The following is a 72,089-nucleotide window of genomic DNA, read 5'->3' on the forward strand; positions in this document are numbered from 1 at the left end:
TAGGCACTGATTTTACCATGTCAGTGAATTTTCCCTAACACTTTGGCTGTAATGGTCCTTACTGCATGTAAGTAGGCACAGAACAATGAGTCTAAGGAGTATATAAATATTGTCCTTCTGTTTGGATAAATCAGTACTGCAGTTTTAGTGTAATGGTATTTTTTTTATTTCTTTCAAGCGTTCTGCACATTTAATTGGAATTTTATTTTTGTTTCATTATATGCATAGAGACTCAAGATAATTATTTTATTTTGTGTATTATTATAACTTCTACCATTAATTGTTTTAGTGTTCTAATTGCTTCAACTTTGGCCGTTGAAAGCTCTTCCATGTTGGCTCCTGTGTCTTTTCAGCATTTTGCATGTGCTTCATGATTTAGAAGGTTTGTTGTTTCATCTTTGAAATGACTCTTCTCCAAGGAACTCTGGTTTCTTTTCTTATAGAATGACATCCAGAATCCAATTGTCTGACACTAGCTGAACTTTTACATTAGTCTTTCATCACTTGTAATCCCACTTAAATTCCTAGAGGGGAGGAGAAACTACTTCTGTTTCAAAAACCTGGTACCCAACCCCTGGAGTGTGGACTGACCTAAGGATACACAGAGCAGAGGCTAACAATTCACTGCCCTGAGAACTACTTAGCTGTTCTAGTCCAATGCATTGGGTTTATATGCGCTGAGGAATATGGAATTGTAGCATATCAAGCTGAGATCACTTAGAAGAAATTTGTCAGACTATCTCCAAATGTATGTCGATTCATCTGCACATGCATACATTTTAGAAAATCTTGAAAATATACCAATTAAATTTTGTATACTTTATTTCTTCTCCTGTAATACAACTATTAATTGCTTTAAATTAATTTACATCTTAAAATGCTGACAATTATTTCTCATAGTTTTTCTTTAATGGTTTGTAGCATATAGGTTCAAAGTTGACAGTTTGCATTGTTGGAATGTTTCCATGTTCTGTAAACAGAACACACAAAAGAACTATTTAATTCTATATTACATGTTTATATAATTAGGTCTGAAGTATCTAAAGACTTTTATGAGAGGAAATACCCTGCTTCACAAAGCTATTATTGCATTAAGTACCATGTTTTGAGAACTTTTGTAGAGTTCAGGGGTAACAGGTATATCAGGGACATATAGACAATGACTGAGAGCGTGTACAGAGAATTTTCAAGGTTCTTGAGATAGTAGCACATACTTTAAACACTTCCCAGACAAATATATTTAAGTAATGGACTAACTTACTAAAGTTATTTAGTAGCAAGTATACTTTTCCATTATTTACAATTTAAAATAGTGTTACGTAAAGAGAATACTCTAAAATCAAAGTGATGGTTATTAAAGATTCTTATAATACAGCCAGGAAGAGCACTTGCTTGCTTACTTTGACAGACTGTGCACCATTTCCAATGAGGTTTCAGGATCCTCAGTTACTTACTTATTGTCAGAACTTTCTTCAGTCCCAGAGTTCTTCTCAGTGCTCCCTTAACTTCCTTGTTCCTTAAGCTATAGATGATGGGGTTCAGCATGGATGTCACTGCTGTGTAGAAGAGGGCCAAGAGTTTATCAATTTCTGGTGAGTGGCTAGATTTGGGCCTCAAATAGGTAGCAGATGTTGAGCCATAGAAGAGTGTGACTACAAGTAGGTGGGAGGAACAAGTGGAGAGAGCTTTATGGCGCCCCTCAGGTGAAGGCATCAGCAGCACTGCAACCAGAATTCTGACATAGGAAGATATGATCAGCAAAAATGGACTAAATATGCAGAGAACTGCTGCCACAAAGATTGCAGCTTCATTTTGGGATGTATCTCCACAAGCAAGTGCCAGGAGAGGTGGAAGGTCACAGAAGAAGTGGTCTATCTCGCAGGGTCCACAGAAGTTCAAGGAGAAAATAAAATTGGTCTGTCCCAACCCTACAATACATCCCATTCCCCATGAAACTATTGCCAAATGGGCACATACACCACGATTCATTCGAGTTGCATAGTGTAGTGGGGCACATATGGCCATGTAACGGTCAAAGGCCATAGCTGCCAATAGGCAGCACTCAGTTATACCAAAGAATATGAAGAAAAACATCTGTGTGGCACATCCCTCCCGAGAGATCTCTCGGGACTCACTCACAAGGCTCTGCAGCATCTTGGGTATGACAGAGCAAGTGTAGCCAATTTCCAGGAGAGACAAGTTGGCCAGAAAGAAGTACATGGGGGTGTGCAGGGCTGAACTGGTACAGATGGCAAGGGCTATGAGTGTATTTCCTGTCAGTGATACTAAGAACATGAGGAGGATGAGGGTGAACAGAAGGAAGCATTCTCCAGGGACCTCAGAGAACTTGGCAAATGCAAAGCGTTTGACAGACAAACTGTTCTCTTGCCACAGAGAGCAGTTGATACTCATCTCCTGAAAGAAAGGACAGCAAACCATTACAAGCATTCTTGTAGATGAGAGAATTTATTCAGCCTCTATCTCTCTCTCCCCCAGTCTACCTCCCTCTTGTGTGTGTGTGTGTGTGTGTAATAGATATATGGGCGTACATGTCATGTGCCTGTAATGTTCAGATACCAAAGATACCAATTTCAAGTATTTTTCTTTGTTAGTCTCCACCTTAATTGTTGAAACAGGGTCCACAGAAGTTCACAGAACTATGAAGAAGTTCTGTGGGTTCACAGAACCCACAGAAGTATGAAAGTTTTGCCTTTCATACTCTTAGTGTTGGAATTATATCTAAATGTTAGATTGCCCAGTCTTTCACGGGTATTGTGGGTCCAAACTTTACTCCTTGCACCTGAACAAGTACACTAATCACTGAACCATTTATATAGCATATAATTTTATTAATTCTAGAGCCTCTTGCAAATTAGAAATTTGTTAGCTGAAAAATTAATTTTTTAAAATTCAGAAATCAACACTTACCCTCAAAGTTTTTTTAAAATCAAATCTTTTCCCTATTCATACTATTAGTTGATTTTTTTTTTACAATTTATACTTAGTTGTCAACTATTACATGACAAAATATTAGCAGGGAAAGGTGGTATATCCTTTACTCTCAAGAGTTGTTTGGCTGAGGCAGAAAGTCATTGTGAGTTAAATGATAGCCTAGATTGCAGAGTGATATTGTGCTAACAAAAAAAAAAAAAAAAAAAAAAAAAAAAAAGATAAATGGGTGGTCAGTTTTCCATTTAGTTTCCCTTTAGTCAATTGTCAATGCTAATATGAAAAGGTCCTTTCAAATTTATTTTTGTTTCCTTATTTCTGTTATCACTTGCTCTCTTTAACCATGTTCTCTCTTCTCTTCTCTTCTCTTCTCTTCTCTTCTCTTCTCTTCTCTTCTCTTCTCTTCTCTTCTCTTCTCTTCTCTTCTCTTCTCTTCTCTTCTCTTCTCTTCTCTTCTCTTCTCTTCTCTTCCCTTCCCTTCCCTTCCCTTCCCTTCCCTTCCCTTCCCTTCCCTTCCCTTCCCTTCCCTTCCCTTCCCTTCCCTTCCCTTCCCTTCCCTTCCCTTCTCTTCCCTTCCCTTCTCTCCCCTCCCCTTCCCTTTCCTACCGTCCCCTTCTCTCCTCTCCTCTCTTCTCTTCTCCTCTCCTCTCCTCCTCTCCTCTCTCCTCCTCTGTCCTCCCTTCCTCTCTCTAATCCCCTCCCCTCCCATCCCCTGCCCTCCTTCCTCCTCTTTCTCTTTCTTTCTTGAGACAGGGTCTTACTTTGTACTTACCATTTTTTTAACTCAATATTTTCTTATTGGGTCCTGACTCCTAAGTAATATATTTGTTTTTGGAGTTTATAGACTCTCATTTGTCACTTAAATTTTCAGGTATATTTATACCTGTTGTATATTTTCACATCTTCAAGGAACCACAGTTTCCTCAGTGACATAGATTTAGAAGCCAAGAAAGAAATGTACCCACAGGTATGTCTGACTAGGGCTTAACTGGTAACTTAGACTGCAGCAGCCCAGTGCAAACATGTGCATAGTGATGAAGTCCCATGAGTCTGAGGAAATGGAGGCATTCCTTGTGGAAGAATGATGACAGTGAATACTGGCAACCTACAGTCTGTCCATGCTTGTTCATTTTATACTTTTAATACTTATAGGACAGGTAGAAAAATACAGCCTGTCATAAGTATATTTCATACCTTCCAAAGTTCAGAGTCAAATAAAAAATTGGAGCATCAGAAGGTCTCAAAATACTTTAAAACTATTATCTAATACAAATGCTATTCTGTTGAGATATTAAAAATACTAAATCACACAAAATGGAGTCAAAAATTACAAATCAGTAAAAATTTCTCTCCTTGTTATTTGAAATTATATTGAAAGTGCCAAAATTTGACTACATTTTCAATTGCTTTTAGGTCTCCATCAGCTGTTGAGGTCATCCTCAGGATGCAGAGATTAATGTAGTAGAAATCTGTTTGAAATTCATGCTAGAAAGTTCTATTTTCATAATGACCAATGAATGGAGAATGCAGTCTCATGTACTGTATATACATACACACAAGTCCACATACAGATCTCAAGGCTCTTCAGAAAGATGGAAGTATCAGAATAGGCTGCAACAGATAAGCCTCTGTCTCTAATTTTAAAGTAATCTTCAAGTAAAATTTTAGATTAGTCAATTTGAGCTGTTTCAGCTTAAAGCTGTAAATACTTTGAAGCCCAATGTGAATACATAGTAATATGTTCATTAAAGTGCAAAAGTGCTTGCCCTGAGAAGCATCTTGTGCAGACAGTTAGGAACATTATGTGACTATCCTCTGGAGTGACCAATCTAGTAACAGAATGAAACCATTCACATACAGTTGTAACATAATATTTTCTGCCCCGGCCTGTGGGGGGTTTCGACAGGGGACCCTAGAAGAGAGGGCAGAGAAATAGAGACAGGAGATGCGAAGAAGAAGGCCAAGACCAACTTGTTCAAGGACCCCCAAAACTGTATTTTCTCAGGCAACTTATACAAGCAGGGAAGAAGTAAGGCAAGTGGGATTTTCCATGTAACCCGGGCATTCTGCCAAGGGGAAGCTGGCAGCTGTAAGATGTTTTCTTCTTCTGGGAGGGCACAGTGACCACTGACCACCCGATCTCTCCAAGGTCTGTAGCTGAGGAGAAGTCAAAACCTAAGCCTATCTTTAAAATGGACTCTAAACATAAAATAAGATCAGTTTGACTCCTGGCAATTTTCTTTATCATTTATGAGTTTTGTTTAATATATAGATCTTCAGTGTTATAAAGATCCCGTAAACTCTGGTAGTCTTTAAAAAATTAGAAATATTCGTTGGTAGACTTGATTCCTTCTCTCTCTCTCTCTCTCTCTCTCTCTCTCTCTCTCTCTCTCTCTCTCTCTCTCTCTCTCCCTAAATTTTTTTCTTCAGTGAGCTAAAGGAAAGTATGATACACTGTTAATTCTGTTTCTGAAACACAGCAGTGTCTGTGTGCAAAAATTCTCAGGAAATACTCATCATCACCACCATGTAGTCACTATTTCTAAAATTCTATATATGGTTTGTGTAGATTGTTAGGAAAAGATTATCAGGAGGCTCACCTCTACCTTTCCAGTTTTCCCACAATTACTCATCACAGAACCATTTGTCACCAACTAAATAACATGTTAGCTCAACACAATAGAAATTGTTGGATTACTTAAGTAGATTGAGGTGCACTGTGTAATGAGGGTTTCCACATATCAGCATTGTGATGTGTTGATTTCCCATGGACTTAGGCTCTTTTCTGACAAAGAAGCTATGATTCTGAGTTGACCATTACATTCCTCTGAGATGGAGATGTTAAATAAAATAACAGCAAGAATTCAAAAGTGTTTTGAGTATCAATTGTTCATTTTTACACTTTAGTTCACTTTCTCTAAGTCCAGTATTGACAACCTAGCTGTGGCACATACCTTCAATCTCAGCACAAGATGGGAGAAGAATTACTCCTTTTGCTTCTGGTTAGCCAACTTCGGGCTTTCTCTGTGCCCTCTCCTTACCACGTTCTCATTATCATTTTTAAGTCTGTGCATTAAAAAAACCTTTGTTATAGTAAAGAATCACATCTGAGGTCAGGAGGTTTGTGTATCCCAGGAGAGAACACTATGTCCTTTGAGGCAATAATTCAGCATCATACACACACACACACACACACACACACACACACACACACACACACACACACACGAGATGAAAGACGATAGATACAGGAAGGTAAATAAATAGATAGATGATAGGTAGGTAAATAGATGATGATGATAGTTGATAGGTGACAGATAGATGATAGATAGATAGATGATAGATAGATGATAGATAGATAGATAGAGATAGACATATACAAGTTATAGTATTCACACAATGATATATTTGAGATTTCTACATTGTTGAAAACAATGTTTATAAATATATTTTACTGCTATCCGCTGTGCTCAGAGATCTGATTCTCTCACTCTTCCCAGGAGACTTTAGGGGTTTTTTCTTACTGAAGAGTGTCAGAAGGCAGCCTGAATCTCCTCTTGAGAGTCAAACTGGACATCCCTGTTGGAGTTTGCAGACAAATGCTAAATTGGATGGAAAAGAAGTAAATGTAATTGGTGAACAAATGAGAAATAAATGAAATGAATGATGTCATTTAATAATAAGTGCTCCTGTATGCTCTGCTCATCCTGTGTTATGAAATGAAATGTGGTATTATAATTTATTATTTGGTCATTGGAAAATATTAATATAAATTATTAAAGTTTTCAATTTTCCAAGCATTATCTAAAATAGTCAGGAAAACTAAATAATTAGCTTTCATGTCATATTCTTTTGATGAAACTAATATTTGTTCTGCTTATTATAAATTATTTAGGTTAATAAATTTGACACCTTCCTAGTCATATGTGATATTGACTATGTCTCTAATTATTTTTATCAAAAGTAGGTCCAATAAAAAAGAGATAAAAGTTTTGTTAATGTAGAAGATATGAGTAAGGCACTGAATGCTTATTACAAAGAAAGACCAATAGCTGAATATCTAAGGTTTTAATTATGTAAAAGGAATGATAGGGAGAATAATTGAGTCTCTTGAGTGGGATATTCTCTTTGTCATCAGGCTCTGCAGTGACTAAGCACAGTACCATCTACAACAGCCCACATACATGCTATCTCAGCATTAGAGAGAGTTTATATATTTTTGTATATAGTTTTCTGAATTAAAACATAATTGCTTTAAATTAATTTTAACTTAGATATTAGCAGTTATTATTCTGAGAATGAGATATGTAGCCAAGGGGATTTCCATTAGTTTTACAGGGGAGGTTAAACAATAAGGTTATTTTTTTCTCCTTCATAGATCCTTGCTTCTTAAAATGACAGAATAAGAACTAACACATAAAGTGTAACAACTCCACTTAGTTTGAGAACATATTTTGGCGTCTCTTGTATCGAGGTGCATCCATAACTAATTCTGGCCAATAGGATGAAAAGTACAATTAGTTAAATTTGTTGATTGATTGTCTATCTCATTTCCTATACTACTGGAGTTTTTTGTTTTGTAAAACCTTATTTATGGTGAACAATCCTACAAATCTATTCATACAAAATCATAAGCTAGGGAGCCTGAGAAAAGGCTCAGGAGGGCAAGCTGCATAAGGTGTGCATTCTTCTCTAGTACCCATATTCACCTCTAGGAAATCTGTTGCTTCTGGACTCTAGGCACCCATATTTAGTTGCAAATAATTCGTATTCTCTCTCTCTGTCTCTCTGTCTCTTTCTCTCTGTCTGTCCCTCTCCCTCTCCCTCTCCCCACCCCCCTCTCTCTGTCTGTCTGTCTCTCTGTCTCTGTCTCTCTATCTCTGTCTCTCTGTCTCTCTGTCTCTCTCTCTCTCTGTCTTTATCCCTGCCCCACCACCCAATTTCATTAACTTAAAAGCAAGATCATAAGCCGACTCAGAGGTGGTTGTACACACCTTTAATCTTAGAATTTGGAGAGCCAAAGATAATACATTAAATCAGGAGTCCAAGGCCAGCCTCACCTATGTAAGATGTTATAGTAATCATATTATGATGTACATGGTAATGGACACCTTTAATTCCAGCAATGGGCAGACAGAAGGAGGTGGACTTCTGTGAGTTAAAGGCAGGCCTAATCTACAGATCGAGTTCCAGGACAGCCAAGACTACACAGAGAAACTCTTATCTCCAAAAATTAAAAAAGAAAAAAAAGTCTGTGGAGATTTTGATGGGAATTGCATGGACCCTATAATTTAATTTAAAGATTCCTGTGCAACCTTCTCAATGTGTATTTGTTAATGGAGTCCACTCAGCTTCCCTTGAATCCATGGATAAAAGACACACACAGAAATTCATTTTCAACTTACCTTCTTGGTATAATTGCTGGACACTACTATCTCCCACCTGGAAAAACATGTCCTTATTATTACTCTTAGCTCTACACCTCCCACCTACCCTAAAATTTAGTGGCCAGTCCCATTTGGGCCCTGACCACCATCTATAGGAGTAGCCTATGTGATCATTCCATTTTGACATCTCACATGACTCCTTAACCCTTCCTCATCAGAAGCCTGGTGAAACTCTGTCTCTCTTTCCTTGCATCTCCATTTTACTCCAGGGACCACCTTCTGCCCAGCAATTGTCCTTAGCAATTGTCTCATGGCTTTCTTTACTGACAGATCAAGAACCAACTGGAGAACAGGATGTTACCATCAGCAATGGCCCTACAGAGTCTTATTCAGAAAGTCTTCATCTGTACCATATGCCCTACTTTCTCTTCTAGTAGTATCAGGGTATCTGGTTGAGGTCTTTGGCCTTCTGAAACTATGTTTTGTGCAGCATAAAAGATAAGGATTGAATTCCACTTTTTTTTCTGCAGTATAAAGTCCAGTTTCTCCAATACCATTTGTTAAAGATGCTGTCTTTTCAGTGCACATATACTTTGCATCTTTGTAAATTAATCAAGTGGCTATAGGAGCATGGGCTTATAGCTGAGTCTTCAGTTCTATTCCATTTTTATCTGTCTGGTTTTGTGCCAGTATCATGTTGCTTTTATTACTATAGCTCTGTAGTGTAATATGAAATGGGTTACGATGATATTTTGGTTTTTTAAAGGGATTGCTTTGGCTAAACTCAGTCTTTTGTATCTCTATAAAAACTTTTGGATTTTTTTCTGTCTATGAGCATTGACATTGGGATTTTGATTATAGTTGCATTGGATTTATAGATTGCTATTGTAAGGTGGCTATTTTCACAATATTGGTTCTTTGATTCCACGAGCATTGAAAGCCTTCCACCTTCTACTGTCTTCTTTAATTTAATTTAATTTCTTACTTTAGAGCCTTAAATGTTTTTATTGTACAGGATTTTTATTTTGTTGATTAGGTTTATTTCCACATTTTTTTACGGGTGATTGTGTGTGGGATTGTTTTCCTGGCTTCTCTTTCAGTCTATTTTTCATTAGTATATAAATAGGCTATTTTTTTTTGATGTTATTTTTGTGTTCTGAAATTTTGTTGAAAGCATTGAAATTCTTCTGTGATCCTGATATATGTGGCTACTACACGTTCCAGGTAAAATATGTTTCTTGCTTTTGGAGCTGACTCTTAGGAATGGGGATGGGCTGGGTGGGTAGGGGGAGGGCCCACAAGAAGGAAAAAAGCATGCTATTCCCCTAGGATAAACTCAGTCCCCTAGGAACAGGGACAGAGTATGACAGGATGTTGCATTATGTTGCTGCCTGCAGCTACTGTGAACTGGTTCCTAGAAGAGAAGCTGAGGGATGGGGCAAAAAGAATGAGAGCCAGGATGATAGTTTACCAATTGAGTCCGAAACTTTAATAAATGTCAGTCAATATATAGCTTGGGAAAAAAGCCTCCCTCCAGACTCTGGGCTGAGTTTCAGGGAAGTTCTTGGCTCCACTGCTCAGGCAGCTGGGTGGGTCACATGCTTAATTCAGGAATTCATAGACCTGGAGGAACAATGAACTTCACCTTCACTCTGAGCACTTCACCCTGAATAGCACAGAAATCCCTGCTCAACAAAGACTGGGAGAAGAAGTTCACCTTGACCAATGTCAAGTTCACTCTGAGCATTCTACCCTAGGATAAAAATTCCTGCTGTAACCTACTTCCCTATTATGCCCTAATGTAAGATTCCTGCCCGAAGCCCTTGTCCTTGCCAATGTCAAGTTCCTACCATGTGGCATGATACCCCATTATGGCTCTATATAACAGAGGCCAAAACAGGTAGTCTGCTACAGAGCTGGGAATGAGATAGGTGATTGGCTACGGAGAAGAGGAGGGAGTGTGAACATCTGAACCTCACCTACCTGCTTCACTGGCCTATTTGCTTCACAGCCAGTATAGGTAGGCATATTTTCCAGAAAAAATCTAGATGAAGTTGGGTCTGGGATAAGAGAGTGAGTATGGAGGAAGGTTAAGAAGATCATCTGTATGGTGCGCTGGAGATGGGGTCAGAATGGAGGTGATCTGCTACAGAGATAGGAGTGAGACTGGGGAATTGGATTTCATGGAAAGGAGGGAGCCTTGAAGATCCACAATTAAAGTATCTTCTTCCCAGGCAGGAGTAACCTACAGGATCCCAGAGAATTCCTGATGATGTTGGAGGCTGGGTGGAATGAGTTGGGAAAGGGAAAATTGGAGGTCTACATGATCTTTTTGAGTTAGGTGTCCCCCAATGAAATCCCTGCCTGATGAGGTCACTCAGAAAAATCAGAGTAATAAAGGGGAGTTGGAGGAACATCATCGCCTGTTAAGACTTTCATGAAGACAAGAGGAACAGCCACTACTCAGGCCTTGGTTCCTTTCTACTTTCTCACTGGTATTCCAGGGGCCATATTAGATCTAATGCTCTGTACATCAGATCAGGCCTCTGAGGAATTGTAGGAGCCTATGGTGCTCCTCTCTCCAATCCATTTTTTCTTTCCAAGGTTGACTTCTACATCCCTGACAATAATCTGCATCTAACCTACCAGTTTCCCTGGCCTGAGTTGCCCCATGGGTTCTTGAATATTAATATTTTAAACACTATTTTCAAAACTAATAGAGGCTATATGAGTCCTCCATATCAAGCTGATCTGTCCTGAGCAGCTTCTATTGTAAGACCAGAAAAAAAAAAAAAAAACCCGAGGGTGCCCCAGCACCCCATGCCTCACCCATATCACTCACAAGAAATGGTCTCGATGCAATAAGCAAGAGGATTTTTATTCCAGAGGCTCTGGGGTCCACAGTCATACATGAGCAGAGGTAGAGGACTGTGAGACCCCATGCAACTGAAGTCAGAGGTATTTAAAGAGGAAAAAACCCAAGGCAAGGGGTGGAGGACAAATCATACAAGGAACTGGGGAAGTACAGAATGAGGAAGTCAGGCAATAGTTTATGCCTTAAGGAAGGTTAGAGATTATCTGGAGCAAATATCCTTGGGGCATTGTATAGTTAAACATTGGGCCTGTCACAGGGTCGGCTATCTTTCCCAAGCTGAAAGCAGTAAAACAAGTTACTCTGTGCTGGGCTAGTTGCTTAGGGGTCTAAAAACATTGAATTGGCATCTCTCACTATCCCAGGAGGACCTCCATTCTTTTGCCACCTCCCCCACTACCTTCATCAGACCTACTGAAGTATAGAAGTTAGCTTCCTTTCCCCACCCATCTTCCCTGCTTGTTGAGTCCTCTGAGCATGCCAAGGTGCCTTCAGCAGACAGATAACCCAGGTAGACCTCCTTTCTCCTGCCAATTCTCTGCATAATTTCATCAGATCTGCAGCTTCTGAACCATACAAACCTACAGATACTGAATCATACAGACCTGTAGATCTGGAATGATAAAGTCCAAGGATACTCATCAGAGGCATGCTATACCAGGACCATTGAGGTTAATCCCCCCCCCCCCTCCTAGTACCTACTACAACAGGAACATCCAGGACCCAAGGCATCCAGATGGCTAAAGGTCCATGAAAGAACACAAGCAACAAAGCCAGGTACAGAAGTAAACAAGAAGAAAGGCACAGGAAAGGATGCTTGACTCTCACTTAGAAGGGGGAATAAAATAGTCATAAGAGGAAGATTGAGGAAAAAACTCGGTGAGAGAGGGATACAGTGGTGAATTGGGGAATCAGGTGTAGGGAGAGAGAGGAGGGATGACCAGATATCTGGGAGAATGAATGGAAATCTGCAACTGACAGGAGTGGAAAGGTAGGAGGTCTCTCCAGGAATAGACAAGACCTGGGATAAGGAAGGTACTCCCAGAATTGAGGGGGGTGTCCTGAACTATGATTCACCATATTGAAGATATGGGACACCTCCTGTAGCCAGGCAGAAACCCCAGTGGAGCCATAGGAACAGCAACACACCCATATTAATTGTGACCAAAATTTATCCTGTCTTCAAGAAATGCTAGCATGGGGGATATAGCAGAGACTGAGTGAATGGCCAACCAATAACTAGACCAATTGGAGACTCATCACATTGGCAAACACCAATCCCTGGCACTATTCATGATACTCTGCTATGCTTGCAGACAGAAGTCTAGCAAGGCTGTCTTCTGAGAGGTTCTACCCAGCACCTGACTCAGACACATACAGACACCCACAGACAAACAGTGGATGGAGCTTGGAGACTCTTATGGAAAAACAGGAACAAGGATTGCAGCATGCAAGGGCATAGGAACTCCACAGGAAGACCAACAGTGTCATCTAACCTGGACCCTTGATACTCTCAGAGACTGAACCACCAACCAACGAACATTGATGGGCTGGACCTAGGCCTCCCTGCACATAAGGAACTGATGTGTTGCTTGGTATTCATGTGGATCCAGAACAACAGGAGCAGGGACTATCCCAAAAGCTGTTGCCTGCAGGTGGGATGTATTTTTATAGCTCTGCTGCCTTTTCTGACCTCAGTGGGAGATTTGCCTAGCCTCACAGAGACTTGAAGTGCCAGGGCTGGGGATTCCCTGGGAGGACCTAACCAACTCAGAGAAGAAGGGAGGTGGGATTGGGGGAAGAATTGTGGGAGGGGGTCAATGAGTGGGATGGAAAGTGAATATGTAAAATAATAAGAAGAAGAAAGATTAAAAGTCTGAAAAACTGCCATAGAAACTCTTGAAAATATTTCTTATGCTATATTTAATATTTTAAAGCAAATCATGTCAAATCTGAGTAGTTCAGGGTATTGTAGTATTTGTATATATATCACAAAAGAATTCAGAGTTGGGTATGTGGCATTATTTAATAAAAATACAAATATTACTAAAATAAGACCCTTTATACAGTTACTATGGAATAAAGAGTGATATGCGATATGTCTTAATAAACGTCCATAATCATAGGGACACCAGGCCTTGAATTTGCATGACCTCTGAAAAATAACTTGGCTGTTTAGATTGATATCCTAGACTTAAACATAATGGAAAATCACTCTACAGTATTGTATTCTTTACTTGAATTCCTTAGTATTTGATTTCATTTCAGAATTAGCATTAGAAAATAGAGCTTAGTTGAGAGATACCTTCAAAATTACAAAGAGACTTGACATAAGGAAGATAGAAGAATGTATCAGTTTTTACTTGTTTAATCTGGCTCGTTGCATGTTCTTATTAGCTGCAACTTTGCAAGGTTTTGTTACCTATTTATTGCCAGAGCTATCTTCAGGCCCAGAGCTCTTTTCAAGGCTGCCTTTATTTCCTTGTTCCTTAAGCTATAGATGATAGGGTTCAGCATGGATGTCACTGCTGTGTAGAAGAGGGCCAAGAGTTTATCCAGTACTGGTAAGTAGCTAGACTTGGGCCTCAAGTAAGTAATAGATCCTGATCCATAGAAGAGTGTGACTACAAGTAGGTGGGAGGAACAGGTAGAGAGAGCTTTATGGCGCCCCTCAGGGGAAGGCATCACCAGCACTGCAACCAGAATTCTGACATAGGAATAAATGATCAGCAAAAATGGGCTAGATATGCAAAGGACTGCTGCCACAAAGATTGCAGCTTCATTTTGGGATGTATCTCCACAGGCAAGCGCTAGGACAGGTGGAAGGTCACAGAAGAAGTGATCTATCTCACAGGGTCCACAGAAGTTCAAGGAGAAAATAAAATTGGTCTGTCCCAACCCTACAATACATCCCATTCCCCATGAAACTATTGCCAAATGGGCACATACACCAGGACTCATTTGGGTTGCATAGTGTAGTGGGGCACATATGGCCATGCAGCGGTCAAAGGCCATGGCTGCCAATAGGCAGCACTCAGTTATACCAAAGAATGTGAAGAAAAACATCTGTGTGGCACATCCCTCCCGAGAAATTTCTCGGGCCTCACTCACAAGGCTCTGCAGCATCTTGGGTATGACAGAGCAAGTGTAGCCAATTTCCAGGAGAGACAAGTTGGCCAGAAAGAAGTACATGGGGGTGTGTAGGGCTGGACTGGTACAGATGGCAAGGGCTATGAGTGCATTTCCTGTCAGCGATACTGAGAACATGAGGAGGATGAGGGTGAACAGGAGGAAACATTCTCCAGGAACCTCAGAGAACTTGGCAAATGCAAAGCGTTTGACAGACAAGCTGTTCTCTTGCCACAGAGAGCAGTTGACACTCATCTCCTGTAAGACAGAGCAGAAAGTCATTAGAACCATTCTTGCCTATGAGGGAAATTAAACCTTTTAAGATTTTAAGAGCTTCGGTTACAGCAGAGACAGAATCTTTCTAGGCAGTCAAAAAATCAAAGCTTAGTACCTCAATGATTCATCCTCTCAGGTTTTCATTGCTCATACTTTGTTTATATCAGGTGATTTTCTGATGTGTACAAAATTAACAGAGAATGATGTACACTGTAGTCCCAGCACTAGTGAAGCCAAGGCAGAAGGCTTACCATGAGTCTGAGTTCAGCTACACATTTGGAGTAAGCTATCAATCAAATAAGAATAGCAACATTAATTGTAGCTCTATTTTTTACCCATTCTCATTAATTATCAGTGTTACCGAGAAGAGCTGTTCTCTGTGCTTTCCTGCTCCCATAGATACAGTGTCTTCAACCATTTTCTGTGTGTATTGGCCCCAGATAATCTGTGATTGCTCTTGCTAGTATTCAGATTCAGGAAGTAAAGGTATCATTTCCTCAAGTAAGACTCTTATTTTTGAACGGTAAGTAAAATCAAATGACAATTCAATAAATACATGGTTACTATAATGCATAGAATTAAGGGCAAGTCACATCCTGATGTCTGGGCATTAATGAGGTCATCAGAGATGCTTCTTATGATACACTAGCTGAGATAAGAGAGAGAAGTAGGGTCTACCAAACACATTTGTAGCTCTTCATGTAACAAACCTCAACATGGAAGCTGATTTTTGTAACTTAACAGTTCCAGTCTCTTTATAGAGTGTTTTCTTAGTGAGGGAATCACTGTTTACACATTAAATTTCTGTTTTCTTAATATTGTTAATGATATTCTATGAATCAGACCACTGAGTTAAGTAAAGGAAAAAAATAGAAGAGGCGGTGTTTTGCTATGTAGTCCAGGCTAACCTCCAATTCATAAATTCCCCACCTCAGTCTCTTGAATGCCAGAATTCTAAGAAAAAGTATGGTGCCTGGCTTGATAGAAACTTCTTCATAAGTTTCCATCTCAACAGACCTTACATGTACATATAGTATCTATATACTTCATTCCTCTTTGCTCATTTTTTCACAGGGGAGCTATTGTGTGCTTGCTTGATTGCATACATGGAAAACTCTTCAGTTCCAGCACAGTCTTGTCTGATTTCTGAATATCATCCATCTCTTCTGCCTACAGTTGCACTCTATGCTTTTCACTCTATAACTGCTAAACTAGCCTTCAGCACTCTGATGGTGACTACTTCTCATTTCTTTCACAGTGTAGCCTTATACAGAGACTGAGTATGGACTTCAGTGTTCTTATCACTATGTTTGCCATCTTTACCAGTCCATAAGTTTTCTTGTAATGAGAAGTTTAGCTTTTTCTGTCCCCTTAGGTATTCTAAGGTATGTTCTTGCCCATAGAGAAGCACAATAGAGTAGAGCAAGTGATCATTCTGTGGAGATTGTGTATGAGTTTAAATGTTAGTATTAACAACAATGCAGGGTAACAGCATTTGTTCACACTCTACTTCTCCATTTGGTCACTTATAAAAGGGGCTAAGAAGAAAACCTGTTCCCCATGAGGTTGCTACAGTGAGAAAGAAGTTAATTTCCCAAATCACTTAAATTGATCAGGTGCTGACGGCGTATCAGCTACATAAGGCATGAACATGTTTCTATGTCTACCCACAGCAACTTTAGGTTTACTTTTGTGTACACTCTAATTTGGGGAGTTTCACACCATAATCTATAATCTTTGTTCCTATTCATTGATTGATCACAAGATTATTTTTTAATTGGAGATAATCGAAAACAATCAAAAATATACATAATTTTCTATCCTTGGGATATAATTGTGTATAATAGCTTATTGGATTTATTAGATTAGATATTTACCCATTCAGGAAGAAGTTCTAAAGATATAAGTATAGAAAACACAGGACTAATTTAAAGCTCTGACAACTATGACTTCTAAATGGAATCTGATCTTGTAATAAATTGCTGAAATGCTGACAATTCTGTTGTGATGCATTTTATTCTTATATAGTCCACTTTAATATATTAAATCAAAACAAAACAAAGCCCAAAATAAACAATGCCCCCCAAAAAGCCAACACAGAATTAGCTATTTTTAATGTAAAATATTTTTAACCACCTTGTCTTTCATTAGTAGTTTCTGTATTTTTATAGGTTGTTCTCTAGTTTGAGAGTGTGGTCTTGCCTCTCTCAGTTAAATTTCCAGAAACTCAGCTTGAGACACAGAATGTTATCTTTTCATTTCAATTTGTGTAATAATAATGATTTGCTCAGAAAGGGTATCAAGATTCGTGAGAAACAAGTGCCAGAACACTGTGATGTATGGATACCTTCTGCTTCTCGTCTCTTGCATTTTCTTGATGTAATTTTGGGTTCATTATTTGTTTGTAAATCTTGCATGTCCTCCCCATCTTTCTAGTTGAATTGTTTGAACTGGTTTCCTACCAATAGTCAGCTCTATTTCATACATACACCTTCAGCTAAGTGTGCACAAAGCACTGGTAAGATTCTGAAGGTTCATATCTCAAGCTGTGTTTTTTGTTTTTTTTTTTTGTTTTTTGTTTTTTTGGGTTTTTTTTTTTGGCAACTGTATATATGCAAGAGATGATCCATGACGTGAGAGGACCTTGAAATCTTACTGCCTTGGCTTTGCATGATACCTCACACAGCCTAGACCCCACTGTATATAGCTCTCTGTTTTGTGAATGGTACGGTGGAAAAAACCCTCAGTTTTCTCCTGGTGTCAAAAGGTTGGAAAGGTTCTTTGGTGGGCTCAGTGCCTTATCTGATCTTTTAAGGCCACCACACACTGTTAGAAATGTTTCTGAAACACTGCAGTGTCTGTATATACAAACTCCCTGGAACTATTCATCTTTACTATTATATGGTGACTACTTCTAAAATTCTATAACAGCATATACAGCTTGTGCAGATTACTTAGGAAAACGTTACTCAGAGGCTCACCCCTGACTTCCCAGTTTCCTTTCATTCACTCACCTAGTAACATTTATGTGGTATAGTGACACTTTTGTTCAACACAATAGAATCTGTGGGGGAACTTGACTAGATTACAATGTACCCCTGTATACCATGAGTATTACATTAATAAGTGAATTCTAATTTACCATGAAATAAGTGATTAACACAACACACAGCAGTTTTCTTAACTGCTGAGCCACCTCTCCAGTCCTTACATAGCAGTTTTCTGAGAGGGGTGCTAGAGTCTGTTTAAACTATAATAGCCAACAAAGAATTAATTAATTACAATATTAAGAATGGAAAAATGTTTTGAGTATCTGATGTCCTTTTATATATGTCAATTCACTTTTTCTAGGCATATTCTTGATTAATTAACTGTGGTACCTACCTCAAATAACAGTATGTGAAGAAATAATAAGGTGGTTTTTACTTCTGAGTAGCCACTCCTGGGTTTCCGGTCATCCTTTCCTTACAACAAATAGGAGACACAGACCATCTCCATCTTCTTTTCTACATTGCACTGAAAAGCTTTGGTTACAGGCAGAAACCATGCCTGATCTCAAGAAGATTGTGTATCTCAGGAGAGAGCAGCATGTTCTTTAAGGAAGTGTCCAATAACCACACTCTCTCTCTCTCTCTCTCTCTCTCTCTCTCTCTCTCTCTCTCTCTCTCTCTCACACACACACACACACACACACACACACATACACACCCACACCCACACACACATACAGACACACACACACACACTTACTTACTTACTTTACTATTGCCATTATATGCACTGTTTCCTTTCCTGGAAAACAATGAGCTATATACATATTATACTAAAATTCTTGTGTCTTCTGAGTCCTTTTTCTCTTACTCTCCCCAGGAGACTCACAATCTCTTCTCACTGGTGAGTTTCAGGAGGCTTCTCATTGCCCTCCTGAGAGTTCTTATGGATAGGACAATAGCTCTGTGCAGAGGAGCTGAATTTTGCCACAACTCTTTCTCCTGAGAGTTTTATCATAGAACATCTGAATCATTCTATCTACAAGGGAGTATCACAATAAGCTAATCATCTTTCTACTGAGTCAAAATTGCCACACTGATGACAAGGATCCAACATACAGTCTCCTAGAGAATAGGTCATATAAACCACAACCCTTGTTTATGCATAGGTACTCTGAGTTTTGAGATAAGGTGATGAATATTATATTCTTATCTTCTTAGTGATAGCTGACTAAAGTTTTCAGTCACATAACAATGTGTTTTATCAAATTGTGGGTTTGTTGCAGATGCTGGTTATTTCTATTACTAAATTATCATTTGTTTTTTTTTAAAAATCATGAAAATATTTTGGATTTTATGAAATGAATTATTTTTGGGGGGGGGTTTGGTTTTTCAAGACAGGGTTTCTCTGTGTGGTCCTGGCTGTTCTGGAACTCACTTTGTAGACCAGGCTGGCCTTGAACTCAGAAATCCGCCTGCCTCTGCCTCCCAAGTGCTGGGATTACAGGCATGCGCCACCATGCCCGGTTGAAATGAATTTTTCATCATTTATAATAATTGTTACTGATATTATACACCTATTGCCTTCTAAGAAAAATCACGCAGTGTTTAAATTGTCCTACTATTCTGCTGTACTCAGTCCCTACTATTATGTGGTAGGTGATTTTTTGTTGTTGTTGTTGTTGCTTATCTTTGCTACAATGATATTTGGTTTGAGTTTTATTCTCATGAGAGGTCTGTTTGGCTTCAGTAAAAGAGGTACTATTGAGCTGATCTGGGCAACAGAGAGGGGGTGGTCCGTGTTCTAGTATCTTTTGGAAACATTTGTGGTTTTTTTTATTCATTATATTCTTTATTTACATTTCAAATAATTTCCCCTTTTCTGGATCTCCCCTCCCCCAAAGTCTCATAAGCCCTCTTTTCTCCCCCTGTTCCCCAATCAACCCCTTCCTGCTTCCCTGAACTGGTATTCCCCTACACTGCTGCACTGATTCTTTCCAGGACCAGGGGCCTCTCCTTCCTTCTTCTTGGGCATCATTTGATATGTGATTTGTTTTTTGGGTATTCCGAGTTTCTGGGCTAATATCCACTTATCAGTGAGTGCATACCATGTGTGTTCTTTTGTGATTGGGTCACCTCACTCAGGATGACATTCTCCAGTTCCAATCACTTGCCTAAGCATTTCATGAACTCATTATTTTTAGTAGCTGAGTAGTAGTATTTCATAGTGTAAATATACCACACTTTCTGTATCCACTCCTCTGTTGAGGGACATTTGTGTTCTTTCCAGCTTCTGGCTATTATAAATGGGGCTGCTATGAACATAGTGGATCATGCGTCCTTATTACATGGTGGGGAATTCTCTGAGTATATGCCCAGGAGTGGTATAGTGGGGTCCTCTGGTAGTATCATGCCCAGTTTTCTGAGGAACTGCCAGACTGATTTCCAGAGCAGTTATACCACCTTGCAACCCTACCAGCAGTGGAGGAGTGTTCCTCTTTCTCCACATCCTCACCAGCACCTATTTTCTCCTGAGTTTTTGATCTTAGCCATTATGACTTGTGTGAGGTGAAATCTCAGGGTTGTTTTGATTTGCATTTTCCTGATTACTAAGGATGTTGAACATTTCTTTAGGGGCTTCTCAGCCCCTAACGGTGAAAATTCTGTGTTTAGCTCTGTAGTCCGTTTTTAATAGGGTTATTTGGCTCTCTGGAATCTAACTTCTTTAGTTCTTTGTATATATTGAATATTCGCCCTCTGTTGGATGTAGAGTTGGTAAAGATCTTTTCCCAATTTGGTTGCCATTTTGTCCTATTGACAGTGTCCTTTGTCTTACAGAAACTTTGTAACTTTATGAGGTCCCATTTGTCAATTCCTGATCTTAGAATATAAGCTTTTGGTATTCTATTCATGAAATTTTTCCCTGTGCCTATATGCTCAAGGCTCTTCCCCTGTTTCTTTTCTGTTAGTTCCAGTGTGTCTGGTTTTATGTGGAGGTCCTTCATCTACATGGACTTGAGGTTAGTGCAAGGAGATAAGAATGGATATATTTGCATTCTTCTGCATGCTAACAGCCAATTGAACCAGCACCATTTGTTGAAAAGGCATGTTTTCCACTGCATGGTTTTAGCTCCTTTGTCAAAGATCAAGTGACCATAGGTGTGTGGGTTCATTTCTCGGACTTCAATTCTATTCCATTGATCTACCTGCCTGTCACTGTTTCAATACCATGTAGTTTTGAACACTATTGCTCTGTAGTACTGCTTGAGGTCTGGGATACTGATTCCCCCAGAAGTTCTTTTACTGTTGAGAATAGTTTTCACTATGCTGGGTGTTTTGTTATTCCAGACGAATTTGAGAATTCCTCTTTCTAACTCTATTAAGAATTGGGTTGGAATTTTGATGGGGACTGCATAGAATCTGTTTATTGCTTTTGGCAAGATGGCCATTTTTACTATATTAATCTTGCCAATGCATGAGCATGGGAGATCTTTCCGTATTCTGAGATCTTCTTCGATTTCTTTCTTCAGATACTTGAAGTTCTTGTCATACAGATCTTTCACTTGTTTGGTTAGAGTCACACCAAGATACTTTATATTGTTTCTTTCTCAGCCTGTTTAAGCATAGGAAGGCTACTGATTTCTTTGTGTTAATTTTAGCACTGTCTTGTTTATAGTGAGATTGCTAATGTGCTGGTATTTTCACATACATTTACAATAGAGTTTACCTAATATTGAGTATTTCCTTCTGATCCCAAGATGCCCGATATTGTTACAAAATCAACACTGTTAACAGTTCCAAGATTCTAATACATAAGCACATATCAAAGAAAATTAAAGCATTTTTCACTTCTGATTTAAAATTTCTACAAAGATCTAGGAATTGAGATACTGTGAAGTATTCAGTATTCAGAAAGCAAGATAAATAAATCAGCAGACCAAAATTGAGGGCTCACCCATGAATATTCGACATTCATAGTGTCTTTGTGATTGTTTCTCCAGTTTTTGATGTATTCATTTAAAGTATTTATTTTACTTTACTAATGCATTTTTGTGTCTATGTGCACATGTGTGCAGAAGCCAGAAGAGCTATTAGTCTCCCTAGAACTGGAATTGTCCAGTCTGTGCACTGAGAACAATGGGAATGAAACTCAGGTTGTGTGTGAAAGCAATATGCACACTTAAGTGCTAAGGCAGCATCTGCAGTCCCTTGACGGCATTTGGTATAATCAATTTCTAAGATCTATTTTTTGATGGAACCCTAAGGTTTTGCTACATTATGATTTTCTCTTTAGTGTTGTTATTTTGGACAATAAGGATTGTTTTTATTAATAAATTTTTTAGACTATTTTGCACATGTATTAATATATACTAACTCTCCTCATTCATTGTAGTTTTTTTTCATTGACCAATGGGTAGTTGGAGGAATATGCTGCTTGAATTCTGTGTGTTAGTTAATATTACAAAGATTCTCCTGTTATTGTTTCCTAGTCCTATGACATGGTGATCAGAATAAACATTAAAATAATTTTGACATACTTTTCATTAGTTAAGACATAATTTCTGTCCTAAATTTTATTAGTTCTATTTAGTTTTTGTCAGTTTTAAGCAAACTAGAGAAACTTGAGAAGAAGGAACCCAAATAGAGAAATTGCCTCCGTCATATTGACCCATGGGCAGATTTGTGGGAAATTTTCTTGGTTTTAATTTATGGAGGAGAACCAAGAGCACATACTTGGTACCATTCTAGGCAGATGAGCCTGTGTTTTATAAGAAATATACCTGAATATGAGCCTAGAAGGAAGCCATCAAGCAACATGCTTCTGGGGTTTGTTTCAGTTCCTGTCTATAGGTTTTACCTCTGAGTTCCTGCTATAGCTTCCCTTTATGATTGACTCTTAGCTTGAAGTGTAAAATAAAATAAAAGATACAAATTATACTTTTATTTCCTCAGAAAATGAGCTAAGATGAGTGACGCACCCGAGCTGTCTGAAACATTGCTTAGGCTGAGGCCAGAGCATTTCATTTTCTGTTCTCACTATCCCTATGGCTAGGCCTGAAAGCCTCTTGCCTCCATAGAATCTAATCTTCCAAGGTGACTGATTCAATCCAGATTCTCTCACCTTCTGATTGCATTGCTGTGCTTGGCTTCATACTAACTTTATCATTATGTTCTAATCTTCTGTCTCATTTTCATTCTCTGGTTCATTCTGTGTCTAGTTTATTCTCTCTGCAACCTGTCTCTGTGAAACTCTCCCAGTAGTACCGCCAAACACACATACACCACACCACTACTACCTTTCTCTCTCTCACACTGCTCTTAAGTAGCCACTTTCCTGTCTGTTCTCAGAGTTGGATGGATCCTATTTTTGACTTATTCTGTCAAAATATTCTATAGGTTATCACTTTGGCTGTCTGTTAATTAGACATCATTGTCTGAGAGTAAAGGTGTGTACTAATGATGTGTCTGTATTCCAACTGGATCACACAGACATAGGTCTTTGGATGTGATCTCTAGCCAGAGTAGTCATGTTGATGGACTAAAATTCCTCTACATGCCCACATGGTAGCATTAGCAGGCCAGATCCCAGAGAGATTAGAGACAAATGGTTAGAAAGCAAGTTGAGTGGAAAGGCAGCTGAAGAATCAGATTCTAGAATTTGAAATCAAATCTTGTGGGTGGCAGAAGCCAGTTCATAGCACTAGGTACCTGCATAAAACAGACAAACAAATAAATTAACCAAAAAACCCTGGAGAAATTGCTTGTTGATAGGTTTATGACATGCTTTAAATCTCTAGAAAAATATTAATACCCAAAAAGTAAACATCAGTAAACAAGGAAACGCAGGGATGGAATCTCTGAAATAAAAACAAAACAGAAATCAATATAAGGATTGAATGAAACAAGAATTAGTTCTTTGAGAAAACCAACAAGACTGATAAACTTTTAGCCAAATTAACAAAAAATGTAGAGTGAATATCCTAATTAATACAATTAGATACAAAAATGGAAACATTACAAAAAACATCAAGGAAATTCAAAGAATCATAAAAACATATGTTAAAAATTTGCATTCCACCAAACTTGAAAACCTAAAATAAATGGATAGGTGTTTTTAGGTGATCTACCAATGTTAAATAAAGATAATCTGCATTCCACCAAACTTGATAATCTAAAATAAATGGATGGATTTTTTGATATATGTGATCTATCAAAGTTAAATCAAGATAAAGTAAACAATTTTAAAAGACCTATAACTCCTACTGTAATAGAAACAGTAATTAACAACCTCCTGTGGGTGTTCATGTGTGTGTGTTTGTGTCAGGGCAAATTAATTCAGAACAGAATTTTATCAGACCTTCCAAAAACTAATGCCAATATTCCTTAAATTATTGCACAAAAAATGGAAATGGAAGAAACATTTCCTAATTCTTTTTTTAACTCACTATTACACTACTGCTAAATCTACACAGACACCTCAAAATGAGGACATTACAGACCAATATCTATTCCTTATGAATGGATGCAAAAGTTCTCAGTAAAATAGTTATAAACTCAATTAAAAAACACATTAGAATTATTCACTGTGATCAAGATGTCTTTATACCAGAGATGCAGACATGGTTCAACATATATAATATGAATTAGTTCTCAAGTGATTCTTTGAATTTCCTTGATGTTTTTTGTAATGTTTCCATTTTTGTATCTAATTGTATTAATTAGGATCTTCACTCTACATTTTTTTGTTAATTTGGCTAAAAGTTTATCAGTCTTGTTGGTTTTCTCAAAGAACTAATTCTTGAGAAATAATTCAAGATGTCTTTATCCCAGAGATGCAGACATGGTTCAACATATATAAAATCCAGTATATAAACAGATAAAATATAAAACCCATAGAATCATCACATTAGATGAAGAAAAGCTCTTTGACAAAAATCCAGTATCCTTTCATAATAAAAGTCCTTGATACATTAGGGATACAAAGGACATACTTCAACATAATAAAGGCAATATGTCCCAAGCTCATAGCTGACACCAATGTAAATCTCAAAACAGTTCTACTGAAGTCAGAATCAAGACAAGTACATCCACTATTTCCATACCTATTCAGTATAGTACTTGAAGTTATAGCTAGAACAACTAGACAGCTGTGGGAGATGAAGGGACAAGCTTATGAATAACAAGTGGCCACAATCAGGCTCTGTTTTTCTGGTGGGAGGAAAGAGGGCTGTAGGTAATACTGCTATGGAACCAAGGACTGGAATGTGGTAAGATCTGCTTTCACCTAAACCAAGTTCCACCCTTGCTCTTGTTCTGTTACAAGAACCTTCTTCACTGCTGCCTTGACTTCCTGGTTCTTCAAGGTATAAATACGAGGGCTTTTCATTGGGGTTATGAGACCACAGAAGAGCTTGCCCTTCAGTTCGGCTGTGCTGCTCTTGGGTGCCATGCATGCATATCCACTGATGGCAGAGCCATAGAACATGATGACCACCAGAAGATGAGACCCACTTGTGTTAAATGCCTTCTTTTAACTATCAAATGATTGTATCCTTGAGACTGCTCTGACAATGTTGATGTAAGAGAAAAGAATTAGCCCAAGGGGGATAATTTTTATGATAACCACTGCAGCATATATCTCTACGCCATTGGCCCAGATGTCAAAGCATGATAACTGAAGCACGGCAGGTACCTCACAGAAGAAATACTCTACCTGGTATTGGCCACAACGAGATAAGAAAGAACACTGTCTGCATCAAGGAGTTGCTGAAACCTATTATCTAGGCTACTGCTACTAGCTATTGGCACAGCTGAGAATGCCTGACAACTGTGTAGGCAGGGACTGGCAGATGGCCACAAAGCAAAGGCCATCTTGGAGATGGAGATGGAGAGAAGCACACATTCTCTATCTATGGTAAGTTTTTGGCTGGGTTCATAGTGTAATAATCATAGTTACTGTGGTTCTACAAGTACAGTGGCCATATCATGTCTAGAAGACAGCATGTCATGGCATCCTTCCCTGTCTTCTGATTCTTATGGTTCTCCTGTTTCCTATCCCCTAATGTTCCTCTAAGCCTGAGGTGGGGTCAATATATATGTCCTATTTATGACTCAGTCTCTTCTCAGCACTTTCAAAAGTTATACATTTCTCTCCACCTCCTGCTGCCCACTGCAAAAAATACAAACAATAACAAAACAAAAAAACCTCCTTAGAACAAAGTTTAGAGCAGCCCAGGTTTATAGGTATGAACAAAATATGTTTAGAAAGCAATTTAACATTGTGGCCATTTATTAAAAACAATAGCAGATTATCTATGACCTCCAAAACGATGGGCATAGTTTGACTATAGTACCTGGCATGAAATTCCTTCCTATGCTATAGGACTCAACCTCAATCAGAAGGTTGTCAGTTACCCCATGTATTAGTTCATTTTTTGTTGGTTTTTTTGTTTTGTTTTTCTTATCTTGATGAAATAATACTAAAACCAACTTATGGATTTTGGAGAAACATTTATTTAGCTTACAAGTTCTAGCCAATCAATGACAGAAGCCTAAGGAGGGACTCAAGGCAGGAACTAGAAAGGATATAATAGAGAAATGTTGTTTATTGGCTTGCTTTCCACAGTTTGCTAAGCTGGACTTTTTATACAATCCAAGACTACTTGTCCAGGGATGGTATGGCCCACCCTAGTTAGGCAGTCTCATATCAATCATTAATCAACAAATGTCCCAAATGCTTTCCTACAGAAAAATCTGATAAAAACAATTCTTCAGTTGAGATACCATCTTCCCAGATGATTCTAGTCTCTGTCAAGTGGACAAAAATTAACCAGGCCTTAGCAGTCATGACTTTACTGCACAGTTGGCACAGCATGTCTGGTATTGCAGCACACAGATATGGTTTTTCCATCAGCACATTCCCCAAGGAGAAGGGCCTGTAGCCATCTGGGAGTCTGCAAATCTAGTTCCCTGCCCTCAGGATCCTTAGTCTCTTTTGACCCTGAGAAGTTAAGGGACAAGAAGGATTATTCATAGTTCCCCCTAGCACAAGCTACGAAAGTAACTCAGAGTGGTCTTTTTTTTTTAAAAAAAAAGTATTTGTTTTATTTTTGGGTTTTCAAGACACGGTTTCTCTGTGTGGCCCTGGCTGACCTGGAACTCACTCTGTAGACCAGGTTGGCCTCAAACTCAGAAATCTGCCTGCCTCTACCTCCCAAGTGCTGGGATTAAAGGAGTGGGCAACCACTGACTGGCTAGAGTGGTCTTAACAAGAAACCTTCTATGGAAGCCCAATTTGGATAGGTAGATCCTTAGAATAACATAGGATTTTCTAACATTACTTAAGGTTTTACATTAAATAAATTCACATAGATTATTAAGGGAAATAAATCCTCCCAAGGGAGGTACCAGCAAAATTCAGAAGGAAAACTGTTCAGTAAATGAATGAATGAATGAATGAATGAATGAGCATCTAACAAACAGTAGTGCTGGAGAATGCTGAGGACTGATGAGACAGTGAATAGGTGGTGGAGTAGTATTTCAGGTCCTCTCCTCCCCTCTTCTGACCAAAGGGAAGAAGTGCAGGTCCCTGTAGTCAAGGTAAATTTTCAGCAAATTCAGCAAGGGTCTTTCTATCTCTGCCACCAAATTCTTAGTTTTTGAAATACTACTCACTTCAATCACTTTCTTGTCAGTAAGAGAGAGAAACACAGAGATGGGTAAGTGTTTGATGTAATCATGTGATCATGGCCTTTTCCTTCATGACTATTGTAAATATTTATGGGCAATAGATATAACTGGTGTGAATAATAAAGGCTACAAGTTGGATCTCAAATCTCAGTTCTTACTTATGGTTCTGAGTTGTTGTAATTTCCTATTAAAATAGAGATTGAATTGATTAACTACAAGATGATAGAACTTTCCTTGAGAGCTCTTGCAGAGCTCTGTGTGACAAAAATATATGTAGAGTTAATTATTCAAATTTTAGGCAGTTAGTATATTGAAAACGATTTAATTTGATAAAGCACGATAAAATTTTAAAACAATCAATGTAAAAAACTTACTACAAATAATCATTCGGCTTATCATTTTATCAACTTCAAGGAAAAAAGAAACTAAAAGCAAAATAGACACATTATGTGGCAAACTTGATTGAAGGCTCTGATTTCTGCTTTCTTTCACATGGCATAAGCTTTTAAAGGAACCAATAAATTTAAAGTATTTTAGAAAGATCAAATTATTATTCCAACACAAAGAATACGAGACAAGGTCGCTTTCAAATGTGTCCATGAAAACAGAAGGCCAAAACAGCTTATTTATTAATAGGCTTTTCCCCATTAGACAGTGGGTTTGCTGCCCATTACAATGTTAACTGACAGTTCTCTTGCTACAGGTCTCCTGAGCAATGGAATTGCTTGGTCTTGAAAGCAAATTTTCTTGTAAAAAAAAAAATCCCTAAAACCTGTCAGGAGATAGGATTTAGTTTTATTTTTTTTTATTTTTATTTATTTATTTATTTATTTATTTATTTATTTTTTGCAAAAGAGATATGAGAGAGTGACATAGGAGAGGGACAGGGCACTGACCTAAATTTTGGAGACTCTCACAGAAATCATTTCTAAAAAAATGATTTACTCTCTCTCTCTCTCTCTCTCTCTCTCTCTCTCTTTCTCTCTCATTCACACTCACACACACACACACACACACACACACACACACACACACACACACACTAATAATCTTGTGGGTTTTCAGAGCCCCAGCCCCCTGTGCAATGTCATGCACATTGATGAATGCTTGCTTATTTTCCTTCAGTGAAAATCAAACCCTAAACTTTGACGTCACTCTTATCTGGGATATAGTTGGAGTCTCTTCTCAAACACTGTACTAGACAAGTGAATATTTCCTCCATATTAAATCTTCCTCTGTATAAACACTGTCTTTCTACCCAAAAGAGTCTTTCCTGGGGGTAAGTAAACAGTAGCTATCTGGTGGCTTCAGTTGAAAACAAATGACAGGAACATTTAGAAAAAAGAAGTTAAAATGCTAGTTGATAAATACCAAAGACACACCCTAATACAAAATTAGGCAACGATTTTTTAATATTTTTATTTTCTATATTCTTTGTTTACATTCCAAATGATTTCCCCTTTTCCAGATTCCCCCTCCCCATATGTCCCATAAACCTTCTTCTCTCCACCCATTCTCCAATCACCTCCCTCTTCTTTCTCTGTCCTTATATTCCCCTCCAACCCTAGATAAATCCTTTCCAGGATCAGGACCCTCTCCATACTTCTTCATGGGAGTCATTTGTTATGCTATTTGTGCCTTGGGTATTCAGGGCTTCTGGGCTAATTAATATCCACTTATCAGAGATTGCATTCCATGTGTGTTCTTTTGTGACTGGGTTACCTCACTTAGGAGGATATTTTCCAGATCAAACCATTTGCCTAAAAATTTTGTGAATTCATTGTTTCTAATTGCTGAGTAGTATTCCATTGTGTAAATATACCACATTTTCTGTATCCATTCCTCTTTTGAGGGACTTCTGGGTTCTTTCCAGCTTCTGGCTATTATAAATAAGGCTGCTATGAACATAATGGAGCATGTGTCTTTATTGCATGCCGCGGAATCCTTTGGGTATATGCCTAGGAGAGGTATAGCAGGGTCCTCCAGAAGTGTCATGTCCAGTTTTCTGAGGAACCGCCAGACTGATTTCCAAAGTGGTTATACCATCTTACAGCCCCGCCAGCAGTGGAGGAGTGCTCCTCTTTCTTCACATCCTCACCAACACCTGTTGTTTCTTGGGTTTTGGACCTTACCATTCTGACTGGTGTAAGGTGAAATCTCAGGGTTGTTTTGATTTGCATTTCCCTAATGACTAATGATGTTAAGCACTTCTTATTTTTCTTTTATTGTCTGTTTATTTATCATTTTTAAAATATTTTTATTTTTTATATTCTTTGTTTACATTCCAAATGATTTCCCCTTTCCCAGATCCCCCCTCCCTATATGTCCCATAAACCTTCTTCTCTCCATCCATTCTCCAATCACCTCCCTCCTTTTTCTCTGTCTTTATATTCCCTTCCCATGCTACATCAATCCTTTCCAGGATCAGGACCCTCTCCATACTTCTTCATGGGAGTCATTTGTTATGCAGTTTGTGCCTTGGGTATTCAGGGCTTCTGGGCTAATTAATATCCACTTATCAGAGATTGCATTCCATGTGTATTCTATTGTGATTGGGTTACCTCACTTAGGAGGATATTGTCCAGATCAAACCATTTGCCTAAAAATTTTGTGAATTCATTGTTTCTAATTGCTGAGTAGTATTCCATTGTGTAAATATACCACATTTTCTGTATCCACTCCTCCTTTGAGGGGCATCTGGGTTCTTTTCAGCTTCTGGCTTTTATAAATAAGGCTGCTATGAATATAATGGAGCATTTGTCTTTATTGCATGCTGCGGAATCCTTTGGGTATGTACCCAGGAGAGGTATAGCAGGGTCCTCTGGAAGTCTCATGTCCAGTTTTCTGAGGAACCTCCAGACTGATTTCCACAGTGGTTGTACCATCTTACAGCTCCACCAGCAGTGGAGGAGTGTTCCTCTTTCTCAGCATCCTCACCAACACCTGCTGTTTCCTGAGTTTTTGACCTTAGCCATTCTGACTGGTGTAAGGTGAAATCTCAAGGTTGTTTTGATCTGCATTGCCCTAATGATTAAGGATGTTGAGCACTTCTTAAGGTGCCTCTCCGCCATCCAAATTTCTTCAGGTGAAAATTCTTTGTTAAGATCTGTACCCCATTTGTAATAGGGTTATTTGGATCCCTGGGGTCTAACTTCTTGAGTTCTTTGTATATATTGGATATTAGCCCTCTATCAGATGTGGGGTTGGTGAATATCCTTTCCCAATTTGATGGTTGCCATTTTGTCCTTTTAACAGTGTCCTTTGCCTTACAGAAACTTTGTAATTTTATGAGGTCCCATTTGTCAATTCTTGATCTTAAAGCATAAGCTATAGGTGATCTGTTCAGGAACTTTTCCCTGTGCCCATGTCCTCAAGGGTCTTCCCCAGTTTCTTTTCTATTAGTTTCAGTATGTCTGGTTTTACATGGAGGTCCTTGATCCACTTGGAGTGAAGTTTAGTACATGGAGATAAGAATGGATCAATTCACATTCTTCTGCATGCTGACCTCCAATTGATCCAGCACCATTTGTTGAAAAGGCTATCTTTTTTCCACTGGATGTTTTTTGCTCCTTTGCCGAAGATCAAGTGACCAAAAGTGTGTGGATTCATTTCTGGATCTTCAATTCTATTCCATTGATCCACTTGTCTGTCACTTTGCCAATACCATGCAGTTTTTAACACTATTGCTCTGTAGTATTGCTTGAAGTCAGTGATACTGATTCCCCCAGAATTTCTTTTGTTGTTGAGAATAGTTTTAGCTATCCTGGGTTTCTTGTTATTCCAGATGAATATGAGAATTGCTTTTTCTAACTCTGTGAAGAACTGAGTTGGGATTTTGATGGGGATTGCATTGAATCTGTAGATCGCTTTTGGCAAGATGGCCATTTTAACTATATTAATCCTGCCAATCCACGAGCATGGCAGATTTTTCTATTTTCTGAGGTCTTCTTCAATTTCCTTCTTCAGAGACCTAAAGTTCTTGTCATATAGTTCTTTCACTTGTTTGGTTAGAGTCACACCAAGATACTTTATATTGTTTGTGGCTATTTTGAAGGGTGTCATTCCCCTAACTTCTTTCTCAGTTTGGTTATTCTTTGAGTATAGGAAGGCAACTGATTTGCTTGAGTTGCTTTTATAACCAGTCACTTTGCTGAAGTTGTTTATCAGCTGTAGGTGTTCTCTGGTGGAGGTTTTTGGGTCACTTAAGTAGAATATCATGTCATCTGCAAATAGTGATAATTTGACTTCTTCCTTTCCAATTTGTATCCCCTTGACCTCCTTGTGTTGTCTAATTGCTCTAGCTAGAACTTCAAGTACTATATTGAAAAGATATGGAGAGAGAGGACAGCCTTGTCTAGTCCCTGATTTTAGTGGGATTGCTTCAAGTTTCTCTCCATTTAGTTTGATGTTGGCTACCGGTTTACTGTATATTGCTTTAATTATGTTTAGGTATGGTCCTTGAATTCCTGTTCTTTCCAATACTTTTAGCATAAAAGGATGCTGGATTTTGTCGCAATGCTTTTTCTGCATCTAATGAGATGATCATATGGTTTTTTTTTCTTTGAGTTTGTTTATGTAGTGGATAGCATTGATGGATTTCCTTATATTGAACCATCCCTGCATCCCTGGGATGAAGCCTACTTGATCATGGTGGATGATCGTTTTGATGTGTTCTTGCATTCGGTTGGCAAGAATTTTATTAAGTATATTTGCATCAATATTCCTAAGAGAAATTGGCCTAAAGTTCTCTTTCTTTGTTGGATTTTTGTGTGGTTTTGGTATCAGCGTAATTGTGGCTTCATAAAACGAGTTGGGTAGAGTTCCTTCTGTTTCTATTTTGTGGAATAGTTTGAAGAGTATTGGTGTTAGGTCTTCTATGATGGTCTGATAGAACTCTGCACTGAAACCATCTGGTCCAGTGCTTTTTTTGGTTGGGAGACTTTCTATGACCCTTTTTATTTCTTCAGGTGTTATGGGACTGTTTAGTTGATCTATTTGATCCTGATTTAGTTTTGGTGTCAGATATCTGTCTAGGAAACTGTCCATTTCCTCCAGATTCTCCAGTTGTGTTGAGTATAGGCTTTTGTAGTAGGATATAATGATTTTTTTTGAATTTCCTCAGTTTCTGTTGTTATATCTCCCTTTTCATTTCTAAGTTTGTTAATTTGGATACTGTCTCTGTGCCCTTTGGTTAGTCTGGCTAAGGGTTTATCTATCTTGTTGATTTTCTCAAAGAACCAGCTCCTGGTTTTGTTGATTCTTTGTATGGTTCTCTTTGTTTCTACTTGATTGATTTCAGCCCTGAGGTTGATGATTTCCTGCCTTCTACTCCTCCTGGGTGAATTTGCTTCTTTTTGTTCCAGGGTTTTCAGGTGTGTCATTAAGCTGTATGCTCTCTCCATTTTCTTTTTGGAGGCAGTCAGGGCTATGAGTTTTCCTCTTAGCACTGCTTTCATTGTGTCCCATAGATTTGGGTATGTTGTGACTTCATTTTCATTGTGTTCTAAAAAGTCTTTAATTTCTTTCTTTATTTCTTCCTTGACCAAGGTATCATTGAGTAGAATATTGTTCCGTTTCCACATGTATGTGGGTTTTCTATTATTTTTGTTGCTATTGAAGACCACTTTTACTCCATAGTGATCTGATAGGAAGCATGGGATTAGTTCGATCTTCTTATATTTGTTGAGGTCTGTCTTGTGACCAATTATATGGTCGATTTTGGAGAAGGTACCATGAGGTGCTGAGAAAAAGGTATATTCTTTTTCTTTAGTATAGAATGTTCTATATATATATCTGTTAAATCTAATTCGTCCAAAGCTTCAATTAGTTTCATTGTGTCCCTGTTTAGTTTCTGTTTTCCTGATCGGTCCATTGAGGAAAGTGCAGTGTTGAAGTCACCAACAATTATTGTGTTAGGTGCAATGTGTGCTTTGAGCTTTAATAAAGTTTCTTTTATGAAAGAGGGTGCCCTTGCATTTAGAGCGTAGATGTTCAGGATTGAGAGTTCTTCTTGTTGTATTTTTCCTTTGACCAGCAAGAAGTGTCCCTCAGAGTCTCTTTTGATGACTTTGGGTTGAAAGTAAATTTTATCTGATATTAAAAAGGCTACTCCAGCTTGTTTCCTGAGACCATTTGCTTGTAAAATTGTCTTCCAGCCTTTTACTCTAAGGTATAGTTTGTCTTTGACCCTGAGGTGTGTTTCCTGTATGCAGAAATATGTAGAGTCCTGTTTAGGTGTCCAGTCGGTTAGTCTATGTCTTTTTATTGGGGCATTGAGTCCATTGATGTTAAGAGATATTAGGAATAGTGATGGTTACTTCCTGTCATTTTTGACGTTATTTTTTAAATGTGATTGATTAACTTCTTTTGGGTTTGATGAAAGGTTACTATCTTGCTTTTTCCAGGGTGAATTTTCCCTCCTTGTATTGGTGTTTTCCTCCTATTATCCTTTGTAGGGCTGGGTTTGTGGATAGTTATTGGGTAAACTTGGTTTTGTCATGGAATATGTTAGTTTCGATATTGAGCACTTCTTAAGGTGCCTCTACTGAGTTTTTGATCTTAGCCATTCTGACTGGTAATAGGTGAAATCTCAGGGTTGTTTTGATCTGCATTGCCCTAATGATTAAGGATATTGAGCACTTCTTAAGGTGCCTCTCCGCCATCCGAATTTCTTCAGGTGAAAATTCTTTGTTTAGTTCTGTGCCCCATTTTTAATAGGGTTTTTGGTTCCCTGGGGTCTACTTCTTGAGTTCTTTGTATGTATTGGATATTAGCCCTCTATCAGATGTAGGGTTGGTGAATATTCTTTCCCAATTTGATGGTTGCCGTTTTGTCCTTTTAACAGTGTCCTTTGCCTTACAGAAACTTTGTAATTTTATGAGGTCCCATTTGTCAATTCTTGATCTTAGAGCATAAGCTATTGGTGTTCTGTTCAGGAACTTTTCCCCTGTGCCCATGTCCTCAAGGGTTTTCCCCAGTTTCTTTTCTATTAGTTTCAGGGTGTCTGGTTTTACATGGAGGTCCTTGATCCACTTGGAGTGAAGTTTAGTACCTGGAGATAAGAATGGATCAATTCACATTCTTCTGCATGCTGACCTCCAATTGATCCAGCACCATTTGTTGAAAAGGCTATCTTTTCTCCACTGGATGTTTTCGGGGCCTTTGTCGAAGATCAAGTGACCATAGGTGTATGGATTCATTTCTGGTTCTTCAATTCTATTCCACTGGTCCACTTGTCTGTCACTGTGCCAATACCATGCAGTTTTTAACACTATTGCTCTGTAGTATTGCTTGAAGTCAGGGATACTAATTCCCCCAGAATTTCTTTTGTTGTTGAGAATAGTTTTAGCTATCCTGGGTTTTTTGTTATTCCAGAAGAATTTGAGAATTCCTTTTTCTAACTATGTGAAGAACTGAATTGGGATTTTGATGGGGATTATGTTGAATCTGTAGATTGCTTTTGGCAAGATGGCCATTTTAAATATATTAATCCTGCCAATCCACGAGCATGGCAGATTTTTCCATTTTCTGAGGTTTTCTTCGATTTCCTTCTTCAGAGACCTGAAGTTCTTGTCATATAGATCTTTCACTTGTTTGGTTAGAGTCGCACCAAGATACTTTATATTGTTTGTGGCTATTGTGAAGGGTGTCATTTCCCTAACTTCTTTCTCAGCCTGCTTATCCTTTGAGTATAGGAAGGCAGCTGATTTGCTTGAATTGATTTTATAACCAGTCACTTTGCTGAAGTTGCTTATCAACTGTAGGTGTTCTCTGGTGGAGGTTTTCGGGTCACTTAAGTAGACTATCATGTCATCTGCAAATAGTGATAATTTGACTTCTTCCTTTCCAATTTGTATCCCCTTGACCTCCTTATGTTGTCTAATTGCTCTACCTAGAACTTCAAGTACTATATTGAAAAGATATGGAGAGAGAGGACAGCATTGTCTGGTCCCTGATTTTAGTGGGATTGTTTCAAGTTTCTCTCTGTTTAGTTTGATGTTGGCTAACGGTTTGCTGTATATTGCTTTAAAGATGTTTAGGTATCAGCCTTCAATTCCTGTTCTTTCTAAGACTTTTAGCATGAAAGGATGCTGAATTTTGTCAAATGGTTTTAATGCATCTAATGAGATGATCATATGGTTTTTTTCTTTGAGTTTGTTTATGTAGTGGATTGCATTGATGGATTTCCTTATATTTAACCATCCCTGCATCACTGGAATGAAGCCTACTTGATCATGGTGGATGATTGTTTTGATGTGTTCTTGGATTCGGTTGGCAAGAATTTTTTTTAATTTATTGATATATTTATTTACATTTCAAATGATTTCCCCTTTTCTGTACCCCCACTCCCTGAAAGTCCCATCAGTCCCCTTCCCTCCCCGTTTTCCCACCCAACCCTTCCCACTTCCCTGTTCTGATTTTGTTCTATACTGCTTCACTGAGTCTTTCCAGAACAAGGGGCCACTCCTCCGTTCTTCTTGTACCTCATTTGATGTGTGGATTATATTTTGGGTATTCCAGTTTTCTAGGTTAATATCCACTTATTAGTGAGGGCATACCATGATTCATCTTTTGAGTCTGGGTTACCTCACTTAGTATGATGTTCTCCAGCTCCATCCATTTGCCTAAGAATTTCATAAATTCATTGTTTCTAATGGCTGAATAGTACTCCATTGTGTATATATACCACATTTTTTTGCATCCACTCTTCTGTTGAGGGATACCTGGGTTCTTTCCAACTTCTGGCAATTATAAATAGGGCTGCTATGAACATAGTACAACATGTATCCTTATTACATGCTGGGGAATCTTTTGGGTATATGCCCAGGAGTGGTATAGCAGGATCTTCTGCAAGTGAGGTGCCCAGTTTTCGGAGGAACCCCAGACTGATTTCCAGAGTGGTTGTACCAATTTGCAACCCCGCCAGCAGTGGAGGAGTGTTCCTCTATCTCCACATCCTCGCCAACACCTGCTGTACCCTAAATTTTTAATCTTAGCCATTCTGACTGGTGTAAGGTGAAATCTCAGTGTTGTTTTGATTTGCATTTCCCTAATGACTAATGAAGTTGAGCATTTTTTAAGATGTTTCTCCGCCATCCGAAGTTCTTCAGGTGAGAATTCTTTGTTTAACTCTGTACCCCATTTTTTAATAGGGTTGTTTGGTTTTCTGGAATCTAACTTCTTGAGTTCTTTATATATATTGGATATTAGCCCTCTATCTGATGTAGGATTGGTGAAGATCTTTTCCCAATTTGTTGGTTGCTGATTTGTCCTTTTGATGGTGTCCTTTGCCTTAGAAAAACTTTGTAATTTTATGAGGTCCCATTTGTCAATTCTTGATCTTAGAGCATATGCTATTGGTGTTCTGTTCAGAAACTTTCTCCCTGTACCAATGTACAGGGAGAAAGTTTCTTTTCTATTAGCTTCTTTTCTATTAGCTTAAGAGTATCTGGCTTTATGTGGAGGTCCTTGATCCATTTGGATTTGAGCTTAGTACAAGGAAACAAGGATGAATCAATTCGCATTCTTCTGTATGCTGACCTCCAGTTGAACCAGCACCATTTGTTGAAAAGGTTATCTTTTTTCCATTGGATGTTTCCAGCCCCTTGGTTGAGGATCAAGTGGCCATAGGTGTGTGGATTCATTTCTGGATCTTTAATCCTGTTCCATTGATCTGCCTACCTGTCACTGTACCAATACCATGCAGTTTTTAACACTATTGCTCTGTAGTATTACTTGAGGTCAGGAATATTGATTCCCCCAGAATTTCTTTTGTTGCTGAGAATAGTTTTAGCTATCCTGGGTTTTTTGTTGTTCCAGATGAATTTGATAATTGCTCTTTCTAACTCTGTGAAGAATTGAGTTGGGGTTTTGATGGGTATTGCATTGAATCTGTATATTGCTTTTGGCAAAATGGCCTTTTTAAACTATATTGATCCTGCTGATCCATGAGCATTGGAGGTTTTCCCATATTTTTGAGGTCTTCTTCCATTTCCTTCTTCAGGGTCTTGAAGTTCTTGTCATATAGATCTTTCACATGTTTGGTAAGAGTCACCCCAAGATACTTTATACTGTTTGTGGCTATTGTGAAGGGGGTCATTTCCCTAATTTCTTTCTCAGCCTGCTTATCCTTTGAGTATAGGAAGGCCACTGATTTGCTTGAGTTGATTTTATAACCTGCCACTTTGCTGAAGTTGTTTATCAGCTGTAGGTTTTTTGGATCACCTAGGTAGACTATCATGTCATCTGCAAATAATGATAGTTTGACTTCTTCCTTTCCAATTTGTATCCCTTTGACCTCCTTATGTTGTCGAATTGCCTGAGCTAGTACTTCAAGTACAATATTGAAAAGATAAGGAGAAAGGGGGCAGCCCTGTCTAGTCACTGATTTTAGTGGGATTGCTTCAAGTTTCTCTCCATTTAGTTTGATGCTGGTTACCGGTTTGCTGTATATTGCTTTAATGATGTTTAGGTATGGGCCTTGAATTCCTGTTTTTTCCAAGACTTTAAGCATGAAAGGATGCTGAATTTTGTCAAATGCTTTTTCAGCATCCAATGAAATGACCATGTGGTTTTTTTCTTTGAGTTTGTTTATGTAGTGGAGTGCATTGATGGATTTCCGTATATTGAATCAACCCTGCATCCCTGGGATAAAGCCTACTTGATTATGGTGGATGATCATTTTGATGTGTTCTTGGATTCGGTTGGCAAGAATTTTATTGAGTATATTTGCATCAATGCTCCTAAGGGAGGTTGGTCTGAACTTTTCTTTCTTTGTTGGATCTTTGTGTGGTTTTGGTATCAGCGTAATTGTGGCTTCGTAGAAGGAATTGGGTAGGGTTCCTTCTGTTTCTATTTCATGGAATAGTTTGAAGAGTATTGGTGTTAGGTCTTCTTTGAAGGTCTGATAGAATTCTGCACTGAAACCATCTGGTCCTGTGCTTTTTTTGGTTGGAAGACTTTCTATGACCCCTTCTATTTCTTTAGGGGTTATGGGACTGTTTAGATGATCTATTTGGTCCTGATTTAATTTTGGTATTTGGTATCTGTCTAGGAAATTGTTCATTTCCTCCAGATTCGCCAATTGTGTTGAGTATAGGCTTTTGTAGTAGGATCTGATCCTTTTTTGGATTTCCTCAGTTTCTGTTGTAATATCTCACTTTTCATTTCTAATTTTGTTAATTTGGATACTTTCTCTGTGCCCTTTGGTCAGTCTGGCTAAGGGTTTATCTATCTTGTTGATTTTCTCAAAGAACCAGCTCCTGGACTCATTGATTCTTTGTATAGTTCTCTTTGTTTCCACTTGATTGATTTCAGCCCTGAGTTTGAGGATTTCCTGTCTTCTACTCCTCCTGGGTGAAATAGCGTCTTTTTGTTCCAGGGCTTTCAGGTGTGTCATTAAGCTGCTAGTATATGCTCTCTCCATTTTCTTTTTGGAGGCACTCAGGGATATGAGTTTTCCTCTTAGCACTGCTTTCATTGTGTCCCAAAGATTTGGGTATGTTGTGCCTTCATTTTCATTAAATTCTAAAAAGTCTCTGATTTCTTTCTTTGGCCATGGTGTCATTGAGTAGAGTATTGTTCAGCCTCCATGTGTATGTGGGCTTTCTGTTGCTTTTGTTGCTATTGAAAATCACTCTTACACCATAGTGATCTGATAGGAGGCATGGGATTAGTTCGATCTTCTTGTATTCGTTGAGGTCTGTCTTGTGACCAATTATATGGTTGATTTTGGAGAAGGTACCATGAGGTGCTGAGAAAAAGGTATATTCTTTTGCTTTAGGGTGAAATGTTCTATAAATATCAGTCAAATCCAATTGTTCCAAAGCTTCAATTAGTTTTACTGTGTCCCTGTTTCATTTCTGTTTTCCTGATCGATCCATTGAGGAGAGTGGAGTGTTGAAGTCCCCCACAATTATTGTGTTAGGTGCAATGTGTGCTTTGAGCTTTAGTAAAGTTTCTTTTACAAATGAGGGTGCCCTTGTATTTGGAGCATAAATGTTCAGATTTGAAAGTTCTTCTTGGTGGATTTTGCCTTTGACCAGCAAGAAGTGTCCCTCAGAGTCTCTTTTGATGACTTTAGGTTGAAAGTCAATTTTATCTGATATTAGAATGGCTACTCTGGCTCATTTCCCGAGACCATTGGCTTGTAAAATTTTCTTCCAGCCTTTTACTCTAAGGTAGTTTTTGTCTTTGACATTAAGGTATGTTTCCTGTATGCAGAAAAATGTAGGGTCCTGTTTCCTTATCCAATCTGTTAGTCTATGTCTTTTTATTGGGGAATTGTGTCCATTGATGTTAAGAGATATTAAGAAATAGAGATTATTACTTCCTGTTATTTTTGATGTTATTTTTATATTTGAGTGATTATCTTCTTTTGGGTTTGATGAAGGAAGGTTACTAACTTACTTTTTCCAGGGTGTAGTTTCCCTCCTTTTATTGGCATTTTCCTCCTATTATTCTTTGTAGAGCTGGGTTTGTGGAAAGATATTGTGTAAATCTGGTTTTGTCATGGAATGTCTTGGTTTCTCCATCTATTGTGATTGAGAGTTTTGCTGGGTATAGTAGTCTTGGCTGACATTTGTGTTCTCTTAGAGTCTGCATGAGATCTGCCCAGGATCTTCTAGCTTTCATGGTCTCTGGTGAGAAGTCTGGTGTGATTCTGATAGGTCTTCCTTTATATGTTACTTGGCCTTTTTCTCTTACTGCCTTTAATATTCTTTCTTTGTTTAGTGCATTTGGGGTTTTAATTATTATGTGGCGAGAGGTATTTCTGCTCAGGTCCAGTCTGTTTGGAGTTCTGTAGGTTTCTTATATATTCATAGGTATCTCTCTCTTTAAGGTGGGAAAGTTTTCTTCCATAATTTTGTTAAAGATATTTGCTGGCCCATTCAGTTGTAAATCTTCACTCTCATCTATATCTATAATCCTTAGGTTTGGTCTTCTCATTGTATCCTGGACTTCCTGGATGTTCTGGGATACAAGCTTTTTGCATTTTGCATTTTCTTTGACTGTTGAGTCAATGGTTTCTATGGTATCTTCGGCGTCTGAAATTCTTTCTTCCATCTCTTGTATTCTGTTGTTTATATTTGCATCTATGGCCCCTGATTTCTTCTCAAGGTTTTCTATCTCCAAAGTTGTCTCCCTTTGTGATTTCTTAGTTGTTTCTACTTCTGTTTTTAGATCCAGGATGGTTTTGCTCAATTCCATCATTTGTTTGTGTTTTCTGGTAATTCTTTAAGAGATTTTTGTGTTTCCTATTTCATGACTTCTGCCTCTTGACTCAAGTTCTCCTGCATTTCTTTAAGGTTTTTTTTTTTTTTTTTTTTTTTTTTTTTTGCATTTCTTCTTTATTGGCTTCTATCTCTTGAGCCTTATTCTCTTGCATTTCTTTAAGTGATTTTTCTGTTTCCATTATACCGGTTTCTAGCTTATTCATGTTCCCCTGTATTTCTTTAAGAGATTCATTTATGTCCTTTTTGTGTTCTTCTAGCAGCATCATGATCAGTGATTTTAAATCCAAATCTTGTTTCTCTGGTGTGTTGGCATAACCAGGACTTGCTGATGTTGGAGAGTTTGGTTCAAATGCTGCCATATTGCCTAGATTTCTGTTAGTAGTGTTCCTGCGTTTGCCCTTTCCCATCTTGTTCTCTGGAGTTAGTTGGTCTTGTCCCTGGCTGGTGTTTGGGCCTCCTGAAGGGCTCTGGGGCTATTACTGCAACACTATATGGCTGGGTTTCCCCTGTAGCTGATTGCTGATGTGCTGTCTTCCTCTTGGGTGCCCTTGCAGCTCTAGTGTGCTTTGCCACAGATTGTGTCTGTGAACCAGATGGAGCCCGTTTGCACTTTCAGGGAGTGCTGATGGTGTATGCTGCCGGGACCTTTTCCGCATGCTGATCACTCTGCTGGGCAGCCGATCTCCCAACCGGGTTGGTGCACACAAGGCTAGCCTGGCTGCTCAGGCCCTGGGTCCAGGTAAAAGCCTGGGAGGCCAAGGTCTGAGCAAAGTTCCCCTCGGGCTATGACTGTTAATTGGGTCTGTCAGGTGGCCAGGATGGCGGCCATGTGCGCTCCTGCTCCCTGAAAGTGCCGGGAGAGTCTGCTGGGCTAACAACCTCCTGGGCGGGTTGACACACAGATGGTCCACCAAGCCGCCCAGTTCCTGGGGTCAGTCCAGGGCCTGTTGGGGCCTAGACCCCCACTTTGTTAGCCTCAGGCTATGCCTGTTACCGGCTTTGCCTGCTAGAGCTCTCTGGCGTCCTGTAGGCAAAATGGCGGCGCGCGCACCTGCGTGGGCAAAAAAACCTCCTGGCTGGGTTGGCACCCCGATGGCCCCCCGAACAGCCCAGGGCCTGGGTACAGGCCAACGCCTGTTGGACTTAGACCCCCGCAATGTTGGCCTCGGGTTATGTTTGTGAACCTCAGTCTGTCTGATCTCTCTGGAGTCCGAAACCAAGATGGAGGCGAGTCTCTCGTGACTGGCGGGAGGCAGAGTTCTGATGTGGCTTCTGTGCGGTGAAAGGCACTGTAAATCCGCAACTGCTTGCAGCCCGGCTGGCCAGTGAAGGTCAGTGGTAGTGGGCGCAGGGCCTAACTGGACCCTGTGTCGCCTTGGTTCCACTGCTGATGGCCCTTCGGCTGGACCAGCCACTGCTGCACTGCTGCCACCGCGCCACCTCCGCTTCCCAAGAATTTTATTAAGTATTTTTGCATCAATATTCATAAGAGAAATTGGCATGAAATTCTCTTTCTTTGTTGGATCTTTGTGTGGTTTTGGTATCAGCATAATTGTGGCTTCATAAAACGAGTTGGGTAGAGTTCCTTCTGTTTCTATTTTATGGAATAGTTTGAAGAGTATTGGTGTTAGGTCTTCTATGAAGGTCTGATAGAATTCTGCACTGAAACCATCTGGTCCCGTGCTTTTTTTGGTTGGGAGACTTTCTATGACCCTTTTTATTTCTTCAGGTGTTATGGGACTGTTTAGTTGATCTATTTGATCCTGATTTAGTTTTGGTGTCAGATATCTGTCTAGGAAACTGTCCATTTCCTCTAGATTCTCCAGTTGTGTTGAGTATAGGCTTTTGTAGTAGGATATAATGATTTTTTTTAATTTCCTCAGTTTCTGTTGTTATATCTTCCTTTTCATTTCTAAGTTTGTTAATCTGGATACTGTCTCTGTGCCCTTTGGTTAGTCTGGCTCAGGGTTTATCTATCTTGTTGATTTTCTCAAAGAACCAGCTCCTGGTTTTGTTGATTCTTTGTATGGTTCTTTTTGTTTCTACTTGATTGATTTCAGCTCTGAGTTTGATGATTTCCTGCCTTCAACTTCTCCTGCGTGAAATAGCTTCTTTTTGTTCCAGGGCTTTCAGGTGTGTTGTTAAGCTGTTAGTGTATGCTCTCTCCATTTTCTTTTTGGTGGCACTCAGGGCTATGAGTTTTCCTCTTAGCACTGCTTTCATTGTATTCTATAGATTTCGTTGGGTCTTCATTTTCATTAAATTCTAAAAAGTCTTTAATTTCTTTCTTTATTTCTTCCTTGACCACGGTATCATTGAGTAGAGTATTGTTCAGTTTCCATGTGTATGTGAGATTTCTGTTTTTGTTGCTATTGAAGACCACTTTTACTCCATAGTGATCTGATAGGAGGCATGGGATTAGTTCGATCTTCTTATATTTGTTGAGGTCTGTCTTGCGACCAATTATATGGTCGATTTTGGAGAAGGTACCATGAGGTGCTAAGAAAAAGGTATATTCTTTTTCTTTAGGGTGAAATGTTCTATATATATCTATTAACTCTAATTGGTCCAAAGCTTCAATTAGTTTCACTGTGTCCCTGTTCAGTTTCTGTTTTCCTGATCGGTCCATTGAGGAAAGTGCAGTGTTGAAGTCACCCACAATTATTGTGTTAGGTGCAATGTGTGCTTTGAGCTTTAGTAAAGTTTCTTTTATGAATGAGGGTGCCCTTGCATTTGGAGCATAGATGTTCAGGATTGAGAGTTCTTCATGTTGTATTTTTCCTTTGACCGCCAAGAAGTGTCCCTCAGAGTCTCTTTTGATGACGTTGTGTTGAGAGTCAATTTTATCTGATATTAGAATGGCTACTCCAGCTTGTTTCCTGAGACCATTTGCCTGTAAAATTGTCTTCCAGCCTTTTACTCTAAGGAAGTGTTTGTCTTTCACACTGAGGTGTGTTTCCTGTATGCAGCAAAATGTAGGGTCCTGTTTACGTATCCGGTCGGTTAGTCTATGTCTTTTTATTGGGGCATTGAGCCCATTGATGTTAAGAGATATTAAGGAATAGTAATTATTACTTCCTGTCATTTTTGATGTTATTTTTAAAATTTGATTGGTTATCTTCATTTGGGTTTGAAGAAAGAACGTTACTATCTTGCTTTTTCCAGGGTGAAGTTTCCCTCCTTGTATTGGTGTTTTCCTCCTATTAGCCTTTGTAGGACTGGGTTTGTGGAAAGATATTGAGTAAACTTGGTTTTGTCATGGAATATCTTAGTTTCTCCATCTATTGTGATTGAGAGTTTTGCTGCTTACAATAGTTTTGGCTGGCATTTGTGTTCTCTTAGAGTCTGCATGAGCTCTGCCCCGGATCTTCTAGCTTTCGTTGTCTCAGGTAAGAAGTCTGGTGTGATTCTGATAGGTCTTCCTTTATATGTTACTTGGCCTTTTTCTCTTACTGTCTTTAATATTCTTTCTTTGTTTAGTACATTTGGGGTTTTGAATATTATGTGACTGGAGGTATTTCTGTTCTGGTCCAGTCTGTTTGGAGTTCTGTAGGCTTCTTGTATATTCATGGGCATCTCTCTCTTTAGGTTAGGAAAATTTTCTTCCATAATTTTATTGAAGATATTTGCTGGTCCTTTAAGTTGTAAATCCTCACTCTCACCAATGCCTATAATCCTTTTGTTTGGTCTTCTCATTCTGTCCTGGATTTCCTGGATGTTTTTGGTTACAAGCTTTTTGCATTTTGCATTTTCTTTAACTGTTGAGTCCATGGTTTCTATGGTATCTTCAGCATCTGAGATTCTTTCTTCTATCTCTTGTATTCTGTTGTTGATATTTGCATCTATGTGCCTTGATTTCTTCCCAAGGTTTTCTATCTTCAAAGTTGTCTCCCTTTGAGTTAGTTGTTTCTACTTCTGATTTTAGATCCTGAATGGTTTTGCTTAGCTCCTTCACTTGTTTGTTTGTGTTTTCTTGTAATTCTTTAAGAGATTTTTGTGTTTCCTCTTTCATGACCTCAGCCTGTTGACCAAATTTCTCCTGTATTTCTTTAAGTGATTTTTGTGTTTCCTCCTTATTGGCTTTTGTATTCTCCTGAATTTCTTTCAATGATCTTTGTGTTTCCCTTGTAAGGGCTTCTAACTTTTGATCCATTTTCTCCTAAATTTCTTTAAGTATGTCCTTCATGTGTTCCTGTACCATCATCATGACCAGTGATTTTTAAATCCAAGTATTGTTTTTCTGGTGTGATGGGGTATCCAGGACATGCTGTTAAAGGAGAATTGGGTTCAGATGCTGCCATATTGCCTTGATTTCTGTTAGTGATGTTCCTGTGTATGCCTTTTGCCATTTAGTTCTCACTGGTGTTAGTTGGTCTTGTTGTCAATGCTGGACTCACCAGTGCATGCTGCCTCTTCCCAGCTGGCCTCTGGTGCACAGCTGACCTCCTGCACTGCCTGGAGACAGGGTGCTGTGGCCCAAGCTGTTCAGATCCCAAAGCAGAGACCTGAAGGCTCCTGCCCAGTGCCTGCTGGACTCACCAGAGCACACGGACTCCTCCCACCTGGCCTCCCGGCTGCCTCTCTGGCCTCTTGAAGGGCCTGGAGACATGGTGTTGTAGCCCAGGCTGTTCTGGATCCCGAAGCAGAGATCTGAATGCTCCTGCCCGAAGCCTCAGGACTGGAACCTAAGCTCTTTGGGGCAGGACCCTCCAGAGCATGCTGTGTCCTCCCAGCCTGCCTCTGGGTGCATACCAGGCTTCTTGCACTTCCTGGAGACCGAGTGCTGTGGCCCAGGCTGTTCAGATCCCAAAGCAGACACCTGAAGGCTCCTGCCTGGGGCCTGCTGGACTCACCAGAGCACCCTGACTCCTCCCAACTGGCCTCCTGGGTACCCCTCTGGCCTCTTGCAGGGCCTGGAGATGTGGTGTTGTAGCCCACGCTGTTCTGGATCCCAAAGCAGAGATCTTAAGGCTCCTGCCAGAGGTCTCAGGACTTGAACCTAAGCTCTGTGGGGCTGGACCCACCGGAGCATGCTGTGTTCTCCCAGCCTGCCTCGGGGTGCACATCAGGCTTTTTGCACTTCCTGGAGACTGAGTGCGGAGTCCCAGGCTGTTCAGATCCTGAGGCAGACCGATTAAAGTAGGCAACACATTTGAAAGTTAGACCTATTTTTTTTTTATAAAGGTACTTTGGTTCCTGATTACAGTCAAGTGTTTGTTTAAAATATTAATAGCAGGGACTGGGTATCTGTTTGATGTTTAAGAGCATTGTATTTCCAGAAGACTCAATTTGGATTTCCATCATCCACATGATGTCTCCCAAGTATCTAAAACTCTAGTTCCAGGATATCTGATACACTTTCTGGGCTCCATGGATGTCAAGCACAGATATAGAGCACAGCTATACATACATGCTGACAAAACATCTGCATATTACACATAAAACAAGTAAATGAAATTTAAATATTGATAGTTGTAGAGATAGAGCTTGGTAGTAGAGAAATGGAAAATTTGTAATAGAAAGCAATATCATAATCCATTTTGTTCTTCAACTCCATTTTTTTCAGGAAAGGATTTGGGTATGACCCATCTACAGCTAACTGATGCTTCAAACTAGGCAAAGCTCTACACAATGCAACCCATCAAATATGCAGTAAGGTTTTGCAAAACCCTATAATTGCATTTCTCCCAATAACTTTCAAGAAATCATGAGGATTGTTTTTGGGAGCAAAACAGATGAATGCTTCATTTTCTGTGAAAAAGAAAGTGATTTTTATGGAGTGAACCTATTTTTCTATAGCAGCACCTGTGCCCTGGTTATACTCAATATTCATCTGTATCTGGTGATTCCTTAACACAAACACAAAATTTCATGTAGAAGAAATATTTCTGTATATATATTTCCACCATTAGTATAACTGATAAATTATAAATCATTTGATATTAACTATTATAATAAACAATGACAGACAAGTGTATAAATTCCTACATTATTTTTCTACTATAAATTGTGTATTATTTTGGCCTGTCAGAAATGCACAGTTTTGCTACATAGTAGCCCTTTATCTATGGTACTCAGACTAGCAGCTGCCCCTTCTCAAATGGCTAAATTAGAAACACAGTGTGGTGCCCAGGATTCTGAGCTGTAATCGGATCTCTGGAAGATACACAGGTCTAATAAGGACTAAAAACAACTGATCTGGGACAACCAAACTTCAAGCTCACAAAATCCTTCAACAGCTGTTTGGAAATTTTAGTGACTCTATGTCCCAGGTGACATGGAGTCAAAGTAAATGAACTAGCTTGGTCTAAGTCCAAACTTCCATTTCAAAGGAAAGTACACCTCTAAGTCCACCCCATTTCCTCAAGAAGACAGCTCACCACAATTGTTCTCTAGGGATATAATAAGGTTTAAAAATTTGCAATTGCAAACAAGAACTGTCAGAAACTGCAGATCAGCTTGAAGAGCTACACACACAAGACATCCTGGAGTAAGTTTGGCCAATATGGATGAGGAAACAAGTATTTTATGGAAATTCTATCACAACCTTGCAATAGTTTGGAAAATCAAGATTATCATTATAACAAGGAAGCAAGGACGCCTTACTGAAAATAATCAGGTTTCTAAAATTCATGTAAACATAATAAGAGATCATGTGAGAAGACTAGTGAATGAGAAAAGTTAACATGTTACATTTCTGCATATGTGACATTTCTGTAAACAGTTAAAGCACTTCTTCAAAGCTCTCAGATGTCAAAAACAGAGACAGCACAAGGTAGACAAGCTCAATGTGATTGTTACTCTGTACCTGTGTCTGTTTTGAGATGTGTACATTTTTACAACTCAACATCAATATTGCTATTTAAGTTACTAACCCTTAAAATTTTACTATTAAAATATTTAGCTCCAAGCTGATAAAACTACCTGTATAAATCAAGGGAGTCCTGTTTTAGGAAGGAGTCAAATATGTCTCCTGTCTCATATGTAGGAATGATCAGCATTACTCAGATTTCTTAGCTCTTAGTGCTGGATTCACATAACAGATTAAAAGATTAATATTAAATGAACCAGTTATGTTTGTCAGATTAAAATGTTAATTTAAGTGAACCAATGTAAAATAAATTATGAACAATAATTATAAATATGTTTATTATTTGACCAACCTCAAAGAAAGACGCTATCAAAGCAAAGAATCCGAAAAGATGAAAACTGTGAGAAACATAAGGGAGATTTGTTCTGATTTCTTTTGTGTATATGAGGTGTTGAAGAAATCAAACAGTAAGAGGATATTCTAGAAAGATTCAAGTTATTACTGAGATACATAGAGTAGGAGACAAAAGACTTTCAAACACAAAAGTTGTACCAGATGATACAAAAGTTATTTAGTTCATTTAACAGTGATTTTTCCCCCTATAGATGGAGGATCTTCCCATGGAGATCACAGTGGTTTAAATTATCATGTCATGATTGGCTCTAGGACCACTTTAATTACAATCAAATTACAATGTCCTATCAAATAATTGAATGTATGTTTGAGATTATTTGGATCAAGTTCATTCTTACAAAAGAGGTGTGAGGGAGGTGGAGTGAGTTTGTTCTGTCACAAGAGAGATGTCACTTAATGTAAAATGCCTCAAGACTGAAAAGGATGACCTCAAATTTTATTCTGTAATTACATTTGTAAACACACATTTTTTAGGTAGATAAAAAATGTATCTGATAATATTTCACAGCACTAAAACTTCAAAAGACCAACAGAGCATATTTTCATTCGTTGCACAAAACTCACTAGTGGAAAAAAAAAACATGCAGGAAGCTGACACACCATTAAATTCTCATCTGTCATCAAACACCAACATTCATCTTGCAAGGGAAGAATGATGGATTATTTTTAATCCCTCAAATATCAAAACAAAGGACAATGAACTAAAACACGGCTTCTATCTGAAACATAAATGACTTTAAATTTACAGTCTTTTATTGTATACTGGCCATTTTCTTCCACATCTTAAACTACCTCAAATCACCATCTGTCTTTGCAATTGTCTTTGCTTATGATAATTGCTAATAACTGTTTGATGGCTACACCTGAGGTTAGTAGTACAGGCTGGAGTGAAATAAAAACAGAATTCAAAGGGAAACAATTTGAGCTCTAAAACACTCCTTAAAATGAAGTAGGGTATGCAAATTGAGAGTGGGATGTGAATATTAGCCTTGTACAAGTGTTTTTGTTCCTGATTTCAATAATACCCACATGATAATTTAAGAGCAGTAAAACTATCATTTTTACACTTGATATGACCAATAACCTCTTGCAGTAACAGTTTTGTTCACTAAGAGAGAATAGCTGTTTCTAGTGGACACCTAAACATATTTTAATTTCTGATATATTTCTTATAAATGCCCATTTCATTTGCCACAATGGTATTTAATTCTATGTTCAAAAACTTCTCATCCATAGTCTATCACTGTGTGTTTATTGATGACTTAAAGAAAATCAATGGGTTTCAACTGTGGGTGTGGAACAGTGCTTTTTCATGGAGCAAACACAACCACATTCCTTGAGAGAACCAGTGATGGACCACATGTACATGTACCTGTAACTACTGCTTTATGAGTGGATAGTGTGAGCTCTATGGAGATGAGAAAAATGAGCTCTCACTTATGTTTATCAACAAGTACAGTATAGATAGATGATAGATAAATACAGAGATAATAGATCTAGATAGAATATAATATAGTATGTACAGCAATTATTAAAATAAATTTTGATAAATAATGCCTAAGGGTCTTTCTACTGCATTTAATATATTATTCTATTCTCCAGCTCCTAAGACAACTTCTGTAACCAAAATAATTATGGAAAATATAACCACAATGAATAGATTTCTCCTCCTGGTTTTCTCTGACAAGCATGACCTGCAGATCTTGCATGCTTTGTTCTTCTTGGTGACGTACCTATTCGGCTCAGTAGGTAACTTCATAATTATCACCATCACATCACTGCATCTACAGCTCCACTCTCCAATGTATTACTTTCTGAAGCACCTTTCCATTCTGGACCTCTCATCCCTCTCTGTCACAGTTCTCCAGTATGTTGACAGTTTACTGGCAGGAAGTGGCTATATTTCATATGGACAGTGCATGCTGCAGATTTTTTTCTTTGAAGCTTTTGCCTGGGGTGAGGTGGCCATTCTCACAGTGATGTCATATGATTGTTATGTGGCTGTTTGCCTTCCACTCCACTATGAGGTCATCATGTGTCCCAAAAAGTGTACATGGGCTCTGACAGGAGTATGGCTAAGCACTGGCATTCTAGGAACCCTGTATATAGCAATCATATCCTTTATCAGATTCTGTAGGGCCAAAATAATTCACCAATTATTCTGTGATGTCCCCCAGTTGCTCAAGCTCTCCTGCTCTAATGATCAACTTGTAACAATGGGAGTGGTCAATTTTTTGTCTGTAATGGCCTTTGTCTGCTTTATTGGGATTGTCATCTCCTATGTCCACATACTTTCCACAGTTCTCAGGATGCCCTCTGCTGAAAGCAGGTCTAAGGTCTTCTTTACTTGCCTGCCCCATCTTTTTGTTGTTTCATTGTTTCCTTCTACAGGAACCTTTGCATATCTAAACCCAACCTCAGACTCTCCAACTGCTTTGGAGTCCTTATTATCTATCTTTTACACAGTACTACCTCCAACAATCAACCCTGTTATTTATAGTCTGAGAAATGAGACCATAAAGAGTGTTGTAGGGAAGTTACTGTTGAGTACAAAATTCACTGTTAGAATCATTTTGCCTTGTTGCTACTGACTGTTCGTTTATATAAAGGATAGGATTTCTTTAAACTGTAATGTTAATGAAGGATGATGTTTGGGGTTTTTTTCTATAGATAAACTACATTATATAACACTCATCCTTAAGGAAGTACAATGTCTTATTTCTTTGCATTTTAATACAAAAACTGTTTTTTCTTCAAATTAATAAAAATATTAAAAGCCTTGTAATAGATTCACCACTTATCTGCTAATGCATCCACACAGAAACACACAGAAACACACACTGACATTCTCAGTATATTTTTCATAATGCTTTTAAAGAGACAATATTACAATAATAAAATGAATGAAAGTAATACTCTTAACCCCATTTTCACTCACCAACTAATAATTTTTAAGTCAACCATTTATTTTTGAATTTTTATTTTAAACTCATTTTAACTATCAATATATATATTGGTATAAATGTATATGATATCACTAGGTAAACATGCATGATATTACAGTTGTACTTTTCCTAAAGTAGTTTTCAATGCATATTAAAATTTATCTATATATACTGTCTCTTGCATTTATAAATATCTTCAATATTATTATAAAGAATAATAACAATTCAAGTTTATTCTTTATAACTTTAAAGAATAGATTTATTGAGTCAAAGTATGCCAGGAACCTCCCATGCTGTAGTGTATTGAAAGGAGATACAGAGACAGACTCAAGTGTAGCTTTAAAGACTGATGGTCTCCAGATGTTCTAGCTCACTAACTATGCTCAATGTTTGTTGATAGCTTCTAAAAAGTCTTAAAAACTTTCTAGCTCTTTCTGAGAGTTAAAAGCTACTGGCTTAGGTGATTAATGCCTGTAGCTTAACAGTGGGAATTAAGTAATGAATTAATTGTTAGAGCCTTTTCCCTTGTATCCAAATACCTCTTGCTTGTCAGGCTAGAGGGAAGTTTGGAACAGTTAAACTTCTATTGAACCAGGTGAAAAGAATCACTCTTGCAGAAGGAAAAGAACTTTTACACAAGCAAATATGAATTAAATGCACATAAATTCATATACAGATTCATGCATACAAATTTCTTAAATCTACATTCTAGGCCCAGCTTACATTCATTCTCATAATTACATTCTTAACAGACACATACTTACATATGCATTTGGAGCAAAAGACAAAGCATCAATGCAGAAATAACTCACTCATTCTGGATGAAAAATGAGCATATTATTGCATAGAGACGACAAAGCTTCTACCATTTTACTTACAAATGAATTAAACACAAGTCTGTAAGAAGGATTTGTACTCTTTCATAAGACTAAACCTGCATTGCTATTAAGAAAGGACCTGTTCTGTCCCATGGTAAGAAGTCTGCCTGTGCCTTCTGCTGTCTCTGCAGTTGCTCTTTTCCTCTTTCCCTATGCATTCTGTATCTTGCCTTCTTGGTTATAAAAGTTGCCTTATAATTTCTAATTGTATGTTTTTTGTGTTATTCATTTATTGTTTTGAGGATACCTCTCTTCTTAATTTTTTCCTACTTGAAGCTTTGCTTTTGAGTGGTTATCCTTCAGAGAACATGAACATGCACAAACACTGCCTTGGGCAAACACTTGGGCAGGATCCTTTTATGACAGTCTGAGCTCAGGAGAATTAGTGTGCACAGTACTTTTTCTTACATAAATATCACAAGACTTAGGCTGTACCCTTTTGTGAGAGATGAAATTGTGCATCCTGACCATAAGATTAAATTGAATATCAGTAACATATAAAGTACTTTTATGTCAATCATCTGGCAATCTTATTATTGCACCCATTATAGCATTTCTGCTATACTTGTTTCCAGTACACTTTATTTTCTTTAACAGTGTCTACAAATACAAGCATGTGGTACTTATAACTTAATTCCATGTGATTTACTGTTTCATCATTAGTTGTTAATCTGTTGCTGTGTCTAAGTAGGATATATTCAAAGGCAAAATATGCACAGGTAACAGACCTGAAATCTCATGCCGGCTAGGATTTACAGTAAAGGGGATATCCATCCCCTTTATAGGAGTAAAACTTTACAGCTACTACAAAAATCACTGTGGGTGTTCCTTGGGAAGTTGGAACTAGATATTTCTCAGGATCCCACTATACAACTCATGTGCATACACAAAGGAATTTAATCCTACTACAGAGATTGTTGCACACACATGTTCACTGAAACTCTATTCATAACACCTAGAAATTTGAAATGGCCTTGATAATTGTCAATGGATGAATGGATGAAGACAATGTGGTACATTTACACAATAGAATATTTCTCAGTCAATAAAATGAAAATATTTAGGAAAAATCATTCTGAGTAATGTAATCCAGATCCCCCAAATATAAATTTGTATGCTATATATTCACTTGTATTTAGATGCTACCTGTTAAATCATTGATATTCCAGCTACAGTCTACATAGGCATAGAAGTTAGGCATATACAGTTAGGGACTAGGGAGTTTATCTACCTAAGAATGGAAAATACAATAGATAGTTATAGATGTATATGGCAGGCACTGGGACAATAGTATCAAACACAAGAGGAAGAAATAAATTTGGTATGGTATATATTCACTTGTATTTGGATGCTGCCGGTTAAGTCATTGATAATCTAGCTACAGTCTTCATAGCCATAGAAGTTAGGTATAGAGTAAGCAAATAAGACTTGTATCTACCTAAGAATGGAAAACACAATACATAGTTATGGGTATATATGGTAAGAACTACGACAGGCATATCAAACACACAGAAAAAGAGAAAAGGAAGTTGAGTCAGGAAATGCAAGAAAGTACAGATAAATGTCTGCATCATCTGAGGAGTGGGATGGAAACTTAATACAGTACAAGCTTCCTGAAATATATACATGTATGAAGGCAACCAATAAAACTGACAACAGTGGAGACAGAATTTATCTCTCATCCCCTAATGGGTCTTCCAGTAACAGGAACGGGTTAAATTTAATAGTTTTGATGTTTGTGGTACTAAAAAGTACACCGAAGAGTTTCCAGAGAAGTTAGGTAAATGGTAACCCAGACACAAGCCTTTCTACCTACAATAGTGCAATATATGTAAGATACATTAATAAAATGGTGGCACATAAGTGGTTACTTTGTGAGAGTAACCAAACATTGGACAAGATGGAACCCATCCCTGACACCGTTGGATGCCCAAGAACCCGAAACTTGATGCACTAGTGATATAGATAAAAACTCAGTACTGCAAAGGGGATATAGCAATAAGATTATTCTTGGAGCATTCTGCAGAATTTGAGGACTGGTGCCTTGCTCAGCATCTTCAGAGAAGCTTCCATATGCAATGGGAACAAAGACAGAGATTCACAACTGGACAGTATACAGAGAATGAAAACCGTAGAAGCACTCACTCCTAAATGGGGAATCTCTTATCAATTCTCTCCATCAGAGCTCAAAGAATCCTTCAAAAGAGGAGACAAAAATAAGGTAAGAGTTAGAGGGGATGAAAGAGTATAAGAGCCAGAGAGGATGAGGGCACTAAGGAAACGAGACCTTCTAAACACAGGAGTACTAAAGCACTTGTGAACACCCAGAGACTGTGGTAGGATGCACAGGGCCTGCACAGGTGCACCAGATGGGGGTCCCAGCACCGAGAAGAGAAGTAGACACAGTTCCTATCCCTAACCCAGAAATAAAAATGCAAATGTAAATTCGTTTTCCCCAGCAGAGTCTCACTCTAAAAACAAAATCAATAACAAAAACAACCAAAAAATATCAAACAAACAAGCCCACTGACATTTAATGATAATCAGCTATGCTTGCAGGTAGGAGCCTAGCATAACTGTCATCTGAGAAACTTCAAGCAGCAGCTGATGGAAACTGATGTAAACTATAGCAAAACATTTGGTAGGTCTGACGGAGTCTTGTGGAAGACTCAGGAAAAGGATTGAGTGCCCCAGAAGAGTCATGGTCACCTCAAGAAGATCTATAGAGCCTGGGCCTATTGAGGATCAAAGAGTCTCTACCACCAACCAAAGAACATCCATAGACTGGACGTAGCCCCCTACACATGTGGAGCTTGATCTTCATACTAGTCCCATAACAACTGTAGCTGGTGCTATCTCTGTCTCAGATTCTGTTGGATGTCTTTGGATTTCATTCCCCTAGCTGGGTTGCCTTGTCTGGCCTCAACAGAAAAGGATGCACTTAATCCTGAGTTAAGCTGGTATGCTAAAGTGCTTATCATAGGAGGCTTCCACTTTTCTAAAGAAAGTGGGAGGATGGAATAAGGAAGGGAGTTGGAGCATGGGACTGGAAAGAAATGAGGTAGGGGGACCATGATCAGAATGTAAAGTGAACATATTTATTGTAAAAGAGAAAAAAAAAGCCCACAATGTCATCTTTGGAGGTTGTATGTCTCATTATTTGTCAGGGCATTTTTCTTAACCTTACAGGACCTTTTTATATGTATTATGGCTTCTGGTTTTGATTTTTTTGTGGAATCCATGGGTGCTGTGAGTGAACCTGTGTATGCCTGCATTTACTTGCATTTCACAAGATTTTTCCTTGGCTGTATTTCTCTGCTTTACTGTGTGTGTGTGTGTGTGTGTGTGTGTGTGTGTGTGTGTCTGTGTCTGTGTCTCTGTGTATGTGTGTGTGTGTGTGTGTGTGTGTGTGAGAGAGAGAGAGAGAGAGAGAGAGAGAGAGAGAGAGAGAGAGAGAGAGAAGGAAAGAGAGGGAAAGAGAGGGAAAGAGGGAAAGAGAGGGAAAGAGAGGGAGAGAGAGAGAGTGCGTGTGTATCTGTCCTGTTCTAATTTTTTGGTTTTATTTTATTTTATATTTTATTATTATTATTTAGATGTCTGGCAGTATGGTCCAATGAGAGAAAATTGTGGAACTGGATTGTAGGCAAAGTAAGATGGAACTTGGAAGCATTCGGAAAGAGCATATCATAATATTATATTATATTTTGTCTTATTGCATTTTTCTTTTTTATATAGACTACTAGTCTTTATGTGATAGTTTTGTTCCTTGCTTCTTTGTGGAAAATGTTTATCAGCTGTAAGAACTCCCTGGTGAAACTTTTAGGATCACTTGTATATGCCATTATATCATCTGAAAATAAAGAAACTTTGACTTCTTCCATTCTTTTTTCTTCTTCTTTTTATAAGATATATTCTTTATTTACATTATAAATGATTTCCCCTTTCCTGGTGCCCCCTTTCCCAAAAGTCCCATAAGCCCTGTCCCCTACTCCTGTTACCCAATCAACCCCCTCCTGTTTTCCCTGACCTGGTATTCCCCTACACTGCTGCATCAAGCCTTTCCAGGACCAGGGACATCTTCCCTTACTATTTTCTCCCCTTAGTCTCCTATAACTGTCTTACTGTTCTTGATAACACTGCCAATACTATATTGAAAATATCTGGAAAGATTGATCAGTTTTGTCTTTTTAGTGAAATTTCTTCGAGTTTTTCTCCATTTAAGTTGAACTTGACTGTGGGTGTCCTGTAAATTGCCTTTATTATGATTTAACTATATTCCATTTCTCAGTACCTGTGGTGGTAGGGTTCCTGGGTTCTGGTGAGAAAATGTGGTGCTGTCTGTTTGATCATGTTTTCATTCTGTTATCTAAGAAACTAGATTTGTGGTGATTGTGATTCTAGGTGTTTATATCTTGTCTTGTTTTGGTAGAGTGTGTTTTCCACTCCTTGGATCCTGCTGCCTTCACTGTATCTTAGGAGCATGTGATAGCTGTGGGTTGCCTGATACAGAGTTTTTTTGTGTCCCTGCCAGGTGGGGACACTGTGGATTGCCAGAGAGAATGTTTTTCCAGGTGTTATGAGGTGATAAAAATGAATGTGGATAGGCTAGGAGAGTGGGGGTGAAAAATCCACAGGAGTGGGGGAAAACTGGGTCTGCCCCAAGTGTCTGTGGAGTCCACAGGGGAAGGAAAGAGGGTAGACAGGTCTCTTAAGCTGACTCCTGCACAATGGAAATGAGATTGGAAAATTGGAAATGGAGGTCTGGAATGACAGTGAAGATCACATACTTGGTTCATTTATCAGTATAGAAATACCAATATAAATACCCATAGAGATATAGCTTAGTAGTACAACTGGACTTCTTCTTTAGCAATGGAAAACAACAGTAATAGAAAAAGCAATATTAGGATCCATTTTGTCCCTCAATTCTATTGTTTTCAGGAAAGCATATAGGTATCTTATATCTACAACTAACTGATGCTTCAAAATCTCTGCACAAAGCAACCCATCCAATGTGCAGAAATGTTTTGGCAAAATTACATAATTGCATTTCTATGATAATTTTTAAGAAATCACGAAATTTTATTTGTAGCAAAACAAAGTAATGCTTTGTGTTCTGTATAAAGGAATAATTAATTTTTAAGAAGAAAGCCAATTTTTCTATAGCAGCACCTGTGCACTGGCTCAGCACTCATCTGATGATTCCTTAACACATACTCAAAACCTCATATACAAAAATATTTATGTAGATTTCTATCATGGATCTAACTGATAAATTATACATCCTTTGATATTAACTGTTAGAATAAACAGTGATGGACAAATGTATAAATTCCAACGTTATTTTCCTATTGTAAGTTATATATTATTTCTGGCCTGTCAGAAATGCACAGTTTTGCTACATAGTAGCCCTCTACTATGGTATTCATACTAACCTCTGCCCCTCCTTCAATGGCTAAATCAGAAACACTCAATGTGGTGCCAAGGGTTCTGATCTCTAATCAGATCTCTGGGAGATTCACAGGTCTAATAAGGACTAAAAACCATTGAAATGGAACAACCAAACCTCAAGCTCACAAAATCCTTTAACAGCTGTGTGGAAATTGTAGTGACTCCATGTCACCTGGGAGTAACTGAAGTAAAGTAATTGAAGTAACTTTGCCTAAATCCAAATTTCCATTTCAAAAGACAGCACACCTCCAAGTCCATCCCTTCTCTGCAAGAAGACAGCTCACCACAATTGTTCTCTAGGGACGTAATATGATTTAAAAGTCTGCAATCGTGCACAAAAAATATGAGAAATTGTTGATCAGCTTGGAGAGCCACATACACAAGTCATCCTGGAGAGAGTTTCTGGAACTTGGATGAAGAAAGATAAGTATTTAATGGAAATTCTAATACAACCTTACAACTTAAGTTTGGAAAAGCAAGGTTATCACTATAACAAGGAAGCAAGGGCAATTTACTGAAAATAAACCAATTTTAAAAAATTCACATAAACATAATAAGAGACCATGTGAGAAGACTGCTGAATGAGAAAAGTTAGCATGTTATGTTCTTCACATGTTACACATCTGTAGACAGTTAAAGCACTTCTTCAACAGCTCTCAGATATCAACATTACAGACAGTCCAAATAGCCATGTTCAATGTGATTATTACCCTCTCCCTGTGTGTTTTTTGGTTTGTATAAATTATTATAACTCGATGCCAATATTGTTACTTAAGCTATTAACAGGTAATTTTTTTCTGTTTAAATGCACAACTGCAAATGATGAAACTATTGGTGTGGATCAATGAACACCTATTTTAGGAAGGACTCAAACATGTCTCCTGACTGATTTCTATGAATGGTCAATATTACTGAGCTTTCTCAACTCGCAGTGTATTGATTTGATTTGTCAGACTAAAATATTAATATTAAATGAATGAGTTTGATTTATCAGATAGAATTGTTAATTTAAATGAACCAATATAAAATTTATTATGAACAGTAATTATAGGTATGTTTATCATTTTACCAACCTCAAAAACATATACTATCAAAGAAAAGAATTTGAAAGGATGAAAACTGAGAAATATTTGGGAGATCTTTGATTTGCACTGATCTCTATTCTATATATGAAGTATTTAAGAAATCAAACAGTATGAGGATATTCTAGAATAATTCAAGTTATAATTGAGGTACACAGGGTAGGAGACAAGAGGCTTTCAGATATAAAAGCTGAACCAGATGGTACAACTTTATCTAATTTATTTAACAGTGTTTTATTTTCTCATAGGTGGTAGATCTTTCTGTGGAGCACACACTGGTTTGAATTCAGCCTCATGCTGCCACAGGTCTAGGGTCTTAGTTTCTAATATCATGTTTGGCTATAAGATCACTTTAATTACAATCAAACTCCAACATCCTGTCAGGTATTTGGATATAGGTTCATTCTTTGAGAAAGAGGTGTGAGCATGCTGGACTGAGTTTTTCTTGTTACAAGAGATGCTATTAAATGAAAAATGCCTCAAGATTGAAAATAGTGCTCTCAAATTTTCTTCTGCAATTGCTTTTGTAAGCATACAATTTTAAGAAAATGTGAAACTATGTGATGAAATTTGATTTTATTTTGTTGCCTAGAGTTCACTAATGGAACAACAACAACAACAACAACAACAACAAGAAAACCATGCAGAAAGGTGATAATTCATTTTATGCTCATCATCTCCCAAACACCAATGTGCAACTTGCAAGAAGAGAATGATGGGTTATTTTCAATCCCTCAAATAAGAAAAGGACCATGAACTAAAGCAAGAGTTCTATTGGAATCACCAATGACATTAAATTTGCAGTCTCTTATTGGATATTGGCCATTTTCCTCTCATCTTAAACCATTTCAAGAAATCACTATCTGTCCTTGCAATTGTCTTTTGTTTTGGTAAGAGCTAAGAACTCTTTGGTAGCTACATCTGAAGGCAAGTACTAGTGATAGTAGTTAAATTCAAATGGAAGCTGCTTGTCCCCCAAATACCCCATAAATGAAATAAGTTATCTAATTTGAGTGCACCATGTGAGCATTCCCTTTACACAAACATTTTTCTTTTGATTTCAATAACTCCTGCATAGTATTCAAAAGCATTTTATACTTCATTCAACAATAACTAATATTTTCTTGCTATAATGACATTATTGTTTTCTAAGAGAGACTAGCTGTTTCCAGTGGACAAGCAAACCATATTTTAATTCCTGGTATATTTTTTAAAAATGCCTATTTCAACTGGTAACATGGTACCCTGTTTGAGCTATACATAACCAGTCCTATCTATGTTTAAAAACCCATTCCACAGTCCTTCCATCACTGACTGGCTATTGAGGACTTAAAGAAAAGGAATGGGTTTAAATTGTGGCAGTGAAACAGTGCTTTTAAAGGGGGCAAACAAAAACACATTCCTGGAGAGGACCAGTGATGGATCACATCTACACCTTTAGGTATATGAATGGAATAGTGTGAGTTCTATGGAGATGAGGAAAAAAATGTGTTCTCACTTAAATTTCTCAACAAGTGTAGATAGATGATAGAGATAGATAAATAGAAAAATGTATAGATAGTAGATGTTAGATAGTATGATGAGACTAATTATTGAAATAAATATTAATGAACACATAACTATTGCCTAAATGTCTTTCTGCTAAATTTAACATACTGCTTTATTTTCCAGCTGCCATCACAAATTTTGTTTTCAAAACAATTATGAAAAATATAACTACAGTGAGTGGATTTCTCCTCATGGGTTTGTCTGACAACCATGACCTGCAGATCTTGCATGCTTTGCTCTTCTTGGTGACATACCTATTTGGCTCAGCAGGGAACTTCATCATTATCACCATCACAACACTGGACCCACAGTTCCAGTCTCCAATGTATTACTTTCTGAAGCACCTTTCCATTCTGGACCTCTCATCTCTTTCTGTCACAGTTCCCCAGTATGTTGACAGTTCACTGGCACGAAGTGGCTATGTTTCATATGGACAGTGCATGATTCAGGTTTTTTTCTTCACAGCTTTGGCCTGGAGTGAGATGGCCATTCTTACAGTGATGTCTTATGACCGCTATGTGGCCATTTGCCTTCCACTGAACTATGAGGTCATCATGAGTCCCAGAAAGTGCACTTGGGCTGTGGGAGCTGTGTGGTTAAGTGGAAGCATCTCTGGAACTTTATTTGCAACAGGTGTACTCTCTATCAGATTCTGTGGTGACAGAATAATTCACCAATTCTTCTGTGATGTCCCCCAGTTGCTTAAGCTCTCCTGCTCTAATGATTACCTTGCAATAATGGGAGTAGTTAATTTCGTGGATGTAATGGCCTTTGTCTGCTTTGTTGGGATTTTCATCTCTTATGTCCACATATTCTCCACAGTTCTCAGGATGCCCTCTGCTGAAAGCAGATCCAAGGTCTTCTCTACTTGCCTTCCCCATCTCTTTGTTGTCTCATTGTTTCTTTCTACAGGAACCTTTGCATATCTAAATCCAACCTCAGACTCTCCAACTGCTTTAGAGTTTTTATTCTCTATCTTTTACACAGTACTACCTCCAACTCTCAACCCTGTTATTTACAGTCTGAGAAATACGACCCTAAAGAGTGTTGCAAGGAAGTTATTGTTTAATACAAAATTCGCTGGTTGGAATCATTAGGCCCATTGTTTATGACTGTTTAATTATACCCATGAATGATTTTAGTCACTGGATTTTCTTCAAACTCTAATGAAGAGGAATGTTTTGTTTTATTTTCCTATACATAAACTATGTTATAAAATCATGTACTTATGGAAGTATATTGTATTATTTCTTTGCAGTTTTGCATGAAATGTGTTGTTTCTTGTAATATAGATTCACTAGTTTTTACTTTCTAACACATAAGCATGCAGTCATACTGACAACTTCAGTATATTTCTAACACTTTTGCAGAGGCAAAATTACAAAAAGTAAAACACAAACATAATACTAATAGTCCTAGGTCCACTACCAGGTTATAAATTTAAGTCAATAATTTATTTTCCAATTTTTATTTTAAAATTATTTTTGTCTAGTAGTATACATTTGGTTTAAATGTATATGATATCAGTAGATGAATTTGCATAGTCTTACAGTTGATATTTTCCTGAACTACAGTTTTCATTTATATTAAAATTTGTCAGTATATATTCCCTCATTTTTCCTATATAAAATATCTTCAACAGTTAATTATTGTTAAGTCATTTGATACATGCACTTGTAATTACCAAGCTTTGTCTGTATAATTCTAAAGAATAGGTTTATTGGATTAAGTATACAATATATTCAACTTTCTTTTTTTTTATTATTATTCGATATAATTTATTTACATTTCAAATGATTTCCCCTTTTCTAGCCCCCCCACTCCCCGAAAGTCCCGCAAGCCCCCTTCTCTTCCCCTGTCCTCCCACCCACCCCTTCCCACTTCCCCGTTCTGGTTTTGCTGAATATTGTTTCACTGAGTCTTTCCAGAACCAGGGGCCACTCCTCCTTTCTTCTTGTACCTCATTTAATGTGTGGATTATGTTTTGGGTATTCCAGTTTTCTAGGTTAATATCCACTTATTAGTGAGTGCATACCATGATTCACCTTTTGAGTATGGGTTACCTCACTAAGTATGATATTCTCTAGCTCCATCCATTTGCCTAAGAATTTCATGAATTCATTGTTTCTAATGGCTGAATAGTACTCCATTGTGTAGATATACCACATTTTTTGCATCCACTCTTCTGTTGAGGGATACCTGGGTTCTTTCCAGCATCTGGCAATTACAAATAGGGCTGCTATGAACATAGTAGAACATGTATCCTTATTACATGGTGGGGAGTCTTCTGGGTATATGCCCAGGAGTGGTATAGCAGGATCTTCTGGAAGTAAGGTGCCCAGTTTTCGGAGGAACCGCCAGACTGATTTCCAGAGTGGTTGTACCAATTTGCAACCCCACCAGCAGTGGAGGAGTGTTCCTCTTTCTCCACACCCTCTCCAACACCTGCTGTCTCCTGAATTTTTAATCTTAGCCATTCTGACTGGTGTAAGATGAAATCTTAGGGTTGTTTTGATTTGCATTTCCCTAATGACTAATGAAGTTGAGCATTTTTTAAGATGCTTCTCTGCCATCCGAAGTTCTTCAGGTGAGAATTCTTTGTTTAACTCTGTACCCCATTTTTTAATAGGGTTGTTTGGTTTTCTGGAGTCTAACTTCTTGAGTTCTTTATATATATTGGATATTAGCCCTCTATCTGATGTAGGATTGGTGAAGATCTTTTCCCAATTTGTTGGTTGCTGATTTGTCCTCTTGATGGTGTCCTTTGCCTTACAGAAACTTTGTAATTTTATGAGGTCCCATTTGTCAATTCTTGCTCTTAGAGCATACGCTATTGGTGTTCTGTTCAGAAACTTTCTCCCTGTACCGATGTCCTCAAGGGTCTTCCCCAGTTTTTTTTTTCTATTAGCTTCAGAGTGTCTGGCTTTATGTGGAGGTCCTTGATCCATTTGGATTTGAGCTTAGTACAAGGAGACAAGGATGGATCAATTCGCATTCTTCTGCATGCTGACCTCCAGTTGAACCAGCACCATTTGTTGAAAAGGCTATCTTTTTTCCATTGGATGTTTTCAGCCTCTTTGTCGAGGATCAAGTGGCCATAGGTGTGTGGGTTCATTTCTGGATCTTCAATCCTGTTCCATTGATCCTCCTGCCTGTCACTGTACCAATACCATGCAGTTTTTAACACTATTGCTCTGTAGTATTGCTTGAGATCAGGGATACTGATTCCCCCAGATTTCCTTTTGTTGCTGAGAATAGTTTTAGCTATCCTGGGTTTTTTGTTGTTCCAGATGAATTTGATAATTGCTCTTTCTAACTCTGTGAAGAATTGAGTTGGGATTTTGATGGGTATTGCATTGAATCTGTATAGTGCTTTAGGCAAAATGGCCATTTTAACTATATTGATTCTGCCGATCCATGAGCATGGGAGGTTTTCCCATTTTTTGAGGTATTCTTCCATTTCCTTCTTCAGAGTCTTGAAGTTCTTGTCATACAGATCTTTCACATGTTTGGTAAGAGTCACCCCAAGATACTTTATACTGTTTGTGGCTATTGTGAAGGGGGTCATTTCCCTAATTTCTTTCTCAGCCTGCTTATCCTTTGAGTATAGGAAGGCCACTGATTTGCTTGAGTTGACTTTATAACCTGCCACTTTGCTGAAGTTGTTTATCAGCTGTAGGAGCTCTCTAGTGGAGTTCTTTGGGTCACTTAGGTAGACGATCATGTCGTCTGCAAATAATGATAGTTTGACTTCTTCCTTTCCAATTTGTATCCCTTTGACCTCCTTATGTTGTCGAATTGCCCGAGCTAGTACCTCAAGTACAATATTGAAAAGATAAGGAGAAAGGGGGCAGCCTTGTCTGGTCCCTGATTTCAGTGGGATTGCTTCAAGTTTCTCTCCATTTAGTTTGATGCTGGCTACCGGTTTGCTGTATATTGCTTTTACTATGTTTAGGTATGGGCCTTGAATTCCTGTTCTCTCCAAGACTTTAAGCATGAAGGGATGCTGAATTTTGTCAAATGCTTTTTCAGCATCCAATGAAATGACCATGTGGTTTTGTTCTTTGAGTTTGTTTATGTAGTGGATTGTATTGATGGATTTCCGTATATTGAACCAACCCTGCATTCCCGGGATAAAGCCTACTTGATCATGGTGGATGATCGTTTTGATGTGTTCTTGGATTCTGTTGGCAAGAATTTTATTGAGTATTTTTGCATCGATGTTCATAAGGGAAATTGGTCTGAAGTTCTCTTTCTTTGTTGGATCTTTGTGTGGCTTTGGTATCAGCGTAATTGTGGCTTCGTAGAAGGAATTGGGTAGTGTTCCTTCTGTTTCTATTTTGTGGAATAGTTTGAAGAGTATTGGTGTTAACTCTTCTTTGAAGGTCTGGTAGAATTCTGCACTGAAGCCATCTGGTCCTGTGCTTTTTTTGGTTGGAAGACTTTCTATGACTCCTTCTATTTCTTTAGGCATTATGGGACTGTTTAGATGGTCTAGTTGGTCCTGATTTAATTTTGGTATTTGGTATCTGTCAAGGAAATTGTCCATTTCCTCCAGATTCTCCAGTTGTGTTGAGTATAGGCTCTTGTAGTAGGATCTGATGATTTTTTGGATTTCCTCAGTTTCCGTTGTTATATCTCCCTTTTCATTTCTAAGTTTGTTAATTTGGATACTTTCTCTGTGCCCTTTGGTCATTCTGGCTAAGGGTTTATCTATCTTGTTGATTTTCTCAAAGAACCAGCTCCTGGTATTGTTGATTTTTTGTATGGTTCTCTTTGTTTCTACTTGATTGATTTCGGCCCTGAGTTTGATGATTTCCTGCCTTCTACTCCTCCTGGGCGAAATAGCTTCTTTTTGTTCCAGGGCTTTCAGGTGTGTCATTAAGCTGGTAATGTATGCTCTCTCCATTTTCTTTTTGGAGGCACTCAGGGCTATGAGTTTTCCTCTTAGCACTGCTTTCATTGTGTCCTATAGATTTGGGTATGTTGTGTTTTCATTTTCATTGTGTTCTAAAAAGTCTTTAATTTCTTTCTTTATTTCTTCCTTGACCAAGGTATCATTGAGTAGAGTATTGTTCAGTTTCCAAGTGTATGTGGGCTTTCTGTTGTTTCTGTTGCTATTGAAGACCACTTTTACTCCATAGTGATCAGATAGGAGGCATGGGATTAGTTCGATCTTCTTATATTTGTTGAGGTCTGTCTTGTGACCAATTATATGGTCGATTTTGGAGAAGGTACCATGAGGTGCTGAGAAAAAGGTATATTCTTTTGTTTTAGGATAGAATGTTCTATATATATCTGTTAAATCTAATTGGTCCAAAGCTTCAATTAGTTTCATTGTGTCCCTGTTTAGTTTCTGTTTTCCTGATCGGTCCATTGAGGAAAGTGCAGTGTTGAAGTCACCCACAATTATTGTGTTAGGTGCAATGTGTGCTTTTAGTTTTAATAAAGTTTCTTTTACGAAAGAGGGTGCCCTTGCATTTGGGGCATAGATGTTCAGGATTGACAGTTCTTCTTTTTGTATTTTTCCTTTGACCAGCAAGAAGTGTCCCTCAGGGTCTCTTTTGATGACTTTGGGTTGAAAGTCAATTTTATCTGATATTAAAATGGCTACTCCAGCTTGTTTCCTGAGACCATTTGCTTGTAAAATTGTCTTCCAGCCTTTTACTCTAAGGTAGTGTTTGTCTTTGACCCTGAGGTGTGTTTCCTCCTGCACTGCTTGTAGACAGTGTGCTGCTGCCCAGGCTGTTCCGATCCCAAAGCAGGCACCCGAAGGCTCCCGCTGGGGCCCGCTGGATTCACTGGAGCACACTGACTTCTCCCAGCTGGCCGCCCGGAAGCCCAGCTAGCCACTTGCAGGACCTGGAGATGTAATGCTGCCGCCCAGACTGATCTGGATCCGGAAGTGGAGAGAGTAGAGATAAGGGCTTCTGCCTGAGGCCTTGCCCCAGATTGTGTCTGTGGAGCAGATGGAGCCCATGTGCACTCCCAGGGAGTGCCGATGGTGTATGCTACTGTGACCTCCCCTGTGTTCCGCTCACTCCGCTGGGCAGCCGATCTGCCAACCGGGCTGTCGCACACAAGGTTAGCCTGGCCGCCCAGTCCCTGAGTCCAGGCAAAAGCCTGGGAGGCCAAGGTCCGAGCAAAGTTCCCCTAGGGCTATGACTGTTAATTGGGTTTGCCAGGTGACTGGGATGGCGGGTGTGTGCGCCCGCGCTCCCTGAAAGCGCCGGGAGAGTCTGCTTTGCTAACAATCACCTGGGCGGGTTGACTCACAGATGGCCCACCAAGCCGCCCAGTTCTTGGGGTCAGTCCTGTGCCTTTTGGGGCCTGGACCCCCGCTTTGTTAGCCTTAGGCTATGCCTGTTACAGGTCTGCCTGCCTGAGCTCTCTGTTGTCCTGCAGGCAAAATGGCGGCGGCGCGCTTGCAGGCCTGGGCAAAAAACCTCCTGGTTGGGTTGGCACCCCGATGGCCCCCCGACCCGCCCAGGGCCTGGGTGCAGGCCAACGCCCGTCGGGCTCAGACCACCGCGGTGTTGGCCTCGGATTATGTTTGTGTACCTCAGTCTGTCCGATTCCTGGAGTACGGAACCAAGATGGATGCTCCTCTCCTGACTGGTGGGAGGCCGAGTTCTGAAGTGGCCTCCGTGCAGGAAAGGCTCTGCACAACTGCAGCTGCTTGCTGCCCGGCTGGTCAGCGAAGGTCAGTGGTCGTGGGCGCAGGGCCTAACTGGTCCCTGTGACGCCTTGGTTCCACTGCTGATGGCCCTTCAGCTGAAGCAGCCACTGCTGCCGCTGCCGCCGCCGCTGCCGCCTCCGCCGCCGCCGCAGCCGCCGCCGCCGCCGCCGCCGCCACCGATCTCTGTCATATTCAACTTTCTTAACTGATGTGACCAATAGGGTTAGTACAATTAAGTCATTTATGTGTCAATTAAAGATGTAGGTCCTGGAATTACAGAACAGGGAAGTGGGAAGGGGTGGATGGAAGAACAGGGGGACAGAAGAGGGCTAATGGGATTTGCGGGGAGTGGGGACCCAGAAAAGGGGAAATCATTTGAAATGTAAATAAAAAATATATCAATAAAAAAAAGATGTAGGTCCTAAGCACTTCTAAAGCTCTCATGATTTTACTTGTTCATGAACAACTATGGATACAGCCAGAAACTCAGAGGTGGATGAAATCCTGCCAGATGTCTGTCACATGGTGGTAAATAGCACTGGAATCTGATAAGATTTGCACTTTAGTAATAATTCTAATTTACCTTTGCAAAATTTCTTCAAATGTGTGCTAGCTCAACAGATCAAGCACAATAATAATACTTGTGAGTTTTCATATTACTAAAATCTTATATATTTCTTTTCTTTTTGTAAGAAGCTTCATAAGAATGATAATCCCTCATTTTAACGTAGTAAAACAACTCTTCAGTCCCTATTTCTGTTATTCAGGACATTTTTTCTATCCAGATGTTGTATATAGTATATGTAGTCTTAGATTACCTGTAAGAACAAAAGTTGGTCAGTCTAGATTTTCAAGATACAACCACAAATGACTTTTCGTCAGGCCTTTTACCTGCTCAGACATTGGCCTGTTATTTCCATCTTCAGAGGCATGTGAATTCCATTTGATTCCTTTTGAGTTGCATATTTTCAGAAATACTTGTGCTAGCCTGTTATTTTATTAATTGTCTGAATTACAACATAAGCAAATCAATTCCATTTCCTACCTTTATATTTTAGATTTATTTACATGAGCATTCATTTATAAATTTCAGTTGACAACATATTGGCTTATTATTACCAAATGATATGGGTAAGTAGCTAATATTTGGTTTATAAGTATTTTGTTGTCTTTTGTCCTAGATATGTTGAATGTCTTCATTTTAGTAATAAAGTTACTTTCTTTGAAGTTATTGATCTTTCAAATACGTAAAACAATTTTGGGAATGTTGTGTTCTTTGACATTAAATAGTTTGCCTTTTTTCTTTTTCTTTTTTTTATTCAATATATTCTTTATTTACATTTCAAATGATTTTCCCTTTCCTAGATCCCTCCTCCCTGAAAGTCCCATAAGTCCTCCTTCCTCCCCCTGTTCCCACTTCCACCCCTTCCCACCTTCCTGTCCTGTTATTCCGCTACACTGCTACACTGAACCTTTCCAGAACCAGGGGCCACTCCTTCCTTCTTCTTGGACATCATTAGATATGTAGATTGTGTCTGGGTATTCCAAGCTTCTAGGCTAATATCTGCATAGTAGCAAAAGCTTTGTTGCAGACCCCAAACAAAAAAATACATGTGTAATTCTTTTAAAAAAGAATACATTTCTTAATGCTTGTTATGTATTTGCATTTGTGTGGTTCATTTACATATAATTTACTTTCTATTAATAGTAACTCTGTGATGAACAAGCAATCACCTGTGAATTCCATAAACTTTAGACATTACTACCATTTTCTTCCAAGTGGCAAAACACTTCCTCTTCTGATTTTCCTATATCTAGAATGTAAAAAGAAGACCTAAGTTATTACATTGGGTGCTCCAGCTGGAGACACCAGCCTAGAAAAAAACAGAAAGCAGAAGCTAAGCAGGAGCCATTTCTACCAAAGTTGGTGGGTTAGGTGCTCAGCTTTAGAAAGCAGTGTTCTGGAGTTCAGAATCCAATCTATAAATCAGTAAATCAATAGTCTGGCAATCATTATCTGAGTCAAGTTGTCAGCACTGGTCTGTGTTGGGCCATTCATAGCCCTGGCCATTCGTAGCCCTGGCTTTATCTATTCCAAACTTGGTTACCTGCTTTCCAAAGAGATCTGGTAACATACTTAGTATGCTTTTGAAATCCTAATTAATAAAGTGAGAAAAAGAAAAATAGGGTGTATAGAAGTTAAATAATCAGGTCATCAGCTTTTTAAATCACATATCAGTTTTGCTCCCCAAAGAAAGCTCAGATCAAATAATTGCTTTATTGTCCTTATGAATAACTTTTCTATTTATATGAAGAAATTCCTTGAACAATTTGAAAAACAAAACAAAACAATAAGACATATCTCCAAATTTGATACAAACACAAAAGATAGATGACTAATCTTGTCTAATATATAATATTTATAACCTAATAATTTCAGGATTTGGTGATAGAGTTAATGGCCAAAGGGAGCTAGAAAAAGCCTGAGTTTCAATGGGATGTCTTATATTTATTTTTCCACATGTTACATTACAGTTTCTCAGACTCATACTTAGAAAATTAAGTGAAATGTTTTTTCAATTTATTTTAAACAATATTACTTCCCTTAGTTCCCTCTGTATCCTTTCTCACTTCTTTATTGAAACATATTTGTTACATCACTTCCACAAACTTAAAATATTACTATTTTGAACACCCACTTGATCTGTAAAAGTGAGATGAAAGCATTTCATTTTCTCCAGGCTGGATTGTTCCCATACACAGAAGCTAGTTAGAGTATAAACAAGTGAGGCAGAAGGCAACTCTGCCTCTTACATGGTTTCACTTTTTCCTCACTTGCTAATTATTTATTTAAAATGTGATCTTAAAATATAGTTTCACTTTTTCTACATTTCCTTTCCTCCATCCAAATCAGCCCATATACCCTATACTGGAGCAAAAATCAAGAATCAGGAATTGCAGGAATCAATAATTCATAAGTTTTTTGTTCTTGTTCATTATTTTTGGATACCTTATTATCTGTTTATTTTTTTCTTAAAGATTTGTTAGGTTCAAGTGAAGATTTTTATGCAGAGAACATGATCATTCACAAACACTGCCTTGGACCAACACATATAGTGATGTAGATAACTCAATATGGCTAAGGAAATATAGGTATAAATTTATTCCTTGGAGCATTTTACAATATCTGTAGAAAAGTGCCTTGTTCAACATCTTCAGAGAAGCTTCCACATTCAATATATGGGAACAAAGACAGAGAGAGATTCACAACTGAACAGTGTACAGAGAATGAAAACCTTAGAAGCACTCACTCCTAAATGGAGTATCTCTATTAATTTTTTTCCTGGCAGAGCTCCAAAAATCCTACAAATGAGGAGGCAAAAAGTATAAAAGCAAAGAGTTAGAGGAGATGAAAAAGTATAAGAGCCAGAGGGGATGGAGGTCACTAAGGAAGTGAGGCCTTCTAAACATAGGAGTACTAAAGCACTTGTGAACACCCAGAGACTGTGGTAGGATGCACAGGGCCTGCACAGGTGCACCAAATGGGGTCCCATTACTGAGAAGCAGACAGAGTTCTCATCTCTAGTCTGAAAGGCCAAATGAAGATAAAGCTTAAGCAAGTATACCCATGGTGTTTTCTTGTTCCAGGTTTCAGCACCAATGAAGGGGAACCAAATGAAGGGGCTTAAAAAGAGAGGATTGGGGGTTAAGGGAGTGTGGCACGGTGGTGTGTGGGAAGGGGGTGCCCAGGCAGGCCCTTGTCCAGGGACTTCTTTTCCCTGAGCTACCACACACAGACAGGCATGGTACAGAATAGAGTTTATTCAGGGTAGAGGATGGGAGTTAGTGGTACAGAAAGGCAGAGAGAGAGAGAGAGAGAGAGAGAGAGAGAGAGAGAGAGAGAGAGAGAGAGAGAGAGAGAGAGAGAGGAGAGAGGAGAGAAGTGGAGTGGAGGCCAGCCAGGACCACGTGGAGGGGGGGAGGAGAACCTAAGGGGCAGAGAGGTGAGAGTATGTGGGGGAGCAGAGAGAGAGCAAAGAGAGAGAGGAGGGGCAAGTAGCCCCTTTTATAGTGGGCCAGATCTATGGGGCAGGCATTCCTGGCTATTGCCAGGGAGGTGTTGGGTGGAGCTTACACAGAATACCAACATAGTCCAGAAATAAAAATGTGAATGGAAAGTTAGTTTCCCCCAGCAGAGTCTCACTCTGTAAACAAAATCAACAACAACAAAAATAAACAAAAATATCAAACAAAGAAATCCATTGACACTATTAATGATAATCAGCTATGGTTGCTGGTAGGAACCTAACATATCTGATATATGAGAAACTTCATCCAGCAGCTGATGGAAACTGATGTAGAGACCCACAGCCAAACATTTGGCAGGGCTCAGGGAGTCTGGTGGAAGCCTAGGGAGAAGGATTGAGGGAACCAGTGGGGTCATCTCAAGAAGACCTAAAAAGCCTGGGGCCATGGAAGCTCAAAGAGTCTGTACCACCAACCAAAGAGTATCCAAGGACTAGTCCTAGCCCCCCTACACATGTGTAGCTTGGGTCTTTATAGTGGTCCCTTAAGACTGTAGCAGGGCCTATTTCTGACTCAGACTCTGTTGGATTCCATTCCCCTGGCTGGACTGCTTTGTCTGGCATAGCGGGAAAGGATGCACTTAGTCCTGAGGCAACCTAGTATGCTAAAGTGGGTACCATGGGGGTGGGTGGTGGCACTTCCACTTTCTTGAAGAGAAGGGGTGGATGGATTAGGAAAAGGGGAGTTGGAGCATGGACCTGGAAAGAGAGAAGGGATGGGGACTGCGATCAGGACGTAAAATGAATATATTAATATAAAGGGGGAAAAACTCAATGACATCTTTGAGTTTGTATGTCTCATGTTTTGTCAGGGCATTTTTCTTAACCTTACAGGTCCTTTGCATATGTATTATGGCTTCTGGTTTTGATTTTTTTTGTGGAATCCTATGGTGCTGTTCTTGAGCATGTGTATGTCTGCATTTACTTGTGTTTCATGTGAGTTTTCTTTGTATTTCTTCTGATTTACTCTCTCTCTCTCTCTCTCTCTCTCTCTCTCTATCTCTCTTTCTCTCTGTGTGTGTGTGTGTGTGTGCGCGCGCGCGCGCGCGTGCGTGCATTTGTGTCTTTTCCAATTTTTTTGGTTTTATTTTATACTATTTTTATTATTGTTATTTAGATGTCTGGTGTTTTGTTCTAATGAGAGACAGATTGTGGAACTGGATTGGAATCGAAATAAGAAGTTACTTACAGGCTTTGGGAAAGGGAAAATCATAATATATTTGTCTTAGTCCATTTTTCTTTTATATATAGGCTACTTATCTTTATGTGTTAGTTTTGTTCCCTTCTTCTTTGCTAAAAATGTTTATCAGCTGTAAGAGTTTCCTGGTGATACTTTTAGGGTCACTTGTATATGCAATCATAATTATCTATACATATAGAAATGCTGGGCAGTGGTGGCACAAGCCTATAATCCCAGCATTAGGGAGGCAGAAGCTGGTGGATTTCTGAGTTCGAGGCCAGCCTGGTCTACAGAGTGAGTTCCAGGACAGCCAGGGCTATACAGAGAAATACTGTCTCAAAAATAAATAAATAAATAAATAAGAGAGAAAGAAAGATAAAAGAAATTGACTTCTTCCATTCCTATTTTCTCCCCTCTGTCTCCTATAGTTGTCTTACTGTTCTTGCTAAGACTGCCAATAGTATATTAAAAACCTCTGGAGAGAGTGG

At 38.6% G+C, this 72,089-nt stretch overlaps 4 protein-coding genes across 6 annotated transcripts; 2 read left to right on the top strand and 2 right to left on the bottom strand.

Moving 5' to 3' along the window:
- Nucleotides 1-1,446: 1,446 nt before the first annotated feature.
- Nucleotides 1,447-2,439, bottom strand: LOC127669723 (olfactory receptor 10C1-like). Of its 2 annotated transcripts, XM_052163913.1 has the most exons (2): nt 2,073-2,412; nt 1,447-1,652 (listed from the first exon to the last, which is right to left on the bottom strand). In XM_052163913.1, exons 1-2 carry the CDS (start codon nt 2,410-2,412, stop codon nt 1,447-1,449), a joined length of 546 nt encoding a protein of 181 aa, XP_052019873.1. The 2 variants fall into 2 exon arrangements, with proteins under 2 accessions (XP_052019873.1, XP_052019872.1); XM_052163912.1 differs by having other exon boundaries at nt 1,447-2,439.
- An 11,187-nt stretch (nt 2,440-13,626) lies between these two features.
- On the bottom strand, nt 13,627-14,592 carry LOC127669834 (olfactory receptor 10C1-like). 2 transcript variants are annotated; one of them, XM_052164052.1, is made up of 2 exons: nt 14,261-14,592; nt 13,627-13,828 (listed from the first exon to the last, which is right to left on the bottom strand). In XM_052164052.1, the coding sequence occupies exons 1-2, from the start codon at nt 14,590-14,592 to the stop codon at nt 13,627-13,629; spliced, it is 534 nt and encodes a 177-aa protein (XP_052020012.1). The 2 variants fall into 2 exon arrangements, with proteins under 2 accessions (XP_052020012.1, XP_052020011.1); XM_052164051.1 differs by having other exon boundaries at nt 13,627-14,592.
- A 34,714-nt stretch (nt 14,593-49,306) lies between these two features.
- On the top strand, nt 49,307-50,344 carry LOC127669284 (olfactory receptor 14J1-like). Its single transcript, XM_052163122.1, has one exon. It carries the CDS (start codon nt 49,307-49,309, stop codon nt 50,342-50,344), a length of 1,038 nt encoding a protein of 345 aa, XP_052019082.1.
- Nucleotides 50,345-59,812: 9,468 nt separating this feature from the next.
- LOC127669841 (olfactory receptor 14J1-like) lies at nt 59,813-60,754 on the top strand. The gene has a single exon (XM_052164058.1). It carries the CDS (start codon nt 59,813-59,815, stop codon nt 60,752-60,754), a length of 942 nt encoding a protein of 313 aa, XP_052020018.1.
- The last annotated feature ends 11,335 nt before the right edge of the window (nt 60,755-72,089 follow it).

Source organism: Apodemus sylvaticus, chromosome 19 (genome assembly GCF_947179515.1).
Source record: "Apodemus sylvaticus chromosome 19, mApoSyl1.1, whole genome shotgun sequence".
Lineage (NCBI taxonomy): Eukaryota > Metazoa > Chordata > Mammalia > Rodentia > Muridae > Apodemus > Apodemus sylvaticus.

Excerpts from the sequence above, each read along its gene's own strand:
- LOC127669723 (XM_052163912.1), bottom strand. The coding sequence starts at position 2,439 with ATGGTTTGCTGTCCTTTCTTTCAGGAGATGAGTATCAACTGCTCTCTG.
- LOC127669834 (XM_052164051.1), bottom strand. The coding sequence starts at position 14,592 with ATGAGTGTCAACTGCTCTCTGTGGCAAGAGAACAGCTTGTCTGTCAAA.
- LOC127669284 (XM_052163122.1), top strand. The coding sequence starts at position 49,307 with ATGCCTAAGGGTCTTTCTACTGCATTTAATATATTATTCTATTCTCCA.
- LOC127669841 (XM_052164058.1), top strand. The coding sequence starts at position 59,813 with ATGAAAAATATAACTACAGTGAGTGGATTTCTCCTCATGGGTTTGTCT.